Source organism: Equus caballus, chromosome X, assembly GCF_041296265.1.
Source record: "Equus caballus isolate H_3958 breed thoroughbred chromosome X, TB-T2T, whole genome shotgun sequence".
Classification (NCBI taxonomy): domain Eukaryota; kingdom Metazoa; phylum Chordata; class Mammalia; order Perissodactyla; family Equidae; genus Equus; species Equus caballus.
Genome location: NC_091715.1, coordinates 135,347,843 through 135,419,931, shown reverse-complemented (window position 1 = coordinate 135,419,931; position 72,089 = coordinate 135,347,843).

The following is a 72,089-nucleotide window of genomic DNA, read 5'->3' as shown; positions in this document are numbered from 1 at the left end:
TTGTCTAATCAAGAACCATGATTATTACCAGCTGTTAAAGGATATCTTAAAATATTTAATGAGCTAAATTAAGCTATAAAGACGTGTCACACCTTTTTATAGAAATTTACCTGGGTTTGGCCCTTTGATCTCACTCTAGTGCAGCATGAACCAAGAAAACAGGGAAGGGAATAGAACATAACAGAAGAAAGACTACCAATCCAGGAAGCGAGACATGGCTTAACCACTTACGTGCTGCCCAATTTTGGGAAAGTCACTCTCTCACTCTAAATTCCCGTTTTCCCACCTGTGCAATGAGATGATTGGGCTAGATCAGGGGTTTCTGATTGCCTCATAGTCCATGCCTATTCCATGTCCATAAAACTCAATTTGGCTCAAGTCAGTTCAATCCAACAATCTTGAGGGACAGCTACAGCAGCATATTATAATATAATATTGTAAAGTATAGTATAATATAAACATAGCACAAGGATTTAGAATCAGATAGACAAGAATTTGACTCTGGGCTCTCAATATCTATATGATCCTAAATAAACCAATTTACCTTTCTCTCTCTTTTTTTTTTAAGGAAGATTAGCCCTGAGCTAACATCTGCTGCCAATCCCCCTCTTTTTGCTGAGGAAGATTGGCCCTGAGCTAACATCCGTGCCCATCTTCCTCTGTTTTATATGTGGGACACCTACCACACCATGGCTTGCCAAACGGTGCCATGTCTGCACCCGGGATCCAAACCAGCAAACTCCGGGCTGCCGAAGTGAAAAGTGCACACTCAACTGCTGTGCCACCGGCCCAGCCCCCAATTTACCTTTCTGAGTTTTAGTTTTCTATTTGTAAAATCATGATGATGATACTGCATATCTTTCATGATTGTTATCAAAATCAAATGAGGTAATGGGCATCCTGAATTATGCCATTTGCTGCCTTATCAAATGTTTGAGAATACAAAGATAAATTTGACCCTGCTTACCCTTAAAGTGATCATAGGCTGAGAAAAACAGCAAGTGAACCATGAACTTAGATGCAATGCAGTCTGTGAGGAATGCCACAAGGGAATTACAAATCAAGTAATTTGGGAATCACAAAGATCAAGAGAGCAATTTCAATTTGGAGAATGTGAGAAAGACACGTGTATAATTTCAATTATCATTTACTGAGTACATACTTTGTGCTGAGTGTAGGAGTAAAGAGATAGATAAGATCAAATACTTCCATTTTAGATGTTCATAAAACCAATGAAGTAATACTTAAAGGTTTTTGCTTCATAGACCCTCCTTAAAAAGCTGATGAAAGTAAGGACTTCATCCTCAGAAATATGGGCACTTAATTTTGCATTAAATTTCAGAGGGTTCAAGAACACTGGGGAAGTTCATTCTTACAACTCTTGGGTCCATGGGCTCCAGATGAAAAACTCCTGATTTAGGGGCTGGCACCGTGGCCGAGTGGTTAAGTTCTTGCGCTCCACTGCAGGCGGACCAGTGTTTCGTTGGTTCGAATCCTGGGCAAGGACATGGCACTGCTCCTCAAGCCACGCTGAGGCAGCATCCCACATACCACAACTAGAAGGACCCACAACGAAGAATATACAACTATGTACCGGGGGTCTTTGGGGAGAAAAAGGGAAAAAAATAAAATCATTAAAAAAAAAAAACTCCTGATTTAGCTGGAGGCTCTATAAAAGAGGTGGCATTTGAGGTGAGTTCTAAGAGTGTCTAGAATTTCAAATGGTGTGGAAAAACAGTATTCTCGGTCTTTGAGCCCACCCTTTTCAATCCCATGGCTCATGATGACTACTTGCTTCCAAGTGCTTGTTGGCTCAGGGAAAAGTGCCTACTTTCTGCTTTGTTGCTTCTCTTGACATTCATTACCTGTGTTGTACCCGACTCCTGGATGCTTGCATGACTTCTGAACCCAAGGTGCTCTTCAAAGGCCTCAGCCTTCTGTGCTAGCCTTGTCGGCCACCCTTCATCTCGGCACCCATGTTCCCATACCTGGTCGCTACTTTTCATTGCTGCCAACGTATTTGTTCTCCCACCCTGCTTCCTATACTATCTCTCTGATCCACTACCAACAAAAGGCCCAATGGAATGAGTGAACATATAGTGAAGAGGTATTTTGTGAGCAGAAGGTCCTTCTCAGACGCAACACCTACTCTAAAAAAGCCAGCCTGGCCTATCAGTTCAGCTTTTTCACTGCCCCAGTTGTTGTACTTTGATTTAATCTCTTATATCTATATATGACTTTATACTTCACAGAGTAGATGAACTGTAGTAACACATGGCTCCCAAATCCCTGTGGGTTAACTCAACAAAGTTTGTTTCTTGCGTATCTTTCAGTCCAATGCTGGTAGATAGAGGAAGGCTCAGCTCTAAGCAGTCCTTCGAGTCCAAGGCTGACCATGTGCCGCACATGGCTCTCAAGATTGCTCTGAGAATTGGCATCTACATGGTGAAGAGGAAAGTCAGTGCTGGTGGTGGTGGAGAGTCTGGAGGATAGTAACATATATCACCTTCCACTGGTCAGAACACTGCTACATAGCCCCACTAACTGCAGCTGGGAGGCTAGAAAAAGCAGTCTAATTGTGTGCTCATAAGGAAAGTGCAAAGAATTTAGTGAACACTTAATGTCATCTCTGCCATGCATGGCCATTATCTCATTTGATCCTCCTAAGAACTCTGGGAGGCACATAACAAGGATTAATAACCTCTGTTTATAGATGAGGGAACAGGATCCAAGAGATGAAGTGATTTGCTGAAAGCCACACAGCTGGTAAATGTTAGAATCTACAGTCAAACCCAGGCCATCTGCTCCAGTACTCAAATTCCTTCTTTTATACAACATGACCCGTAGGTTATGTTAAAATATAGTCCCTGACTGTCAGGGAAAGAATCCTTAGGGCAAATTATATCAAAGTGAAATCTGAGGACGGCTTACATCAGAAATATTTGAAGAAGTTCATTAAAATGCAGATTCCCTGGTTCCAACCTACACCTACTCACTGATTCAGTATCTGGAGAGTGAGCTGAAAAATTTCCAGATGATTCTTCTATGCAGGGTATAGTTTGAGAACTCTCTGCCTTAGGACTTCACTTAATTTTCACATATATGCTTAAAAGAAAAGAAATTAAAGATCCTTATAGGGAGCTGCCTTTTCACCAGTTTATAATCTGGTCTCTGCTGGAAGATCTCCAAAGCTGACATTCGTGATAAAGGATTCAGTTGTATTTTAATGTCTAAAGACAAATGGATTTCTTTCTAAAAATACGCAAGCAAGGGTAGGAGTGGGCAAGGGTCTATAGCAAAATTATCATTCAGGTGCAGAAATGCTTAATAAAACCCTGGCTCTCGCTATTGGCAAAATGACTAAAGACCTGAAGCAAATTTTATGGTAATTTAAGTAAAAATAATCTTACTTTCTCTTGAATTTAGAGCTTTATGGGCAATTCTGAGATAATGCCTTAAATTGAAGATAATTTTAGAATCAATTTAGGGGATAGGTTCTTTCTGCTGTCGTGTTGCCCAAATATTGAATATAGACTTCATCGCACATCTGGCATAAATACTGCATGGTCTATGACATCAAGGGTATAAATATTTCATAATTAAGAAACATATATAGCAATCATTCATCCAGTTTAATAAGCTTCTGAATTCATACCTTTGCATTCCACTCCAAAAATGTGAGAACGCTGATAAGCCTCTTAATTATATTTTATAATATTTCATTTTAATGTAAAAATTATTCTTAATATTTCACTTTCATGTAGAAATCACTATTAATTTAAGCATGCTAAGTGAGCTACCTAAAAGCCTTATAAAGTATTATTTAGATAGTCAAAATGTTTGCTTTTCTGCCTTCAAGGTGGTTTTAGCTACTAATTGTATGAATTCAAACTTTAGGCTTAAAATATCCTTCTAGTAACTTTAATTTAGTCTGAATTATTTATACTCTTTAGAAGAATCACGCAGAGAGAAATGCTGAATCATGAAATGGTAAATATTACTGATGGCAGCGGCAATCATTGCCAAGTTCCCTTGAACGGTCCCATCTTCTGCCTTGGTAGATATAGGTGGGTTCATAGTACAATTATGGCCACACTAGGGGTGAGGAGGGCCCACTCTTCACCCTTTCTGAAGGAAATAGGTGGTTGGGCATCCTGATCTTCAGAGGACTGAGGCCAGAGTTTATTTTATTTGCAGCTTGAAAGCTTAATCCCCTGTTTCCTGCCTTCCCCTGCCTCTCGCAAATGAAACCTTAGTGTTTCTACCTGGGCTCTAACAAGCTGATGGTTATGAAAGATGCTTGGGGATGACCTTCAATCTTTCAGAGCCAGTATTTGAGGCAAGTAGTTCTGCACGTCCAGCTCCACTCTTGCAAAGTTACACCTGGATAAAAATAGCGATATTTCAGTAAACTTTATATCTGAGTTCTATTCAGCTCTACTTCATTTTAATCTTACATGAAGTTGGAGGGGGCACTATTTGGGAACTCTACTGTGGTATAATGTAACGGTCAAGAGCAACTGTTTTAAAATTAGATAGGCTTGGGTTCAAATCATGACTCTCTCACTTACTAGCAGAGTAACCTTGAGCAATTATCTTAATCTCTCTGAGCCTCAGTTTCTCCATGTAAATGTAGAGAATGATAGAATCATAATATCTATCTCATGAGGCTATTGCTGAGATTAAAGGAATCTATCTATCATCTGTCTATCTATCCATCCATACATACATCACACATATATACTTAACATAGTACTTGGTACACCACTAACACACAAAAATGGCCTTCGATTTCAGGGAAATGGGTAAGATTATACAGACCAAGTGTGTACAGTGAGATGTGAGAGGGTCCAGGGCAGTAACTTGAGGAACACCAAGCCTGAATCTGAATCTCGGCTCCATCACTCAATTGCTCTGTGACCTCTGGCACAAGGCCCTGTTGGATATCAAATGTGAAGTGTTTATTAGCTTTAACATGGAGGATGACGTTGATGGCTTTTGTGGGAACTTTTTCAGTGAAGGGGCAGGTATAGGAGGGAGAAAAGAGTGAACAGGAAGTGAGCAAGTACAAACAATAAGTATAACAACAACTACTACTAATATTACTACTACCACTACCACCATGGATGAGGTCTTACTTTGAGCCAGGCTCCACTAAGCACTCCTCAGGAATGATCTCATTCACACGATTACTATCTCCATCTTACAGATGAGAAAACTAAGGCTCAGGAGCTTTAAGTAATATGGGCAAGGTTACAGTTAGCAGGTGGCAGCGTAACTGGGACACAGACACAATTTCTTTTCACACCCCCATGCTAGCATAGTGAAATGTTAGAAAGCTCTACAGCATTTATTTAACAGCTTCTACAGATGAGGAGATGCTGTGTGCTTAGTTTTCTTAGCACTAGGGCTCTGAAGAAAAGACACCTAATAAAGGAACCTTATAACTTGAATAGCTGTATTTCAAGGCTGGGGCTTTGAACCCAGGGCACTACACGTTTGCTGGGGTGACTAAGACTTTCCTGATTTCCACTAATGATGCTACTATAAGGCAGAGCTACCGCTTCAGCTGTGGTGCCCCAAAATGACATTCTTGGAGCAATGTCACACATTTAGCTGAAATCACAGAGAACACTCCACAAAAAAGAACCTCACAGTGAAGATTTTGAAATATGTGGCATGGGGTCAGAAAAGAGCTGTGTTTTACCCATGTACTTCAGGATGTTCTCTTATATCCTGAGTGTAGATGGATCTTTCTATTTGAAATTACTCATGCAGCTCCTCTTGGCTTGGCTTCACAGTCACCTTCTCTACTGGGTATCCAGTCACAGCCCTGCCGGTCACAGAGGCCCATGAGGCTGCAATTACAATGACCAGCAGAAGGTCCTTGGGATGCTGCAGTCCTGTTTGCACAGCAGAAGGAGAGGGCAAGAAGAGCTGTCATGGACTAGGTACAGCGTCTGTTCCACTTCAGAAACACATTATTATGCCACACCCTGGACCACCCTAGACCTCATAATTGCCCACACTGCCAACTTGAAATGATGCACTCAAACTCTTCTCTCTGGCTTGGTCGGGAAATAGAGAGAAGCAGAGAAGGAAACCAGGCTGACCACAGCTATGCCACTTCTTAGTTGTATGACCTTGCACATATGCTTTCTCCACATGGTACCTCAGTTTCCTCATATAGAAAATGTGGAGAATGATAGTATATATGTGTTAGGGTTATTCTGAGTTGATTGCTTAGAAAGGTGGCCGGCATATAGTGAGTGCGAGCTCTGGCTACTATTATTCTCTCTCTCTTCTTCAACACCTGCTTTTTAAAACCATTTGATATCTCCCAACTTTAGACCCTTGCATTTTCTCCCAAACCATCGGTTTTCTTCAGTTTTCCACATCCCCCCTTCTATTTTAATCTAAGTGCTAGATCTATCTCCTCAATTAGTTACCAGCTAAATCCTTCACCTCCTTTGATTCTTCACTGTCCTTTGTATGATCTAGAAAAGCCATCACCCTGCATCAATCCAACCATCTTTAAATTTCTGGCCTCCTGCTGTAACCTGCCCCCTCCCCAGTCACAACTGAAGAGGTACTCTTCCTTCAGTCTGGGGCAAATTCCATTTCTTCCCCTTCTTCGAGTAAATGATCCCAACTCATCTATCTTTAACTCTGTCTACAGTCTTCTTTGTTACTTCTCATCAGCATTTTAAACATGCTCAGTTTCTCCCTCTTTAGGACAAAAGGCAAAACAAACAAAATACACCTTCCCACCACCCTGTGTCTCCATCTAGCTACCAACACAAAATAGCAATGCTTCTAGATTCCAGATTTGTAGAATCTAGAAAAAGCTGTTTACACAGTGTTCCCTTGACATAGTCATTAGCATTACCTCCTCAGTTAACTTGATCTGCATTGTACCTCTCTCTTTCCACTGGCATTGTCCTAGAGCAACATCCTCTATGCCTTATGGTGGCAGCAATAGAGGATAAAAATATTTAGGGAAGTTTTCTCTCCCCCACAGGGTATAGTATAATACCTGACACAAAAAAGGAGCTCGGTAAATGCTTCTGGGAAGAAGGAAAGAAGATGTACAAAGAATCAGGCTTACTATGACCAAAGAGTGACTTGCAATATTTCTGTCTTGAGCCCAACGTGGTACAAATCCATATGCAATTCAGTAAGAAAAACCTCTCCTCAGAAAAAGTGGAGAGACTTGAGCTGACTTTGATTAGGTAGCAACAAATGGTGTCAGCTGGCTTTTTAATTTTATTTTTATTAAATATTCACGAGTAAATTGCTAATAGAAACAAAAGCATAGAGTGGCATATTATCAAGTTTAATGCATTAAGAGACCAGCCCAGGAGAGTCTGTGAAGCACAGCTGGAGAAAACCACCTTGAGAGCTCTGAAGTGAACATAGAGGGCATTCTCTTCCCCCAGTTGCTCCTCACTATCTTCTCTGTATCTTAGCTCCATTCCAGATTTGTTGACATCCTTTTCACTCTCTGATATTCATGATAGCTTTGGACTTTTCAGCTGAGGAGGAAGGAGACATTTTCCTTGAGGGCTGGGACGGAAGGAGGGCAGAGATGTGAAGGATCAATGGTTAGTTTCCCATCAATGGAGTGGATGACTTGGCCCAGATCCCCTGTTCAGGCACCATCATAAGCTACTGGGAATTTGCCTGCTGGAAGCTCACAGTTGCTTCTTCTCACTGAGAATCACCCTAGACCTCAGAGAACTGCTTTGCCCTGGGTTACACCCCCCTCCTGGGGGCTGGATAACTGGCTAATCCATGGATAAAAAGACTGGGCAGCCTTGCTTGAATTTGAGACAACTCCAAAGGGCCACCCCAGCTCTGGAGGCCTCATAGAATCAGCTGAGTCCTCATTTGCAAACACACTGCAGGTTGACATCTCCTACTGCTCAACCAGGCCTCCCTCATCTCCTCACAGGCCTGTCTCCTGTCAAAGACATAATACATATGGCAATTAAGGAGATGCTTTCATTTGGGCTATTGAAATAGGTAGAATATTCATTAATGAGGATCTTCTCAAAGAAAAGGAAGGGGGCTGGAGTTTTATAAAGGTAGGAGACAAGGGAATCATTTACTTCATCCAGGAGTATTACAGAGGCCAAGTAGAAATATAGACATGGTATTATCTGGGTATATGCAAATATGCCATGATGGGGTAGCCCTTTGTGGTTAGCCATTTCCAGAAGAAAAACAGAATGGTGGTGGTGGTGGTTGGGTTCCTAACTGCCACTGCCTACTGGGAACCCATGGCTCAGATAAAGTTCAGTACTGTCACTCTCAAGAGATTTCCCCAATGAACCTCCGGTAAGCAGCTCTCCATCTCTGAATCTGTTTCCAGAGAAGCACTCGAACATAGTCTGCCATCTGGCCCTTTGGATTGGGTTTGAGCTCCTCTGTTTAGAAGCCTGGGCACCAGAAACCTATAGAATTGCATTTTTATGTGATAATCGATGAGATTCTGGGCAAGCGAGGGCTGAGTTTCCAGCCCAAAGCCTTGAAAACTCTTCATGTGCAATGAGACTGATAGCAAACTGAGCTGCTTTAGGGCCAAATTGAGACCTTGAACTGGAGTTCTTGGAGGCTTTTCTCGCAGTGATGCCTTAGAATCTCAAAGATAGGATCTTGGGAAAGCATTTAGATATAGCAGCCTTGGTGTGGACCTTAGGCCTTACAAGCTGGGCAGTGATGATGGTGAAACCTCTTCCCACTGGCTTGGAGGGCAACAACCTGGGGAAGATAAAGCAAGGAAGAATAGCGTGGACCCTGTGTGATGCCTGCAACTGAAAGCCTTGTGAGGGGCACTTGGAAAGTATCCCGAGTTATACAGAGCGGACATTTTGGAAATAGAGGTCTGATTTCCAGCAATCAGGTTGGTGGAGGCCTGAGCTTTATGCTTTGGTCATGAAAAGTAAATGTGACCTTTCAGACAGACGAGGTCTGCGATATCTGGGTTACATTAAATTATCTTTAAGCCAGTGTCACTAAAATAAGAATGTTGTTTCTTGGCAAGTTGAGTCACTCTTAAGTAAGATCACAGGTCAGAAATTTCTTTGTAAACTATACAGTATTTTAAGAATGTAAAATTTAAAAACAGATATTATTGTCCCTATAAAGGCTACAGGGAGGTCACCTTTGTGGTTAGGCACTTTGCTTTTGGAGTCTGAACTAGATTTTAATAAATGGGGGAGGCATAGAGAAGAGAGTGATTTGCAGGGCCTTCCACAAGTGGTGGTTCGACAGGCCACAATCCACCCCAGATGAACACATACCTAAGCATTAATAAAGACAAATTGCATGGGATACAGACGAAGCTTCACGACAAGTACCCTAATCTTGGGTAACTCCCACAAACCATGCAAAAAGTGAAAAAACCAGAACCAACCAACCAAACAAAAACCTCTGGGCAAAAACAATAGTCTTCTAGGCAAATTTAACTTTGAAAGGTCAGTCCTTTAGCCAATTCCCGATCCCACCTTGCTCATGTTTGTGTTCTCTCTCTCACACACACACAAACACACACACTCACACTGGAGATTGCAGTCTAAACCCTTCTATATAGAAATGTCATCTCCTGGGCCGGCCCAGTGGTGCAGCGGTTAAGTTCACAAGTTCCGCTTCTCGGCGTCCATGGGTTTGCTGCTTTGGATCCCGGGTGCAGACATGGCACCGCTTGGCAAAAGCCATGCTGTGGTAGGCGTCCCCCATATAAAGTAGAGGAAGATGGGCATGGATGTTAGCTCAGGGCCAGTCTACTTCAGCAAAAAGAGGAGGATTGGCAGCAGATGTTAGCTCAGGGCTAATCTTCCTCAAAAAAAAAAAAAGAAAGAAAAACAAAAGAAACGTCATCTCCTCAACTAATGACATATAATTTTTCTAAGCCTCAGTTTCCTCATCTCTAGGATGGAAGAAATAATAAGTGTTCAATGAGAGCTTGCACATGGTTCATTGTGAGCATGCATCTCCATAGAAAAAGTAGCATTGGAGTGAAATTTTTATGTGTTGTAAGATATCTGGTAATTTATATCACCTATAATTATACATTTATTGCATTTTTCCATCTGCTTACAGGCAGAATAAAGAGAGGGCAATGTTTCTCTGTGTCTGTCTCTCCCCAGCTCTCTCCATCAGAATCCAAGATCACTTGATTGCAAGGAACAAGAAACAGAAACCCTTCAAAAGACATCAAGCGAAAAAGGGATTAATTAATAAGGGGAATCTCTTGGAACTCAATTTAGGATGTACATAATTTATCTGTGTTAATTAATTTAATCGCCTAACACAATTAAGTAAATATTACTTCCAATTTACAGATAGGAAACTGAGACCCAGAGAGGTAACATGACTTATCCTTTAAAAGTAATTATTTTCCTATTGTTGGACATTTGGATTGTTTCCATATGTTTGCTATCATTAAAAAAACCTTAGTAAATATTTCTGTGCAATTTTTCTTTTGAAACCATTTTGTGGGAATACATTTTCTTTTTTCTTAAACAGTGATCAGTTCAACCCTCTTGTTTTCTTTTTTTTTAAAGATTGGCACCTGAGCGAACATCTGTTGCCAATCTTCTTTTTCTTTTCCTTCTTCTCCCCAAAGCCCCCCAGTACATAGTTGTATATATTCTTGTTGTAGGTCCTTCTGGCCCTATTATGTGGGATGCTTTCTCAGCATGGCTTGATGAGTGGTGCTATGTCTGCGCCCAGGATCCAAACTGGCAAAACCCTGGGCCCCCGAAGCAGAGCAAATGAGCTTAGCCACTTGGCCATGGGGCCAGCCCCAGAATAAATTATGAGAATTCATATTATTTAGACAAAAGGTCTAAGCTTTTCAGTGACTCAGTATGTGTTGCTCTGGTTTTTATTTCAAGAGGTATTTACACTAAGAACTATACAATTATTTTGCAAAGGTAAAGATGCCTTTGGCTGCACTTACTAATTATTTGACCCTGGAATATGTGTTGGATGATGACCATCAGAAGCAAATCAACTATTGGCTCTTTGTCTTGTGGATCTATTTACTCTTTCTCATAATATTGAGCACTTACAGGGTATGGGCCTTGTCCTGGAGTGTCCATAGCCATCAACCTCTCAGTCAGGCAGCTCTGATCTCTAGAGTCAGGATCTGCACCTTCAGTGTGATGGATCCTCTTCTGAAGTCATTCCACAGACAATCTTAGGAAGGGAACTGGACTGAAAAAATTACAATTTTACACTTGCTTTCTCAGCTGGATTTGATTAATTACAAGATAGAACAATTGTAAGGGTAATTAGGTACTTTTATCTCTTTGAAATAAAAGTTCCATAGGAAGGAGAGTGCAGTAAGAAGAAAGAAATGATGGCGGTGATGACAATGACAAAGTTGGTGAATGCTGGACTGGAAGAGAGGAGTGATTACATTTCTTTCCTTTCTCTAGCTTAGCTTCATCCTGTGATCAGAATACAAATGTCTGATAGAATTAATCAGCACTACTGAGAAGCATTCATTAAGTATATACTGATTTTTCATTCATTCAACAAATATTTGTTCCCACATTGTGCCTATATAAGTATTATATGTATGCATATATTATATGTATATATACACACAAATGTATATGTACAGAGATATATGTATCTATATGTAAATGTATATGTGTGTGTATATCTATGAATCTATCTATCGATCTATCTATCTATCTATATATATATATATAGGGAGAGAGAGAGAGCACTCTAACACACAGAGCATGCCGGGAATGAATGAGAAAATAATATTTAAGTGCTTATTCATACCAGTAACTTTTGTTATAAGGAAGTTAAGGCATAGAGAAGTTAGATGGCACGCCCAATGTCAGGCTCCTAAAAAGTAGTAGATCTGGGATTTTAAACAAAACCTATCTGACTCCACATGTTCCTCCTAAAGTACATTACCTCCTAGTGTCATAAGAAACAGATAAAATTAAAGAGTTATGAGAGTTTGGAGGAGGAATTGATTAACTCCTTCCCAGGGGTCAGAGAAGGTCTCAGATGGTTGAGTAGGCTTTGATAGGCAAGGGATAAGATGTAGTTGAGGAGGTGAAAAGATTGTTAAAGGTTGAAAAAGCAGCATGAGCAACAGCAATGAGCAATGAACATGTTTGAGGTTTCAAGGAAAGGGAAGTGGCCGCCTCTTATGGGTGGACCACAGGTTGGTGGGGCATAAGGGGAGTAGTGAGAAACAGCACTGGAAAGAGCCTGGAGTTCCAGTGTTGAGTGTCTTTGAATGTCATGTCAGTGATTTTAGATTTCATTCTATCTATAGTGCCAAATGATTGCAAAGGAACAATGTGAGTGGTAAGAACCTGAAACAAGGCTGTAGCAATGAAAATGAAAAGGCTTACAAGATTCCAATGATAGTTTCATGGCAAAATTGCCTGAATTTCATGACTGCTTAGATATGGTGCTGAGAGAGGAAGGAGTTGAAGTGATACTGACATTCTAGCTTTGGTGAAGAGCTGTCTGATTCAGCTTTGTTCAATTCATGCAGCATTTACTGAGTACTTCTGTGGTGTGGCACTACAGGATAGGAAGGCTGGTTTGCGTTTGCAAAGACATTCCTAGTGCTAGCAGGCTCAAAGTAAGTGTTTTGATGATATACTTCCTCTAGTGAATAAAACACTGTAGTTTAATGAAGCACCCCAGAGCTTACCTTACCAGACTTTGTTGACCTTAAAAAAGAGTTTCTTATGTATTATCTTCAAGGAAATTATGGATTTTTTTATACATATTTAAAATTACAAACTGCGAATGACCCCCAACCCATACACACATATTTGCACACTTTGTCTGACATCTGCATTAATCTGAAAGAATGATATCAATTTAAAACCTTAAGCAGACTGTACTTGCCTTTTAAATATCTTTTCTGTGGTCCATATTCAAAGGTAGATTGTTGGATTTTTCAATCTCTCAAAACCATGAAGCAGTAAACTCAGGCCTACAGCAAGAGTGAGCTGAGGAGCGGACGCGGTGATGGAGTAGAGGTTTCCCTATCACTTTCACGTGGCCCTTGTTGCTGCAGAAACAATTGCCTCCATCTGCACTGCCTGTATGTGTTTAGAATAAGCACTTTGAGTATTATTGATGTAAAATCAAGTCATCTATGAAACTAGGAAGCATCAGAGTGAGACTATTTTAACACGTTAAACATCTGTAATGGGAGTAGGTTAGCATTTTGGCCTTCAGAAGAGGCTAAGTGAAGTAAGAGGCAGCCATCTGATTATCATCTCTAAATTCAGTGAAACAGGAAGGATGAGAATTTACCCCACACCTGGCCATGGTTTAAATATTTTTAAGCTAACCTTTATCGATTACTTACTATATGTCAGGCATCATGATGTACATTTTTGTTTCATATCATATTTAATCTTCAGAACAACCCAGTGGAGCTGTACTATTATTTTCATCTCCATTTTACTGATGAGAAATTGGAGCTAAGAGAGGTGAGATGACTTGCCCAAATTCAGCCTGACTCTTTCTACTCTTGCTATACCTGGCTGTGGGCTTTCTGTGACCTGTTATCTAAGGCAGCAGTTGACGTCTTCACTTATTCTGAGATCCTTCTGACTCTTGTTATTGGTAAATGAGTAACTCTGAGTCAACTCATCAATGTAGTCAGGGGTGAGTCTATTATAGGCATGCATTTTTAGATTAAGCTGAAGTTCCAGATCTCCTTTGGTTTTGAATTTGCACATGTGTGCAAATGGGTCTATACCAATATTTCCTGTTTTTCTTTCACATAAAATGGAGAGGATTTGATGACTGCACCCCTCCATGGGGGATATCATCATTCACTATTTTTTGTTCTGTTTATGGGTCATGAGGCTAAGACCAGCCATTAGAAAATGGGTTGAGCTTGGACAGTGTTATGGATCGAATTGTGTCCCACGAAATTCATATGTTGAAGTGCCTGTTCCCAGTACCTCAGAATGTGACTTTATTTGGAAATAGGGCCTTTACGGAGGTCGTCAAGTTAACATGAGTTCCAACATGACTGATATACTTATAAAAAGGGGAAATGTGAACATAGAGGCGCATATAGAGGGAAGATGAAGTGAAGAGACATAGGGAGAAGCTGGCCATCTACAGGCTAAGGAGAGATGCCTGGAACAAATCCTTCCTTCACAGCCAATTTATCATGTTGTATGCACCTGTAAAAGCATGTGCAGAGGAATGAGGTGTTGCCCAGGCTTCTGTATTTTGATGTCCCCACGATTAATCAGTAACCTGGTCCTAGTCCGTGGAGTCATCTCTGAGTCCTCCTGCTCCCAAACATCTTGTTAGGATTCGGGGTCAGACTGACAGTGTGATTCATAAATCCTTATTCGTTCCCTTGTCTTGAAATTATGAGCAACCTTTAACAGTCCCCAGTATCCTGCCTGGCATGTCTCTCCTGTTTTACAAGTGATGAAAAAAATTACTGACAGTGACTGAAATGATACCTGTAAGGTCCTTCAACATGAGGAATGTCATCAGGCTGGACCTGAGGGCCTATATTCATTGTAAATAGTTAAATAATCTCCTGCTATCTCTTGATTAATCTTTGGCTGCAATTCTCTCCTTAAATTCTCTGCTCTATCCTTTCTAAATAGAAGAACATTCTCTTTCCTGGACAAAATGAGTGCACCACAGAAAATTAGTATTTGGGACTTTTTAAAAGATCTGTGAAGGTAACACCTTTTTCCCCCTCATTTTTTCTTCCTATAGAAATTTTTGCAGTTGGTGACACCATGACTACCCTCTTCTTGATAACACTTTGTCTATATGAAATCATTTTCTCCTGATTTTCTTTTTCTCTCTGAGTGTAATCCTTTTTCAGACTCTGCCGGATAATCTTCTTTCTCTAACCGTGATTTAAAAGTTTATGTTTCCCAAACCTCTGCCCTGCTTCCATTTGCCATTTTTGCTCTTCAGAATTTACCAGGGTCCTCTCATTCATATTCTCAGGACCTCCAATGCCAACAGACTCACACATCTAAATCTCTAGCTCAGATCTCTCTTCTAGAGATCCAACTTCTTCTTTGGCATCTCCACTTGGTTTCTCTTGTATATACTGTAATCTCATCCTGTCAAACACTGAACCATCCACCTATTCCTTCTGGGAGGGACTCACATTGTTGGCAGGGGTCGTTGTCAGTTTGGGCTGCTATAACAAAAATACCATTTACTGAGTAGCTTAACCAACAGACATTTGTTTCTCACAGTTCCAGAGGCTGGAAGTCCAAGATCAAGGTGCCAGCAGGTCTAGTGTCTGATGAGAGTCCTCTTCCTCGTTTTTGGAAGGCTCTATTTTCATCTTGAGAAAGAGAAGAAGCCACCTCTCTCTAGTTTCTGTTCTTAGCAGGACACTAATCCCATCAAGAGGGTGCTACTCTCAAGATTCAACCATGTCCCAAAGGCCCCACCTCCTAATACCATCACGTTGGGGATTAGGGTTTCAAAATACAAATTTTGGGAGGACACAAATATTCAATCCGTAGCTCTACAGTTGGGGAAATTATGGCAAATTTTGCTGCCTGAGGTGTTCAAGTGATTTGTATCTGTTCCAATGTTGTTTCTGGCCCCCATATTTGAGCTAGATTTAATAATAGGACCTGAAGTCTCAGAACAGGCAGAGAGAGGATAAAAGTAACTATAGTAGACTTTAGTATTTACTCAATCAGTCAACAAACATGTACTGAGCACCTACTTTATGGCAGGGATGACAGTCATCATTAGGGGTGAGTGGAATAAGGTCATCTCTAACCCTCATGGAGCTCAAAATGTGGCATATTGTGTAGATTTTCCTTAAGTTAATGTGATGATTGATTTTATATGTCAACTTGACTGGGCCACAGGGTGCCCTGATATTTGTACAAACATTATTCTGAGTGTGTCAATGAGGGTGTTTCTGAGTGAAATCAACATTTGAATTGGTAGGCTGAGTAAAGCAGATTGCCCTCTCCAATGTGGGTGGCCCTCATCTAATCCACTGAAGATCTGAATTGAGCAAAAAGGCTGACCCTCCCATGAGTACAGGGGAGCTCCTCCTGCATGGGCAATTGAGCTGGAACATTGGTCTTTTCCAGCCTTTGGTCTTGGACTGAAACATTGGTTCTTCTTGGCTCTTGAGACTGCCAACTTTAAGACTGGGATTTACACCATGGGCTCTCCTAGTTCTCAAGCTTTTGGAATGTCTGAGGCCTTATCAAGAATGTTATACAAATGGAATCCTAGAGGATGTAATCTTTTGAGATTATCTTTTTTTTCCCCCTCTCAGCATAATTCTCTAGGAGATCCTCTAGATTGCTTATATTAATAGTTTTTTCTTTTTTATTACTGAATAGTATTTCGCTATATAGATGTACCACATTCTGATTATTCATTCTCCCACTGAAAGGCATTTGTGTTGTATACAGATTTTGGTGATTATGAATAAAGCTGCTATTAAACATTCAATTACAGGTTTTGTGTAAATGTAATTCATTTGGGTAAATGCCTAGGGCAAATATAGTAGGGCTGGGATTCCTGGATCATATGGTGAATATATGTTTAACTTTGTAAGAAACTACCAAATAGTTTTCAGAAGAAGTTGTACCCTTTCATGTCCCCATCAGTAGTATATGAGGGATATAGTCATTCTGCATCCTTACCAGCATTTGGTATTGTCAGGTTGCTATTGTTTTCCTATCCTAACAGATATAGTGGTAGCACACTGTGGCTTTAATTTGCATTTCCCTAATGGCATCTTTTAATGCATTTATTTGCCATCCATATCTCTTTTGTGAAATGTCTGTTCATGTATTTGCCAATGTTTAAAAACTGTTTTTCTTATGCAAGCTTTAAGTGGTCTTTATATATTCTGAATATAGGTCCTTTGTCAGATATATGACTAGCAAGTATTTTCTCCAAGTCTGTAGCTTGTCATTTAATTCTCTTAATAGTGACTTTCTCAGAGTAAAGTTTCTTTATGCAAATTTTGATTAAGTTCTTTTTATCCACTTTTTTTATGGACTTTTTTCTTTTCTTTTCTTTTTGTTTTTTTGAGGAAGATTAGCCCTGAGCTAACTACTGCCAATCCTCCTCTTTTTGCTGAGGAAGACTGGCCCTGAGCTAACATCCATGCCCATCTTCCTCTACTTTATATATCTACCTACCACAGCATGGCTTTTGCCAAGCAGTAACATGCCTGCACCCAGGATCTGAACCGGCAAAACCCGGGCCACCGAGAAGCAGAACATGTACACTTAACCACTGTGCCCCCGGGCCGGCCCCATGGATATTTTTTCTTTTGGTGTCGTGTCTATAAACTCTTCATTAAGCCCTAGGTTCCAAATATTTCCTCCTATGGTTTCTAACAAAAGTTGTATAGTTTTATATTTTATTTTTAAGTCCATGTACAATTTTTAGCTAATTTTTTATAAGGTGTGAGGTTTAGGTTGATGTTCATTTTTTTTATATGGATGTCTGATTGGTCCAACAATATTTATTGAAAAGGTGATCCTTTCTCCATTGTTTGCCATTGTGCCGTTGTTGAAAATCTGTTGTCCAAATATGCTTATCTATTTCTGGACCCTCTGTTCGCCTGAGTGATTTTTACCTTTGCTAGTAGTACCTGTCTGAGGGTGGATTCTACTGATTGATGAGTAGTGAACTGCCCTTAGTCCACTAGAGGGTGGCTTAATGGATGGAGCTGATTCTCATTGGATGGAGAGTTCTCTAATCTGAGGTGAGACTAAGGATCTGGACTAAGAATCTGAACTAAGAAAGGATTTGGGAACACACATTCTGTTGGCATAGTCACTATTGAGGCACAAAGGATTGAATTCTTCACCTCATCCTCAACTCTGAGTATATGACTTGACCTGTTTGGACTTGTTTTTGCATGCATACAGATCTGTCAGGGAAAATTGACTTCCTATATTGTTATATGTTGTGAAGAACTTTAAAAGAGAAAGATGATTGACTTCTCCTGTCAAGAATAGCTTTTCCTGCTTCCCTCTATGTGCACCCCCTGACTTTCCACTAGCCAAATGCCTAGTTCCCTCAATCTTATCGGCCTCTCCCTGGTATCTCCTGGCTCCTCAAGGAGGATTACGGGCTCCTTCCTCCATCTTCCCACAGACCCGTATGGAGTTCCTTCAAGCTGGGGTCAGGTCAGCTCCATCTCTACTGCACCAGCACCAAGGGCGATGTTTGGTCCTCTGAAGATACTATGTGTTTGTCGTACTTGAATTTGTTCCTGATTATTTTGGAATAAAATTAACAGTGTGAGACACTTATAAAACATTTTCCAGAATGAAGGGAAGACTGAATGATGCTGTATGGGAGCTAGACAGAGAGTCAGGGGACTCGAGTTCTAATCCCACCTACCACAAGGCAGTTGTGTGACTTAAGTAAGTTCTTTCATCACTTTCTGGGTTGCTATCTTATTATCTGTAAAAGGAGGAGATTGAGTGAGAACAGGACTTGCAAAGTCACAGCCTACAGGGGTCAGACAGGCAACACAAATTATTGAAATATAATGGTTACAAGAAAAAGTAGCCGCAGAAACTCATTGATAAATAACAATTGGCATTCTGCCTCTCTGAGAGATCTGAGGGAGTTGTGGGACTGGGGATAACTGGAAACTCATGCCCATGTAAGGGGGCCACTATCACAGCTCCAGCTGAGTTTGGACCTGTAAGCTTAGTACTGCCACATCATCTGATTTTTCGAAGTCAGAAATCTAGATTTCCCTGTGAAATCTCCTATTTTTATATACTTGCCTCCAGTTAAAAAATTACCATGGAGGCTGAAGAAAACCTTTCTGTGGACCAGATCCGTGGTTTGTGACCTCTGGAGTAGATAGACTCCACGGCCCCTCTGCCATAAAGTTCTGGGGTTCCCTGTGTTGCTCTTAGGAAGCAGGAAGTTGGAATGAATAAGTAACCTCTTAGCCCAGGGTATACTTAGCAACATTAACATGCTCTTTATGCTAGCCCCTTTGAAAATTAAATCCTTTATTAAAATAGTACTAGCAGCTTTCAGGTGCTACTAAGATAACACTAATATTTACATTCAAGAGGCTGTGAGAGTCACTTATCAAGTCATTTGCAGCAGTGATAAAATTATAAAAGTATTTGTTACTAGAAGTACTTTATTTACTTTTCAATTCTTATTTTTTTTTTTTAGTGCAGAACCTATCTATAGTCCAGGTGGCTAGTAGCCAAATGTAAGAACACTGTATAATATTCCCCATTTGAAACCGTTTCATTATCCAACACTAATAGTAGGGGTTGGACACAGTTATCTACGCTTCAACCATTCCCTAGATTGGAGGCTAGGAAGAGATAGTATCCTGTTTACAGGCAAAATTTACCTGGAACATCATGTCGGCTCCATGGACTGTTCAGCTCTGGGGCTGCACCTCAGCCCAGACTCACTTCCTGTGCCCTCCTTTTTTCTTGCTGCAGACCCTTGGGGACTCTGCCAGCTTTCCTCTCCTGCTGAGATGCCCACACCCACTCCCTCGCTCTGGGCCCCTCTTCCTGCCAAGGTTGGCCTCTGAGTGGGAAGTAGCCTCCCCACACCACCTCCTTTCTTGGAAGCCCTGAAAACAAGCACACAGACTCAGTTTAAGGGTATTTTCCGTCAATCACCACGCAGAAACAGACAGAAGGGCACAGCTTTCACCCATGCGCAGTCCTCGTCCCAGACTCTGCTTTCCCTTTCCCATTGCTCTTTGCTAGTGTTTTTGGGGTCTCAGCCTCATTTTTCCCCTCTGTTCAGATGCAACCAGGGCTGGAGAAGCAATCAGCCCAAGTGACTAGTGTGACCTACATCCTCCCCTCCTCATTCATGGGAAAAATATGCATTTCTGTGGAAGAGCTTGAGCTTTGGATCATCCCTTTCACCAGGTATCTGTCCTGTTCAGAAATGAGCCTCTTCTGCCCTTTCCTTACTCAGTATTTTGTGCAAGTGTAGGAGGGTGGCGCTACTTGCCAAGTGGTAGTTGGGGGATTAGCAGTTACCTCTCCCGATGATACGTCCTCCCCAGGAGGCTGTGTAGGAAGAACTCAATAACTTTGATCTCTTTACCTTTTGAGTGTCTTTCCTTATCTGTAAAATGAGGATGATCACAGTATCTACTTTGCAGAGTTGTTGGGAGAGACAAATGAGATACATGCCTTTAAAAAAGCTCCTGGCACAGTGCCTGACATGAAGGAAGACTTCATAAATAAACAAGAGTTGTTATCATTATTACTAGGAAGAACCCAGTTTATACAGGACCACATTCCTCTTGGGAAATCTCAAGAGAAAGGTTCTGCCCATGGTGAGGAGCCGGAGTCTGTGTTTTATCAGAGTCTGGAGGATATTGTGGCCCTGGTGCCCATGGTCATCTCCTTTAAGCAGTCCCCTAGTTCCTGCACTGATAAGGTGCTTTGGGACACGCAGAGCCCAGTTTGGGGTGCTCTAGGCCCCTTGCCTGTCACAGCGCGGGTCAAGTCCTAGAAGCCGGGGTTAGGTTACAAATATTGAACACCTGGGATAGCAAGGGCCTTGATAAGTCAGAACAACACTGGCTGTAATTCTCAGCTGAATAGCAGCTCTGCCTAGAAGAACTTGTGCTGCTCAGGACCCATCCTCCCCATCTACAACACTATCTTGCAAAATCCAGTCTTCTGATCAAATCTTCACATTCCCAGTGGCAATTTTGCAGCATGCATTGACCTCTGATTGAATCAACATAGAATTCCTCTCTGCGACATGTCTGAAGAAACACTATGCCTGTTGGTGAAAGTCTGCTCACCATTGCAGCTCCTGCCTGGGGAACTCGCTGCCACTTTTCCCTTTGAGTTGTGGTTGAAGAGCATACGTGCATTTGTCTGAGTCATGCATTTATCTGAGTAGTGATAGTTGACACTGAATGGCTAAGTGGGGCACGGACATTGTTTGTTTTGCCTCTTCACAACACGCCTCTGGCATAGGTGACATTATTTCCTGAGGAAACAGAGGCTGATAGGTTAGTGAATGTGTCCCCAGGCACACGGGTAGCAAGCAGCCTAGCTGGGATTTGAGCCTAGGTCTATGAACTTCAAAGCCTGGCCCTGACTTCACCTTTGTCCTCAGATTTCATCCAACTTTTCCCAGGATATTGTTTCATTTGAAATGTACAGTACAGAAACTGACAGATGTGAACACTTGGCTGTGTCAGGATGCCCCCTAACCGCCCTCACAATTACAACAGCCACTGTCTCCTACCCCATTGTAAGGTAAACCATGAAAGGTGACCTGCTGCGATGTTCATGATTTCTATTTCATGTGATGGAAAGAGGCAATCCTTTGTACATTCTCTCCTTTAGTTAGCATTTGCTCTGATCATCAGAGTCTGGCATGGCACAGTGTTTTAAATCCCAGGATCTGGAGTTAGTGGAACTTGTGTTTGACTCCCAGCTCCACCACCTCATAAGTGTGCACAACTTTGGGAAAGTCACTTTATGTCTTGGAACTTTCATTTCTTCATCTATTGGTTGAGGAAACATTGATGCATATTTTGTGCATGGTTGCAATAGGCTGATTAACACTAGAGATGGGAAGGAGGAGATGAACATGTGTTGGTTCCTGCTTGCCTGGAATTCACAGCATTGTGAGGGAGATTGATAAGCAAGCAGACAAGGGCACAGGGGTGTGATAAGTGCAAAACTGTGCAGTGCTATGTGAGTATAAGGGAGAGTCAACCTGACCCACATCCTCCTTCTCCCAAGCTGCCCTTTCTTGAATGACTTCGTTCTTCCCCATTAAAGAATGTCTCCTCCATCCATAAAAGCCCTTCCCAGGGTCCACCTTCTCCATAGACCCTTTCTCTCTTCTGTGATCTGTCCCTCTTTGAGCTTCAATGATGCCCCATACTTCTCTTTAACTGCTCTCCCCTATTCGTGCCTGTTACACTGTATTTTTTATGGAGGCTCCTTGTCTGCTTCATCAGTGTGCCCCTCACAGCTCAGTGCCTGGCCCAGAAAGAAGCTTAGAAGGAGCTTAGTAGATGATCAGGGATTTCCACTGAGAAAGTGCTCTGAAATGGACTCTGCCATTCCCATAAGCTTCTCTGGTGGGAGCATTAAATGCAGGGCTAGCTAGGGGCAGACTGTATTTTGTTGCAAGTGCCACTGGATGCCCAGTAATATGATACAGATGTCTTCATGACTTGAATTGGTGGTTACTGGTGGTGACCTCATGGGATTCCATTGCCGTTTGTAGTCCTAGTTATTGTTCAGCAATGCAACGACAATGTTTCTAATGATCAAATTGATCCTGGAAAAATATAAACATCTTCTCATGTAAGGATAGCATACATTTAACTGCAGACGTTTGTTAAAACAGTTCATTATTAGTGAAAATCGTATTTTCCTCTATTATTGCCAATGGTTAGTTGTCATTCTCCCCAGAGCCAAGCAGAGCCAGGTGAGGACTTTACTAATTCTAAGCCCAGTTTTTGGAGCTCTGGAAATCTCTCTGCCCTTCCTTTCTTCCTTCTCCTGGAGTCCCCCCAGAAGAGCATGTGGTATCCATGTTCTGCTGTATGACATCCTGGCAGCTTTTGCAAACGATAGCTCTTGATTCTGATTGAACTGAAAGGGTTTCAGAGGGAGTGAGTCACACGTGAAAGATGGATTGTGTCCCCTGTGGAAGGAACAAAACGGCTCTGTTAGAAATGGAGGTCTGTGTATGTTCATCCAGCTGCACACTGCAGCACACTGTTCTGGTGAATGTAAATGTGAAAGAAACTGCCACTCCCATTCTTTCTATACTTATACATTCCCATGTTAGAAATATATGCCTCATAAAGTGCAAAGTTCTACAAAATATAAATCACTACACAAAATAAAATATTATATTTATGTGTAAGTAAATAGCAGGAAAATTTTGCTTATTGTGTAATGATTGGAAAGGTGATTAAAAAATTTTTCAGTGCATCTTGAATGTTTGTTACTGAGGTAGCAAACTCAACAGTCTTTAACCAAGGTGAGAATGTCTGACAAATATGTTGACATCTGCAAAGTGCACATATTCAAAATAGTTAGGAAGAGGAAAGTCAAACATGGTAAGTGTGAAGGGCTTTTCTTCAAGCTGAATGTGCACTGCGCAGTAGTGATTTGGGCTCTGCACGGAGCGGCGCATCATCTGTTATGCCAGCATGGCTATTACTGGCTTTCTGACATTTCTGCTTGGTACTCTAATTTCCTGAAAGTTATAATTTAATTAAGGCTATAGAAATTGATAAAATGATATTTTAAATGTCAAACAGTTTAATCTTTATAGTTAAAAAAAAAAACCCTGTTTGGTGGATACATATAGGTTCGAGGGACAGGACACCTCGGGGGGTCGCCTTGGAGACAAAGTGTTGACGGCAGGTCTCAATTTCTCCGTCTTTGAACTGACCTTCAGATAGTGCCTTTCTGTTTAGAATTCTGTTTAGGAGACTTTGGAAAATAATTGAATCTAAAATATGAGTAAAACAGGAAGCTCTTCTCATCAGGATAGGTGCGGGGGTAAAGAAAAATGTAGGGGCAAATTACAATTCTAATTATTGATAATTGTACTATGCTAGTTTCTATGTACTATACTAGTTTCACTGATAACATGACAAGATTAAAATAGGAGAAACAAAATATTCTAATTATTGATAGACAAAAGTCTTTTAATGGTACAATTTTCTTTTCTCCCTCAAAATACCTAAATATGTAGCATTGATTTCCAGAAAAGATTCCCAAAATAGCCTCTTTGGAATAAAAGGATATTCTGTCAAGTTGTCAGGCCGGGGGTAAAAAAGAAATTACAATGCTTTCTTTTGTCTCCCTTTGATACGTACGATTGAAGGTATTTCCTATTGCAAACTAATCTTTCCATCTATCATGTGGCATTAAAGCATTTTTCATATAAGGCATAGTAATAAAAGATCACACTCCTTAGCCTTAGGCATCTTAGAGGAAAAAAACACTTAAAATATTGAGCATTGTAGGAAATGTCTGAATATTCAAAATGCTTGATTTTAAGAGTTCAGGTTTATTTTCTAACAGGATGGAATTACTTTGGGACATTTTCCAATATGTTGGATATGGAAGTATACTATACATTTGGGGAGGCATGAGGCAGAGAAATTTTCCTTAAAAAGTGCGTGACAAGAACTATGTCTTATTGGTTTTCATATCCCTGTGCATCAGGATAGCACTTGACACAGAACATGTGCTTCTTCAAGGATTGTTGAGTAACTAAATGATCTCTGTTCTATGATTTACCTATGCCTAAAGCACTATATTTCTGGGCTAATCCTCCAGATTCAAACAAGGACTTTCTTCTTAGGGGAACACTGGGCCTGGTGCCCTTCCAGTGATCACTGAATCAGAAAGAGCAAGAGGGTAGCTCAAGCCAGGACAGCCCCGCCACACTCACAGTTTTATACTCTGGGATTGTAACACTCGTTAGCTAGAATCATAATGTGATTAAAAGTTTAGAGGAATCATAATATTATTTAAAGCAAGAATAATAGAAGCATAACATATTTTTTAAAGTTAGCATCAGTTATTCCAATTTCCTTATTCCACAGATGGGGAATTGAAGCCTAGCGAGGGTATGCAATTTCCCCAGAGAACCAGAAAGAATATGAGATTTTGGGCCTGAAGAACCTGAGTTTGAATCCTGTTCCACAATTTTGCACAAGTTATTTAGCTTCTCTGAGCCTCAACACCCCTACCTGTCAATGGGAACGATAATCGGTACCCACCTTCTGGGATTGCTGTGCATCTTGGATCTCTGCTGGACATCTTCCCTCTGCCCTTCCAGATCCACTCTCCACTCTTCTTGACCCTGCTCTCTGTTCTGGGAGGTTGTTTTCAATGCATTATGTCAGCGGGTTCCTGGGTCCCCAGGAGTCAATTGGGTTTTGCTGATAGGGAGCCCCAAGGAGAGTTGGAGGGAGGGAGGAAAGTGAGGGCAGGGTGCTGAATCTTCTGGCTCCCTCCCTGCTAGTCACATTGGGCTGGCTGAGTCTCTTGGTAGAGGTCACTGATCTTCTCAAGATGGCCTTTTCCTTATGATTATTGGCCTTTCTAGGTTCCAGTAACCACTTCCTCTTCTCAACTCTTTAGGTGTGATGAGGTAGAAGCTGGCTGCTACTGGCACTGCATTACTGCACTCTCTCTGATTGTCTCCCTGTACCCATATTTCTGTCAAGTTATTCCCATTTGTGTGTGCCCTTTCCTGTTTGGGCTCTGACTGATACTATATGCTTCAGAGCCTGGCACGTAGTAGGTTCTTGGTGCATGGAATGTGTTGCTATTAGTAGTAGTAGGGTAAATGGTAGGGGTGACTGTGGTGGAGTTGATGGCGCTGGTATTTACTGAAGCCACAAAGCAAATCACGTGCAAAGCTTGTAGGAAGTATTCTGCTCCCATTGTCCGCAACTCTTTCTTGTCTATTGTTCTTCAACTGTCCTTGCTGGAGAGGAAAATGGATGGTTGATCTCTAACACTTTGCCCTTTGTGGCCAAAGCGAAGCAAACTCTCAAGCAGATTCCATCCTATAATTTGGCAGTTTTTAAACCTGCCTTCTATAGTTAAAAAATACAAAAGAAAGTGTAAAGAAAATTGTTGCAAATGTAGTTAAGATTTATCATTATTATGAAATCAGTGTCAATTTACAATACTACTTGTACAATGGCCCAAAGAACAAAAACTGAAAAGAGAAGTGGGAGTCCCTGGTTCTGGGCCTGGGTCTATCTCTGACTTGCAGTGTGACGTGGGAGAGTCACTATGAGTGTGTTCCTAAACCTGGTGTAATGAAGAAGAATACTCTTGAAAACTGAACACATTGGAACTGGAAAATTTTAATAAAAATGAACTCAGTGTACACTGTTGATGTTGAATTTTTTCTCATTCATTTTGGTAGAAAATGTAAAAGAGAATCAGTAATATCCCAACAGGAGTTATTTTATAAAGTCAATAGTAATATTATAATACAAAATATTCACTGAATGAAGCCCTAATACTTTGATGAATTTTCACTGGGTAGCAGTACATCCTTCAAGATATTTTTGGTAAACAAATTTAGAAAACAATCATATGAGGAAATGGAAGGCTGTTATTTCCAACAGTTTTAATCACTTTTTGACCTGCTCTATTTGGTGTAGTCTGCTGATTTTTTTTTCTAATATCATCATATGACAGAGTGGTACTCTCATTATTAGTTGCAGACAAGAGTCCAAAAAACCCTTAAAAATTGGCTTGCGAATATTTAATAGATGAAAGCGGTGATCACTAGACATCTTCTGGAGTTCACTAAGAAAAAGGCATACCTTAGTAACAGCATTAGGTATAACTTAGTAATTTACTGAGCATTCTCTTTGTTAAGTAGGGTTTAGACTGTGGTCATAGGAATGCTATATATTTGTTGTGTCTGGAAGTCAGCAGGGCATTTTGCTAGGCCTTTCTTGATGTTCTGGTGTATGAGATGGAGATACATGAGCCAAACAAAAGCTAGACCAAGAATCAAGGCTCTAGTCCAGTTTTTTCTTTCATTGTTAGGTTGTGTGAATTCCTGTTGGAGGACTATGGGAGCATTCTGTTTCTATCCTTGGCCCTCTCTCTCCTTTATTTTAATTCTTTAACTTTTTTTTGAAGTAATTATAAATTCAAAAGAAGTTTCAAAGTTATGTAAAGGGAGGTCCTGTGTACCCTTCAGCTAGCCTCTTCCAATGATAAAGTATTTCATAAACACAGTATACTATCAAAACTAGGACATTGACATTGATATAATCCGCAGAGTTCATTCAGATTTCACCACATTTTAAAGGTTCTTTCTGGCTATTCTAATTCTTTTGCATTTCCATATGAATGTTAGAACAATTCTGTCAATTTATATTAAGAAGTATTTCTGGGATTTTTTTTGTCTTTCTTTTTTTAGAAAGATAAGCCCTGAGCTAACATCCACTGACAATCCTCCTCTTTTCACTGAGGAAGACTGGCCCTGAGCTAACATCCATGCCCATCTTCCTCTACTCTATATGTGGGACGCCTACCACAGCATGGCTTGCCAAGCAGTGCCATGTCCGCACTCAGGATCCGAACCAGCGAACCCTGGGCTACCGAAGTGGAACGTGCGCACTTAACTGCTGTGCCACCGGGCCGGCTCCTATTTCTGGGATTTTGATTGGGATTGGATTGAATCTGTGGATGAATTAGGGAAGAACTGACATCTTACCATATTGAGTCTTACAACCCGTAAACAAAATATATATCTCCATTTATTTCATTATATCATTAACTTATCTCCACAATATTTCCTAGTTTTTAGTGTGTAGGCTTTTTACATCCTTTGTCAGATTTATCCTTATTTCATATTTTCTAGTGATATTTTAAATTACTGTTTATAATTTTAATTTTTTAATAAATAATTCCAATTGTTTATTATTAATATATAAACATACAATTGATTTTTTGAGTACTGATTTTGTATCCTGCAACTTTGGTAAACTCAGTCATTAGATGTAGAAGCTTTTTTTAAAATTTATAGAATTTAGAACATAGACGGTCATATAGTCTTTGAAGAAGGACACTTTCACTTCTTTGCTAATCTGGATGTCTTTTTTTCTTGTTGCACTTGACAGAACCTCCAGTATAAAGTTGAGCAACCCCCACTCTGGGTGCACAAGTCAGTCTTAGGTTGTAGCATCCCGCATGTAAACAGCCAGAACAACTTTCGTCATATGAACACCTGCTCCTTTCCCCCTACTCTGGTAAAACCCATGTTGGCATACTATATCTACTAACATGAACATACCCTCCAGATTTAAAAGAAGACAAGGATACCCAGTGAAGAAATTTTATTCACTGAAGTCTTGACAGCTTGAAGCCAGTGATTTCAGACTGGAAACCACAAACTGAAGAAATCTACGTTGGGGAAAAGGAGGTGGATGGAAATGTTGACTGGTAGTAGACAAGAAGTAGTGGTCTTCAAGGTACATAAGAAGGATTTGTAGGAGGAAAATGGGATGATTCAAATCTCCTCATACACTTAAATATGGGCACATTAGTTTCAAGAGATTTTAGGTAAGAAATTCAAAATACTAGTTAATGGTGCAGAGTGGGAAAGAACAAAATGAACCATGGAGTAGGGGCGTCCATGGGCAATGGATGAAAGAAACTTCCTCTCTGTGCTGTGTTCACCATCAGAATTACATACACAGGGGAGATAAAGAAAAGTGGCAGGTCAGTTTAGGACCCATCTTTAGGGGGTATTAAAGAAACAACCACAGCACCTTGGGCTCCTCTACAATCCCCCTGGGTCCCAGAGAGATGTCAGGAGTGGTGCTTTGTTATGTCAAAGCCCCCCTCCCCCACCCCATGGCTGTCATTTGCTGGAGCAGTGCCTAGACGACCAAACAAAGCTGAAGGGTGTGGCTCCTCATTGCCTAGGAGAGGGTATATATAGGGAGGTCAGGAGCCCTGGGTTGAACCACTAGGACATTTAAAAATGACTGAGGAAATCTGTACAGGAGATTCTCTTAGCATGAATATGGAACAATCAACCATGAGAACAGAACAGCTGACCTCAGTGACCAGAGAGAGGCAGGAGCGAATCTCCTGTCTATCTGACAATGAAGAAAATGGCAGAGTAAGATGACCCTACCCATGTTCCTCTTCTTCTTCTCCTTAGATTCCCATCCCACAACCCCTAACCTGTCCTTGTCTTGCAAAAACTCCTTCTCCAACCCGTACCCTTCTCATAAAGCCCCACTTTCCATCCAGTCTTCATCCTCTTCCTCTAAACTAATGCCCTTCTGGCTTCATCCTGTTTCTCTACCAGATGTGGAAGCTGATCACGAAGACAGAGCAAGTGCTTCAGAATTCGCAAAAACCGAAGTCAGGAAAAAAGCCAACAATAATAGTCTTTTATTACAGGACAAATAAGAAAACAAGCCCGAATCAGCTGGAACATAATCAAGAAGGCCTGGAGAGCCCTGCTGATTCAAGCAATGCACTGTGAGTGGCAGGGCCAGGAATTTGGACCTTTCACCCGTGTTTCCTAAGGATGCAGTGGAGAAAGTGAAACACAGATCAAATCTGAAAGATAGAGGGTACACCCATGGTGATGGTGACAATAAAATCATTGTTAAAGGGATATGTGTGTGTCTCTGTGAGTTTTCTGATGGTGGGGAGGAAAGGAAGGGAAAAGGCAGGTATTGAGAAGGGAGGAGATGAGGTCCTGGAGGGTTGCGAGACAGACCAGAAGGTCTACAGTTAGCCAGACATTGGGAATAAAGGCTGGGTCAGGACTGAGAACTAAAGACAAATTTCTTTCTTAACATTTTATCCCACGGGCAAGGAGGAGAAGGACTTGGTATTTCTTGGAGTGTGTGTGTGTAGAAGGCGGGTAGTAGGGTAGATGGGAAGAGTTGTAATGTGTGTGGGATGACAATGACATTCCCCAGAAAAAGACAGACAACAAAATTGCCTTCAGAGGCCGGCCCCATGGCTGAGCGGTTAAGTTTGTGTGCTCTGCTTTGTTGGTCTGGAGTTCACTGGTTCGGATCCCGGGTGTGGACCTAGCACCCAGCATTCCATATAGAAGAACTAGAGTGACTTACAACTAGCATGTACAACTATGTAACTATGTACCAGGGCTTTGGGGAGGTGAAAAAAACAGAGGAAGATTGGCAATAGATGTTAGCTCAGGGCCAATCTTCCTCACCAAAAAAAAAAAAAAAAATTGCCTTTAGGCCACCTACCTCATAGTGGTGTGTGTTGTAACCCACCTGATGCAATAAGCAACTGAAGCTCCCAGAAGGACCAAAATCTCATCCTACTGAAAGTCACTGACAGCACACAAACACTAAAATAATGGTGTTTGGAAGCCACAAATTCGATATTAATTTGTACACATTTTTAGTTAAGAAACTTCAGGTGGAGCAGTGACCTAACAAGGGTGGGACAGTGAAAGTGGTCTACCCCCCCCACCCCAGGCAATAAAGGGGAGCATTGTCTACAGAGAATTTTAATATAAGAATAAAATACAGTAAAAACTAGTTATTATGTTATCACCCTCATATTTTGGTATGTCTAAATAATGTCAGTGATTAAGTATTCTTTCCCTGTAAACAAAAAAAAATCTGGTTTTGTGTGTCGAGGGGGATGATGGAGTGATTTTGATACCAAATGTAGAGAGTTGAGTTAACCACATTCCTTTAGTTAATCGTTCAGGAGTCTCTCCTGTTTATTTACTCATTTATTCCCCTTATTTTTACTCCCTAGTCCCTTTCCTCTTCTCATAAGCATTCATTCTAATACATTTGATAGATATGCTTTTCATGAGTGTTAATGAAATGTATATTACTGTTTGTGGCCATCTGTTTTTAATTCATGTATCCATTGTTAACATTATGCATCGTTGTTTCTTAATGTTTCCCTGAGCCCTGTTTTTGAGATCCATCCACTCTCCTACGAGTATGTCTAGTGTGTTGTTACTTTGTCAATGCATAAGTCGCATACGTTCTTTTTACTTTGTAAATTTTAGAAAGACAGTTGGATTTTTAATATTTGCACCTACTCCTTGGTACACGTTTTGTTTAATTTATACTCAATGTTTCATTTTCTGTGGAATGACTGTAAATAGTATTGTGTTTAATTTTGTTTTCCACATATTGTTTGTTAGTATATAGAAGTTTGATTGACTTTTTAAATTAAACTTTTCATTTTGAGGTTAATTGTACAATACCACAACCAGAAAATTGACAATGATGAAATCCATCTACCTTATTCAAATATCACCATTTTTATACCTACTCATTGTGTGTGTGTGTGTGTGTGTGTGTCTTTATGCAATTTTATTACTTGTAGAGATTCCTGTAAGGATCACCACAGTAAAGATACAGAAGAGTTTCATCACCACAAAGATCTCTCATGGTGTCCTTTAATAGCCACACCCACTTCCCCCTAGCCTCAAGTTCGTAACCCCTAGCAACCACTACTTCCTACCTCTACAGTTTTGTCATTTCAAGAATGTTATATAAATAGAATCATTTAGTGTGTAACCTTTTGGGATTAGTTTTTTCACTCAGCATAAGTCTCTGAGGATTCATTCAGGTTGTTGCATGTGTCAATAGTTCATTCCTTTTGATTCCTGAGTGTGGTATTCCATAGTATAGATAAGATATATCACAGTTTGTTGAATCATTGTACTCGTTGAAGGACATCTGGGCTGTTTCCAGTTTTTGGCTATTAAGCATAAAACTGCTATAACCATTCACATACAAGATTTTGTATGAACATAAGATTTAATTTCTCTGGAATAAATATCCAGAAGTGTAATTGCTGAGTAGTCTGGTAGTTTCATATGTAGTTTTATAAGAAAATGCCAACCAAACTGTTTCCTAATATGGCTGTATCACTTTAGATTCACACTACCAATGTACATGTAATCTAGTTTTTCCACATCCTAACTAGCATTTGGTTTTATCTCTATTTTTCATTTTAGCCTTTCTGACAGGTTTGTAGTGGTATCTTATTATGGTCTTAATTTGCATCTCTCTGACAGCTAATGATGTTAAACATCTTTCATGTGCTTTTTTGCCATCCATATATTCTTAGCCATTTCTTTTTGACAGATATGTGATGACGACTTAGAGGAAGGATATTGACAATACATGTATCAAGTTTGAAAATGACACAAATATTGGGAGATTTGTTTGATAACAGAATCTAAATACAATAAGGATTTCAACAGGCTAGACTCTGGACCACTAGAATGACGGCTGTATTCAAACAAGGAGAAGTTTACTAGGGAAAAATGGCACCTTCTGATCTTGGTGTCCAAACCCACTATCTTATGAATAGGATGGGAAACATCTGGTTTAATAGTAGTATTAAGAAGTCAACCTAAAAATTTCAATTGATAATAAATATAATTTGAGCCAAGTGTGTTAAAAGGCTGCCAAAATACTACTGGTGCCTTTGACTAAGTTCCATGGAAATATAGTATCTAAAGCAAGAGGTGACAGTCTCCTCTGTCCTGTGTTGATAAGACTACACTTTGAGCACTATTTCCAGTTGTGGGCCTTATATTTTAAGAATAATAGAGGGATATTAATTATTAACTAGAGAAAAGAAAGAAACCAAGGTGGTGATGGGACTTGAAACTGTGTTATAGAACAAATGATGGAAGGAACTGTGTCAGGCAGGGTCCTGATGGGAAATAGATTATACACTCAAATAGGATAACGAGAAGAGAGATTAATAAAGCATTGATTATGAAGGAATGAGAGAGTATAGAGAAATCACAAGAAATAGTGATGTAACCTGGGGTTGGAAACAAGAGGGCAACAACTACTAACCCTAGGGTGGATAAGGAGAAGGAGGAGATAGTTACTGGAACCTGGAGGGTGATAGTGCTGTGTGGCAAGATCTGGCAGAAAAAAGAGTGATGAACTAGGTAAAAGGATGAAACAAGATTACAAAAGTCTTGCAAGGAGGGAGCCAGGGCAATAAGTACTCCAACTTCATTCTCCTCCTACCGTCCAATCATCAGCAGGGGATTCCCACTGACCAAAAAATAAACAGAAGTCAGAGGACAAGAGAATCCATTCATATAGTCCACAGTTCACACAGTTCAGAGGACAGGGCAGGGTGGGGAAGAGTGGAAAATGGATTTGGTGATGCAAATGGAGTATATACTAATAACATTGAACTCAGAGAAGCCAACATCTTGGGAGAGACCACAGTATCTTTCTCCAGCTCTCTGATGCGGGGCCACGTGGAAACAGATTGGGCTTGGATTTGTTGAGTGTCATAACTCTGATTAGTAGCATCACAATAAGGAACTCGGGGGAAGTAGCACAAACTCCATCACGCAGTTGACCTGGATGAGTTCACCCTGAAAAGCTATTTACAAACTTTTCAATCGTAATTTAAGGACATTTTGCTTTTTCCTGTGGGCATGAATGCCTCATCATATGTATCACTCTCTACATCAAAATGTCCAACACTTGCAACTGTATTTCCCCTGGCAGAAGCAGAAAGTTGTGATTTTTAAGCTTGATATCACTTGAAAAAGAAAAGAATTACTAAATGTGGAAACCTAAACAGTGACAAGGATCTGGGGTGGCTTGACCACTAATTCTTGGCAGGTGGGGACTCAATCTTGTTTGCAATGGTATTATCAGGACTTAGCGTGGAGCCTGACATACAACAGGCAACAAGCAAATATCTGCTGAATAATGGCATTTACCAACTGAAGTTTTGGAGCCTGGCACACCTAAGGTCATGACTGTACAAATAATTTCACCTCTCTGAGACTTCGTGCTTTTATGTGTAAAATAGGGCTACCATTTCTTATTGTTTCCCCCTTGAGGATTAAGCAGGAAAATGTCTGTTGATCTCTTAGTTTAGTGCATGACAATTGGTATGCCAGGGATGATGGTTAGAAGATCCTTACTTACATGTCAATTTTGCATACAAAAATGAAATTTGTTAGAGGTCCTATTAAAAATTACAAAGAATACTTTAGGGAATTGTAACTGAGGGAATCAGGGGCACCTGAGTAGTTGTATGGCTGCTACCGATTTGAAGACCCTCCAATGCACTCATGGCTAGAGAGAGGAGCTACTTTCCCTAGCCAACTTTCTGGATATAATATAGAATTTCATACCAGCTAGAGTTACCCATCCACAACACCAAATGGCAGGAAAAAATATGCCTTCCTTTCCCAGGGTAGGAAAGCCTAAACTGTAGTTGATGAATTGCTGAAGGCTCAGTGTGGACAAGTATGAGAGTAAAAAAGACTCCTGTGGTGCGCAGTCTTGAGAGGGGGTCTTTTTTTGTGAGTTTTACCTCTAGGAGCCCTACCAAGTTCTCAGAGTGAAGACTGGAGAAAAATACACTTTAGGCAGAGAGGGGAAAAGTAGCCATTTTTGAAATATGCCCCGAGCATTCTGCTCTTCTTAACAAGCCCTGCCCTCAAAAGAAACAATTTTACCTGAGTCTAGCACACTGGAGTTTTCAGAAAGCCTATCTGACCTGGGAGACAGGAAATATCCATCTACATTCCCCTCCAGCCTTCTTGTCTCCCCTAAAGGTTGTGAGACTGAGGGGCACTTGTGAAGGTCCCAGCCTAGGGGTACAGGCTTACTAAAAGACTGACACCTAATCATAGAACTATAGAATGCTTGCCCTACCCATCCACGCATATCACTATAGGTCTATTTGCCACAGTTTCTTTTATCCCAGATATCATGTCCAGCTTTGAACAAAAAATTACAAGGCATACTAAAAGGAAATTAAAAAAACACAGTTCGTAGAGACAGAGCAAACATCAGAACCAGATTCATATATGGCAGCAATGCTGGAATTATCAGACAAGGAATTTAAAATAACTATGATCAATATTCTAAGAGCTCTAGTGGGAAAATAGACAACATGCAAGAATAGGTGGGTAATGTAATCAGGGAGATAGATATTCTAAGAAAGAATAAAGAAGAACTGCTGGAAATCAAAAACAACGTAACAGAAATGAAGAATGCCTTTGATGGGCTCATTAGTAGACTGGACATGAGGAAAGAATCAGTGAGCTTGTGGATATGTCAACAGAAACTTCCAAAAGTGAAAAACAAAGAGAAAAAATGCAAAAACACTGAACAGAATATCTGAGAACTGTGAGCAACTACAAAAGGTGTAACATATGTGCAATGAGAATGCCAGAAGTTGAAGAAAGAGAAATGAACAGAAGTAATATTTGAAACAATGACTGAGAATTTTCTCAAATTAATGTCAGACAAACTGAACCATAGATCCAGGAAGCTCAGAGAACACTAAAGGGGACAAAAGTCAAAACAACAAAAAATCCAAACCAAATCAACCAACCAACCAGAGAAGCACACCTAGACATATCACACTCAAACGGCAGGAAATCAAAGATAATAATCTCGAAAGAAGCCAGAGGAAAAAAACAGCATACCTGTAGAGGAGCAAAGATAAGAATTACATTTGACTTTTCCTCAGAAACTACATAAGCGAGAAAAGAATGAAGTGAAATATTTAGTGTTGATAGAAACAAACTCTACCAGCTTAGACTTCTGCATCCAGTGAAATGCTCTCTCAAAAGTGAAGGAGAAATACTTTCATAGATAAACAAAAATTGAGGAAATTTGTTGGTAATAGACCTACATTGCAAGAAATGGTGAAAGAAGTTCTTCAGAGAGAAGAAAAATTATATAGGTCAGAAACTCAGACCTACATAAAGACAGGAAGGGCATTAGAAAAAGAAATATGTGAAGGTAAGATACTTTTATTTGTATCATTTTAATTACTCTAACAGATAATAGTTTGTTTAAAATAATAATAGCAACACTGATATCAATGGTTAGAGCTTATGGACAAATGAAATGAGTGACAGTAATGAGACAAGGGATGGGAAGGATGAATTAGGAACACTTCGTTTAAGATAATTGCTCTACTCATGCAACAGTATAGAGTTAAATGAAAATAGGGTTAGATTAGTTGTGAATGTACGCAAAATCTAGGACAACTACTGAAAGAAGTGGAAAAAGAAGTATAAATGATAGGCTAAATGGCATTGCATAAAATGCTCAATTAAAAGCGCAGAAGGCATAAATTTCATGGAAGACAAAAATAGAAACAAAGAATAAGTGCAATGAATAAAAAACAGTAAGAAATGTGGCAGATATTAATCCAACTATGTCAATAACCACTTAAAACTTAATTGTCTAAATACATCAATTAAAAGATAGAGACTGTCAGAGTGGACCAAAAGTTAAGACCAAATAACACGTTGTCAACCAGAAACCCATGTTAAATATAAACACGCATATAAATTAAAACTAAAGGGCTCAGGAAATGTATATCATGCTAACAGTAGTTAAAAGAAAGCTGGGGGGCAGGCCCGGTGGTGCAGCAGTTAAGTTCACACGTTCCGCTTCTCGGCACCCCAGGGTTGGCCAGTTCGGATCCCTGATGTGGACATGGCACCACTTGGCGAGCTATGCTGTGGTAGGCGTCCCACGTAAAAAGTAGAGGAAGATGGGCACAAATGTTAGCTCAGGGCCAGTCTTCCTCAGCAAAAAGAGGAGGATTGGCAGTAATTAGCTCAGGACTAATCTTTCTCAAAAAAAAAAAAAAAAAAGAAAGCTGGGGTGGCTATATTAATTTCAGACAAAGCAGACGTCAGACCATGGTAATTATCATGGATAAAAGGGGGTAGTATGTCATGAGAATGGAGTCAATTATTCAAGAAGACATAGCAATCCAGAATAGATAAATACATAGAAACAGAAAGCAGATTAATGCTAGCCAGGGGCTGGGGGTGGGGAGGAAAGGGAATAGGGAGTGACTGCTCAGTGCTTTTGAGGTTTCCTTTTGGGGTGATGAAATGTCTTGGAACTAGGTAGAAATTAGTGTTGATCATTGTGAATATACTTAATTATACTGATTGTATACTTTAAAAAGGTTAGCATTTCATTTTATGTTATGTGAATTTTATCTCAATAATAAAAACCAGAGATGCAACAAAATTATTTATTTTCAAAACATTTATTGAGTAATTACTACTAAACTGGTAATTGCATCACGTGTGTGCTGGCTCACCCCATCTCTTGTGCAGGGTAGGCAATAATTGGCTGATTGTAGGATATTTTGTCCTCCAAGCACTGACTTTGCTTTAGAATCCATGTCAGCACCGTACTCTAGGAAGTCACTATCAAAAAAAAATTTCTGACTCTGCTAAGACAGCCTTCCCAATATTCACCCTCAATCCCACTTCATGGGCGAGCTAATACCTGACATTCCCAATCAAGGCTTCACTCTTTTTGCTTCGGTCTTTGAGTTTTGTTAAATCTTCCACTGGGGATGTGTTGCAGTTTGGGTTCCCAGGAAACAGGCTTTAAGACAAAGCTTTGTGTGCAGGAAGTGTAATGGGGAGTGTTCTGGAAACGAGATCCTGCAAGGGAGGGAGAGAAGCAGGGTTGGGCAGAGAGAGAAGTTGAACTTTGATGACACAGTTGCAATGGAGGTTGCAGCTGAGCCCATAGAGAGTTCCAGGGTTGAGATGATACCATGGAGGTACCCTGAAATGAGGCAAAGACCTTATATTCTCACATGAAACAGACCGTGTTTAGGCTGCCTCCAGGCAAGAGTTCTGAACTTGGACTTGGAAAGGTAATTCCACAGATGGACTTAGCTCTGAGCTGTCAGCAGCAACACTAGCAATTGGGGAAATCAGTGTATTGGTTCTGAAAGCGGGATCTGGGTGGCAAGTCACAGCAGAGATGCACCAATTTTAGTTATTGGCTACATTTATACGTCAGTATGAATGAATTTAACTTCAGTATAGAGGCAGAGAAAGAAAGCAAGCACATCAAAAGCCCAGGAGCTGGATGGGGGTTATGGAGAGAGATTAAGTATGTTGAAGAGAAAATGAACATTGCCACGACATGAGGTATAAATGTTCTCCAAATCCATTTTCAACTATTTTGTCCCTAACGAAAAAATCTGTATAATACTGCTTTGGGAATGATCAAGGTAGTGGACGTTGAGATCATTGTTTGTAGGAGAATCTGAACATAATTTTATATTTGGGGGGCTTTGTTCGCATGTTAGTTTCAAAAGTTTGCTCCTCTGCAAAACTGTCATGTCAAGAGTCAGGAAGGCCAATTGCAGGTTTTCTCAGCCAATCTACAGCCAGCTTGTGTGCTGTTAAAAAGAGCGCCTCCGCAAAGACACTGTATACTTAAAGGAGGATAATTGAGAAATTCCAGAGTTTTTCAGTGCAAACTACTTTGATTTTCTGTTGCAGTTACTGTGACTGTATAACAAATTTTCCCAAAACTCAGTGGTAAAAACCAACTGTTTATTATATTCACAGTATCTATGGTTCGGGTATTCAGACTGGGCTCAGTGGGTACAGCTTGTCTCTCCTGTGTGATGTCTGGAGCCTCATTCAGCTGAGAGGCTCTGGAATCATCTGACAGCTCCCTCACTCACATGTCTGGCAATTGATGCTGCCTGTAGGCTTGGACCTTTGCAGGAGTCGTTGCCAGAACACCTACGTGTGCTTTCTTCGTGTAACCCAGGATTCCTCATAACATTGTGGCTGGGTTCCAAGGGTGCATGTCCCCAAAGAGAGAGCCAAGTAGAAACTTCATGCATATTACACCTAGTGTCAGAGGTTACAGCATCACTTCTGCCATACTATTTTTGGAGTAGTCACAAGCTCCCACTCAAATCCAAGGGGAGGGAATATAGACCCCACTGCAGTGGGAGGAGTGTCATTTACACTGTAAGAAGGGCCTGTGAGATGAGATAAATATATTGATGTGGCCATCTTTGAAAACTATGGTTGGCCACTGTTCCTTTTTTCTATAAACTACAGTCTGTCACTCTTCCTTTTTCCTATAAACTCATTCTTTCCGTTTACACAGAGTAAGATATTTAGTCAAATATTCACTTTCAGAGAAATGTAATTTGAGATTGGAGCTCCTGGGTTGATAGGGGGATAACATACTTATCTCTCTAACCTAGAGTCTTATTCTGGAGATTGTCATGTATTCTTTCATTTTTTTATAGCTGCCCTGGAAATGAAAATTCTATACTCCACTGAGAAAAAGTATTTCTACTTCATATTTGTTATGGCTTTCCAGATTGCTGATCTTAACTGCGACCACACAGAAAGTTGGGATATTCTTCTTAATGCTTTCTTGAAAGTTAGGGAGATCACCAGGAAGAAGAGTGCCTAAAATACCTTTACTGGGCTGTTGGTTATGAACTCCAGATGGCCTGGATACAAAATTTGTCTATTTGGACAGGATATACATGTCTCTTCCAAGTGCCACACTGAAGATATTCATTAAGTATTAGTCAATAACTTACATTCTTCATTGAGGCTAGTTTTGTAAAATTTACTTTCTGAAGGTAAGAGTGTCTGTGTTGTTTAATCAGACAGCATAGACTATGAAAACCAAGGTAATGATATTCATACCTTCCTTGGAAGAAAAACTAGAGTTAATGTCTGTATTCATTCACTTGTTGCAATTATCTTTTTTCGGGTATGTGATATCATTATTTCTTTCTCCTTTTATATGATTGTATTCTCTCTTTATTTAAAAAAATTTTTAGTGTTTAATTGTCCCATTGGCAGTAAGTTGAATCTTGAAAGCTACATTCTATCCATTTAGAATTAAGCAGCGGTGTCCATCTTGATGACTGCACAGTTTCCTTTTTGTATTTCAGCAAAGGTGTGGAATAATATTAATAATACCAGCATTTATTGGACATCTACATTCTAGGCACTATACCAAGCACTTCACACTATCTCATCTAATCTTCACAACAATGCTATGAATTCTGCACTATTACTCTTTCCATTTTAAGGGTGAGAAAGGTGAAGTTGAGAAAAGGGAAGTAACTTATCCTGGTGAAGCGATTTCAACCCAGTTCGGATCCAGAGCTTTCATTTTTTACCACTATACCCTAGATGGAATCATGAAAATAATTTTGTTTTTTAACTTAGATGATGTCCAAAGAATTTCTGTTTGTTATGTGAGGAGGTATTTGAGGGAAAAAATGTCATTGCCATGTCATCTTGATACATACCTTAATTATATGAGGTATAACTCTGTCAGAGGTTTTCTCTTCTTTGGGCACTTTTTTGAAGTAGTTTAAAGGAAATTGCATTAATTGGAAAAACATCTAAAGGCTTTTATGAAAAGTGCATTTCTTTTCAGTTGCAAGGCAAGCAATAGCATTGCCCTTGTCAAAATAGTAATTACATGAAAACTTGTAATTACGCATCTTATCAAACTTACAGAGCAAGTGACATGGGGGCTGACCGTATGTCCATCTTTTCAGCACAGCCAAGACACATGACCTGGTTGGCACTGTTAAAGTGATGAGGTGGCTATGCAAGTTGTATCACATCACTGAGAAATGCTTCTCTTAGAATTCACTCCAGAGGTATGGTGGCTTACAAGGATGTATGAAGGGAAGCATAAGAAACAGAGACCTGGGAATTTGGAAGAGCAAAGGGAGTGCGAATGGAAGACAGGGCAGAGGAAGGGCTTTTGACAAACAGCCTTGGGAGAGGGAAAAGAAGCTGAGAGAAATGGATAGCTTAGCATGGAAAATGCATTCCTGCATCTGTCAGAGAGTGAAAGTAGGCCTGAGATGTGTGTAGAGAGGCTTATAGGCCAGGAAAGAGTGCTATGGAATGTTCTGGTGTTCTTTAATATGGACAAAGTCATTGTATGCTGGATTAGAGAAGCTACGTAGTCATAACCCCGTGGGCCAGAGAGGAGAATTGAAACTGTGAATAAGTGTGCAGCCATAGAATGAGGGGAACTCTGCTAGTGGAGAGACAAAGGAGCCAGGTCTTTCTAGCTCCCACTTCTAATTTTACTCAGTATCTTTAAAGCCCAATCGTGACATTGTTGATTAGAACTAGGAAACAAAAATACAATTAGAAGAAAAAGCTGAGAAATACAAATCCCTTGCGTGATATGATTCTACTTCCTTGTCACAGCCATTATTAATGAGAATTAACGGGAATAAATATATCTACATTCCCATCACCGAGATCAGTGGTTTCCATCTTCTGTGTCCACCACCAGGTGCTGAAAATATGTGTGCATATTTTACATTTAAAACATTGTCCAGGTACTTTGCACAGTACTGTTACCACCCAACATTGTACCACAATCCTTTTTCCATGGTGCTAAAGTCTCCATAGATATCATTTCCATTGTTTGTAATATTCCCTTAAGTAGATAAATTATTTAACTGTTTTTCTATTGGTGAGCAAAGATGATCTTTTTCCTATTATAAATATCTTTTGGATTCAGAGCGTGTGTGGGCCCAGTGCGAGGTAGGAGAAGAATGGGCTGGTAATAAAACCCCATTTAATAAAGCCTTTTATGGTGCTTACAAAAACTGAAGATTATTTTCTTAAAGATTGTGCCACAGCTGTACACTGAGGTCACCAGAGTCTAAACGTACTTGTGTTACTACTTTTGAATATGATCATTATATTTTTAATATGATTGGTGGTGTACTGCTTTCACAAGGAGACACTTCCAGGAGCAATTTTGAAGTTTTGTTTTGGACATTTCCAGAACAGTTTGGGCCTTTACCCTTATTTTGTGTAACTAGATGAAAATTCTCCACCTTTCTCAAGGCAGGGGGATTAGGGTTGATGGAGAGGCCTGCGAATGAGGTTCTGAACTCTGCAAGTTTGCTAAAATAGGTAAATTCAAATAAAGGTCTCCAGATCTTAGGTACCTAAAAATGTTAAGGAGACTTTGGAAAAGCAGACAGGATGGTTGTCTGAAGTGTTTTATATTTTAAAGCAGATGTATTGTAGTCACTAGAGTAATTTAGGACATTTAAAGTATTTACATAGCTGACAAAGTTAGAGCATGACTGACTGTCTGATGTGAAAACATCCAGTCAGTTCAGTCAGAAATCACGTTTCATTCAATGTTGACTGAACTGACTTGATATTCCAATATCAAGTAGTCAGAGAGAGCAATATATTTATAGATCTAAATAATTTTTAATTTTTCTTGAGTACTCAATATATTCCAAGAATGATTCTGAGCACTTTGTATCATTTAGCTTATTGAATTCTCACAATAACTTTATGAAGTGGGTACTATTTTCATTCTCATTTTACAGAAAATGAGAAACCTAGGCACAAAGATAATAAGTAATCTGTTTAAGGTCATACAGTTAGTCGAGGACAAGACACTTGAGTTTAGACAGTAGGAATCAGGAGCCTTTGTTCTTAGAAACCACTCTCTGCTATATAGATTAAGAATAGAGATGATGCTGATAATGATATGAATTTTTCTGATGAAAATTTTTATTATTAGCTGCTATTGTTGAGTACTTCTCTTTTCCAGACATACTTGATGATTTACCCATATTTCTTTTTTCTTGTGTAATCCCTATCTCAACTCTGTGAGATAGATAAGTGTTTTGATTTTAAAGGCGAGAGATCTGAGGTTAAGTGAACTTTCCAGTTTGCACAGGTAAGACGTGGGTGAGTTGGGGTTCTCTATGGGTACATAATTGGAGGTCTACTCCAGAGCTCATACTACCTTAACTAAGATATCCTTTCCTCTCCGAAACACCACCTAAAGATGAAGCTTTAATCTAAACATATGTGCTAGTCTTATAAATTCTTCTAATAATTATGATAATTATATTGATATGCTAGTCAACCACAAACATTCTATTTGTACTGAGGACAGAGATTTGCATGTCAAATTTAGAGTCACTAAATGGATTGTCTGTCAAGTGAAAAGCCTTAGATCTTGAAGTTGAAAGGTCAAGGTCTGTTTCTGAAGATTTAATGAAATGATGAAGACTGAAAATATGTACTAAGTAGCTTGGCATCACCACTTATTCTATTTCCGTAATGTTTTTAGAATCTAGATTGCCAGAGCTGGAAAGATATTAGAGGCCATCCGGTTCAACTTTCTCATTTTATAGATTAAAAGTCAAACAAATAAGCAAACCTATAATGACTTCAGAGCTTAAATATCTCTTTCAAGATTTTTCTAAGTATCTTCTAATAGTATTTTAAAATTCTTATTTAGAAAATAAATTTACTCTAGATTGAGTTCATTTATGGAAAATATATATTCATATGCATAAAATTAGATTTGGAGTGACTACTTCCAGTTCCACCAACATGGAGTAGCTTTATTCCTCCTGGTCTTCCTTGTGATAACTAAAAAACTCTAGACATAACACAACAATAAAACATAGAACAATAAAAGGTAGAAAGAAGGCAGACTGGAGAGGAATTGGAAACTTGAGTAACAACATGGTGGTGAGTTTCCTGAATTTCTTTAATGTCTCCTATATATTCTGGAGAGTGTGGTACAGAGAACTCCAAGCCAGAACAGACAATAGGCATGATCAAAGAAACTCCTCCTGGTTCCCCTAGTGAAAGGACTAGAAAAACAGTGACCTAACGCAGCAAAACTTTTTTGACAATACCCACCCTACTTTAGTGAAAAACATCAATGGAAAAATCTACCCTCCCATGCTTTCAGTGGGGCTGAGTAGGGAGTTGATATTCTACTCAACTGCCCTCTCTGCTGAAGCAAGTGGTACACTCCAATTCCTCTGCTGTGTGGTGTCAGCTGGGACAAACAGGATGCTTCCATTATTTACCTAGCAGACACAGGTAGTGTTGCTCTGATTCCTCTGCAGAGTAGAGTCAGCAGCAGGTATCAAGGAACTGATCTTTCATATCCCACTTAGTGGAGGCAGTTAGAGTTCTGATTCTCCTTCTAGCATAGTATTAGTAGGATTTACCAGGAACCTGAGCCACAAGCCCCAGTCAGCATCAGAAAAAATAATGAAGTAGTTTGATGTAGAACTAGTTACCACTAGGTTTCACTCCCACTGGTGTCATTGAGGCCCAGTGGGGAGATGCCTAGCATCAGCAAGACTGAACAAGGTGAAGCAAGTCAGGGCTAGTTAGCACTCCACATTCCTGCCACTTCTGATGTAAGCTGGGCCCAGTAGAAAGCTGAATGTTCACACCAAACATTAATTGGGTTGAATGATGTGGTGGGAAGTGAGACTGGTTGGTACTCTGTTTCCCTTTCTCAACCTCCCCTGGTGTCAATGAGACCTAGTGAACAGCTGAGCTCCAATTCCTACCCTGAAGCCAACAAAGCCATGTGAGTCATCCTTTATCAAGGACTTGAACTTATATCCCCACTAAAAAGCAATGAAATTGTATAAATTTGTTCCCCTACTTTCCTTTGAGAAGGTGTCAGAGTGGCTGAAAGGGGAACTGAACTTCCATCCAGAAAGCAAGCAGAAGCAATAAAAATAATAAAGATAAAAACAAAAATCAATAAAATTGAAAACAGGAAGCAATGGAGAAAATAAAAAAATACTGATTTTTTTAAAAAAATTCATAAAAATGATAAACTTCTAGCAAGAATGACAAAAATAAAAAGAGAGAATACAAAAATCACCAATATCAGGGATGAAGTAGAGGATATCACTATAGATCCTGTAGCCGTTAGAAAATAATAAGAGAATACTATGAACAACTCTACAAAGATAAATGTAAAAAGTTAGAAGAAATAGTTGAAAACCTCAAAATCTAGAAATTATAAAACCTCAACAAACATGAAATAGACATCCTGAGTAGACCTATGATCATTAAAGGAAATGAATTTGTGATGAAAACCTCCAAAAAAAAGAAATCTCTAGGCCCAGATGGTTTCACTGGAGAATTCTACCATAGTGTTGGATGTTCTTACCAGAACAATAAGGAAAAAGAAAGGAAGGAGGGAAGAAAATAGGAAGGAAGGACCTAAATAAAGGCATAAAGATGGAAGTGGGAAAAAATTGACGCTATTTGCAGATGATATGATTATCTACATACAAAATCCCAAGGTATCTACACAAAAACTCCTGGAACTAATGAGTTCGGAAAGGTCACAGGATATAAGATCAACACACAAAAACAAATACATTTCTATATACCAACAATGAACATGTGATAACCAAATTTAAATCAATAGTATTTATCATAGCTCCAAAGAAAATGAAATATATAGGTATTAACCAAATGAAACATGGACAGGATCTGATGCTGAAAATTACAAAATGATAACAAAACAAATCAAAGACCTAAATAAATGGAGAGATATACCGTATTCATACATCGGAATCTTCAACATAGTAAATATTTCACTGCAATTCTCCCCAAACTAATCTATACGTTTAATGCAATTCCTATGAAATTCTTAGCAAGTTTTCTTTGTAGATACAAAGGTATTGTAAAATTTGTATGGAAAGGAACAGACCTCTGAATAGCTAAAACAACCTTGCCATGAATAAAGGTGAAGGACATTAAGGCTTACCACATAGCAACGGTAATAAAGACAATGTGGTATTGGCTGAGGGATAGACACATAAATAGATGGAACTGTGGGGTTCAAAACTGGCCACTCCAAAATGTGTCTCTTTGGCTTGATTATTTTTAAGGACAAAAGAACTCAGAAGGAAACTTTGACCTTGCCCGTAAGTGCCTAAAAGAATTAAAGATAGAAGGGTTTGTCCCAGCAAGGAACTATCACCATAGATAATCCTAGGTGTGATAAACAGGAAGGCGTCTAGCAAGGACCATTTTGTCAAAAGATCTCTTTTGGGCCCAATGTCTATAGATGGCCCAGCAAACATTTGTTTATCAAACATTTTCTTTTCCATCTCCATGTAAATTGCCTTCCTCCCTTCTGAAGTCCCAAATCACTACCCCCAACATCCTCTTTTGTATTTAGCTGAAGATGGTGTTTAAGCTGGTGGCTTCAGCCATTCTGGTGAGTTACTCAGTTTTCCTGGGTTTCTGCCATGTATATATGTTATTAAACTTGGTTTTATTTTCTCCTGTTATTCTGTGTCATGTCAATTTAATTCTTAGACCAGCCAGAAGGATCTAGAGGGTAGAGAAATTGTCTTCCTCTCCTGCAGAACAGAATATCAAACCTAGAAATAGAAATACAAAAATATGCCCAAATGATTTTTGACAAAGGTATGAAAGCAATTCATTGGAGATAGGAGAGTCTTTTCAAAAAATGGTTCTAGAGTAATGAGACATCCATATGCCAAAAAAGGAAAGAAAAAAAAGAACCTCAATCTAAACCTCACACTTTACTCAAAAATTAACTCAAAATGAATCATGGACTTAAAAGATAAATGCAAAATGCAGAACTGTGAAATTTTTAGAAAAAAAGAAAACATTCAGAAATTTGGACTAGGCAAAGAAATTTTAGACTTGACAACAAAAGCATGATTCATAAATAGAAATATTAATAACCTAGACTTCATCAAAATTAGAAATATTTTCTCTACAAAACACCCCTTTTAAAACTCTGAAATGACAAAACAGAGACTGAGAGATATTTGTGAACAACATAGTGGACAAGTGATTATTATCTCGAACATATAATAAAATCTCAAATCTGAACAGTAAACAACAAATAATCTGACTTCTGGTTTCCAGCCCAACATGTAAGGAGTTTAGAAGTCTCTCCTTCATCTTAACAAGTGAAAAGATGAACAAAGTGAAAAATCAACAACGCTTCTCTGATTCACTGGACAGTGAGTTTATAGGGCAAATTATGGCCCCCAAAATTGGAAAGAGAGACAGGCGGATACAGGAGCAGAAAGTCTCAAGCAGAAACCTCTGCAGGCACCAGAACAGGGGTAGGAAAAGCTGAACTGTAACTGACAAATTGCTGGAGGCTCAGCATGGACAAGTCTGTGAGTTAAACACCCCAGGGGAAACCAGTCACGGGTAGCCCCCAAACTTTTGTCAGTTTTACCTCCAGGAGCTCTCCCAGTCTTCACAGTGAATATCAGAGAAAATTCCCCTTGTGCTTCCAGAAAAGGAACCATTTTGAAGTACGTGAGAGCATTTTGTTCTTCATAACAAGGCCTGCCCTCAGGAGAAACTACCGGAGGCCAACCTGGTGGAATTTTATCAGAGGCTAACCCACCTGGAGCAAGAGAAATACCTAACTCCAGTCAGCTGTAGTCTTTTGTGTTGGGGAAGAGAAATACTCAATTCCAGCCCCCTCTAGCCACCATGTCCCACCTAAGGGGGCAGGGGAAACTGAGAAGCACTGTGAAGTTCATAGCCCAGAGGCACAGGCCCACTAGTAGACTGAGACTTAGTCATTGGACTATAGAATCCTTCCCCTCTCCCCATAGTTTACCACCACATTACTAAAGGCCTTTTTACTGGCCTTTTTTACCCAATACATCCTGTCTACCTTTCAACCCCATAGCACAAGACACCCTAAAAGGTGAAAATACAGTTTGAAGAGACTGAAAAGACATCAGAACCAGAATCAGATATGGCAGGAATGTTGGCATTATCAGACCAGGAATTAAAAAAAAGAAACTATGATTAAAACGTTATAGAATTTAATGAAAAAACTAGACAACATTCAAGGACAAATGCATAATGTAAGCAGAGAAATGGAAACTCTAAAAAGAATGAAAAAGAAATGCTAGAGATCAAACACACTTTAACAGAGATGAAGAATGCCTCTGATGAGCTCATTTATAGACTGGACACTGCTTGGAAAAGAATATCTGAGCTTGAGGATACAGCAACAAACACTTCCAAAACTGAAAAGCAAAGAGAAAACAAACAAACAAAAGTCAGACTAGGCAAGAACTGTGCAACAACTACAAAAAAAAGTAATATATGTGTAATAGGAATACCAGAGGAAGAAAGAAAGGAACAGAAGACATATTTGCAGCATGCTATAGAGTGAATGTTTATGTTCCCCCCAAATTCCTATGTTGAAATTCTAACCCACAATGCCATGCTATTAAGAAGTATGGACTTTGGTATACTGTTAATAGTTCTTCTGGCCTTCCCCAGAGGAACCTATGGCCTTCTACTAGGGTAACTGTGCATTGGGGAAAAGGAAATAATAAGCTTTTCAGGGACTATTGGACACAGGCTCTGAACTGACATTGATTCTACAAAACCCACATCTTCACTCTGGCCCATCAGTCAGAGAGAGGCTCCTGGAGGTCAGGTAATCAATGTAGTTTTAGCTGGGTCAGTCACACAGTGGATCCAGTGGGTCCGTGGTCCCATCCTGTGGTTATGTTCCCAGTTCCAGAATGCATAATTGGAATAGCCATACTTAGCAGCTGGCAAAATCTCTACATTATTCCTTGACCTGTGGAGTGAGGACTATTGAGGTGGGAAAAACCAACTGGAAGCAATTACCACTGGCTCTATCTAGAAAAATACTAAATCAAAGCAATACTGCATCCTTGGAGGGATTGCAGAGATTATTGCCATCATTAAGGACTTGAAAGATGCAGGAGTGGTGATTCCCACCACCGCCCCATTTGACTTTCCTATTTGGCCTGTGCAGAAGACCGATAGATCTTGGGGAATGACAGTGAATTATCATAAGCTTAACCAGGTGATGACTCCAACTGCAGCTGCTGTGCCAGATTTTGTTTCACTGCTTGAGCAAATTAACACATCTAGTATATGGTGTGCAGGTATTGATCTTAAAAATGCTTTTTCTCCAGCCCTGTCTTTAAGGCACATCAGAACATCATATGACGTTAGGGCACTGCAAATTAACACAATAGTGATATACCACTACACATCTTTTAGAATGGCCCAAATCCCAAACACTGACGTTGCCAAGTAGTGGTAAGGATGTGGAGCAACAGGAAGTCTCATTCTTTGCTGGGAAAGTAATGGGAAGACACATGGGAAGATAGTTTGGCAGTTTCTTACTAAAATTAAACATACTTTTACCATATGATCCAGCAGTTCCACTCCTTGATATTTACCCTAATGAGTTGAAAACTTTTGTCCACACATAAAGCTACACATGGATATTTATGGAAGCTTTATTCATAATTTACAAAACTCGGAAGCTACCAAGATATTCTTCAATAGGTGAATGTATAAACAAACTGTGGTACATCCAGATAATGGAATAATAACCAGAGGTAGAAAGAAATGTGCTATTAAGGCATGAAAAAACATGGACAAAATTTTAATGCACATTAGCGAAAAAGGTCAATCTGGCAAGGCTACATACTATGTAATTCCAACTATATGGCATTCTGGAAATGGCAAAACTATGGAGACTAAAAATATCAGTGGTTGCCAGGGATTGAGCGAGGGGGATAAATAGGCAGATCACAGAGAATTTTTAGGACAGTGAAACTATTCGATATGGTACTGTGATGGTGGATACATTTCGTTATACATTTGTTCAAACCCATAGAATGCACGACACCAAGAGTGAACCCTAATGTAAACCATGGACTTTGGTGATAATGATGTGTCAATGTAGGTTCATTGATTTTAACAAATGTACCACTGTGGCAGGAGATGCTGATAGTGGGAAAAGTTGAGTGTATATGGTCATTCATGAGAACTCTCTGTACTTTTCACTCAATTTTGCTGTTAACCTAAAACTTCCTTAAAAAATAAAGTATATTAATTTAAAGAAACCCAAACAATTCAATTAGATAATAGACAGAATACATGAACAGATGTTTTACCAAACAGGATACGCAAATGACGTGTAAGCCCATGAAAAATGTACATCATTAGCTATTAGGGAAATAAGAATTAAAACCACAATGAGATATCAAAATGAAATAAAAAAATTGTGACAACACCAAATGTTGACAAGGATGCAGATGAATAAAACCACTCATACATAGGTGGTGGGAAGGTATAATGGTGAAATTGCTCTAGAAAACAATTTGGCAGGTTTTTTTAAAAAAAACTAAATATGCAGCAATCATAAGACTAAGCAATTACATTTTGGGGCATTTATCCTTGAGTAATGAAAATGTATGTTCACACAAAAACCTGCACACAAACGTTTATAGATGCTTTCTTCATAATAGCCCCAAATTGGAAACAACCCAAATGTCTTTCAATAGGTAAATAGTTAAACAAACTGTTGTACATCCATGCTTTGGAATACTACTCAGCAATAAAAAAGGAATAATATATCGATACATGCAGCGACCTGGATAGATCACCAGAGAATTATACTGGGTGAAAAAAAGCCAATCCCAATAGTTACAAATCATATTGTTCCATTTATATAGCTTCTTGAAATGACAAAATTATAGAAAAAGAGAACAGATTAATGGTCATCAGGGGTTAATGAGTGGGTGGTGGCAAGAGGGGGGTCAGTGTGGCTATTAAAGGACAACATGAGGTATCCTTGTGGTGATGAACTGTTTTGTATTTTGACTCTATCAATGTCAATACCCTGGTTGTGATATTGTAGCATAGTTTTGCAAGATGTTACCATTAGGGAAACTGGGTCAGAGTATAGGGGAATTTCTCTGTATTATTTATTACAACTGCATGTGACTAGAGTATTATCTCAAAATTAAAAGTTTAATTAAAAATATAGTAGGTAACAAAATTATTCACAATTACCAAAAGGTGGAAGCGACTCAAATTCCTATCAAGTGACGAATGGATAAACACAGTGTGGTATTTTCACACCATGGATTATTATTCAGCCATCAAAAGGAACGAAATATTGATGCATGCTACAAAATGGATGAACCTTGAAAACAAGCTAAAGGAAAGAAGCCAGTCACAAAAGACCAAATGCTGTATGATTGTGCATTTACACAAAGTGGCCAGATAGGTAAATCCATAGAGATAGGGGGAGGATTAGTGGTTTCCAGGGGCTTGTGGAGAGTGACTGCTTAATGAGTTCAAATTTTCTTTTTGCAGTGATGAAAAGATTCTGGACCTAGATGGTGGTGATGGTTGCACAACATTGTGAATAATACTATATGCTACTGAATTGTTCACTTGAAGTGGAAAATTTTATGTTATGTGTATTTTGTACCACAGTAAAAATAAAAATATAGTGGAAAGGGAGATATTAATATATTAAAATATTCATTTTGGGGTGAGTGGATTGTAAAGCATTTTTATTTTCTGGTTTATACATATACTATATAAATCTTTTAAATAAACATGTACTAATTTTCTCATCATAAAAAGTTAAAGAAATAGAAATGCATGTACTATAATACTTAAATCTAAATTCAAAGAAATTTGGAGTTAGTTGAGTGGAAAGAAGAAAATGTATTTAAAACATACTTTTTTATTATGGAAGATGACAAATAAAAATAAAAATTACATAGAATAGTATAATGAACTTCCATTTACCCATTGTCCAGTTTCAATATTCATCAATTCGTGAACAATATTATTTTATCTATGCCCTACCTATTTAGAAGAGATTAGTAAAACTGCTGTGGAGTGGGTGAAAAGAGCATGGTCTTTGAAGTGAGACATATCTGTATTTTAATCTCAACTCTGGGAGTCCTGACACTTGGATTTGAATCCTAGTTCTCTTGATTTATCAGGAGGGGCCTTGGGCTGGTTGCAAGATCTCAGTTTTCTTCTCTGTCAAAAATGATGTTCAAAGTGTTTCTGAGTCATAAAGGAAATGACATGTGGAAAAAGAAACATAAATATATATGATATAGGTTATTGGATTAATTATATTGGATATCTACTTTTATTTTTACAACCTGAACATCTCAGACAACCAGAAATCTGGATTTTTTTTAACCAAATTTATTTGTATAAGAGCTTATCAACATTCATTTGGACCGAGAGATCCCATGTCTCAGACGGCTGAGGGAGTCTCAGTTTGCTCCTATAGTCAGCCAAAATGATTATTGGAGCTTCTTTAACTCTCAAAGCGTTCTGATTTGAATAACACATTTTATAGTCACTTTTATATGTAAGAAATATTGAAGTTTAAGAAGATAATATTCAAGGAGTTAGAAACAAATTGCAATTAAGAAATCTAATAAATGAGTATTATGTGTTCTTTAAAAGTATGGACTTTTCAAGGTTGATGAATAATTTAAAAAATAGGCATTTTTTGTATTAAATGAATTTCCCTGATAGCTATAATTTCATTGATGGTTTAGAATAGATTTTATGATTCTGAGTCATTCCTGAATGATTCTAGTTTGGTGTAAATATAAAGCTTTGTAGGACTTAACTCTTAAGCAGTGCTGTGATTGCATCTGTAACGCCCCTATCTTCCTATTCTGCAAAGGCAAGCAGGTTAATTCCCTCATCAGAGAAGGGCTGTTAAAGCCACATGAAGGAGCCCTTGTGGACAAATCAGATCACTGAATTAACCACAGTGCTAATGGCTTCTCCACTCAAATGAAAATCCAACTGCCACCATGCATGGCCCTGGTGCCCGACAACTGTTAAGTGTTTTACAATCACCTTTAACAAGCTTGTCTCACATCAACCCAGGGGGCGCAAGCTGAAATAGCTAGGCTTTCTTTCTACTAGTAAAATATATTCATTCATTCAACATTTATTGAATACCTTACATGTCCCACTTTCTAATACTAGGTATAAGAGATACAAGATGTGTAAGGTAGAGCCAATGGTCTAGCTGTTCACTAAGTTAGATGAGGAGCACAGTTTGAACTCATGCATTCTGGTAACTCGGAATGCGTTTCACCAGCTACAAGTATAAATTACAATTTATCATTTGTTTTCTAGAATCTGACATTTTTATGCACCCAGTTTTTCAAGAAATACTCATTGGGTGCCCGCTCTGTTACAGGCGCTATTCTAAGTGCCGGAAATACAAGAAGTCACTGCCCTCAATAGTACTTATAATAGCCTAGGAGGGGGCAATGAGAAAAAGCATGCAGATGTACATGTCAGATGGTGATAAGTGCTACAAAAAGAAAATAATTTGGAGTAAAAGAGGATAGAACTTGTTGGAGGTGAGACAGTGGATGGTCAGGCAAAGCTTCTTTCAAAAGAAGCCTTTGAGAAGAGACCTGAAGGAAAGAGATATGAGACAAGAGAATGCCAAACAACAAAAACGTAATTGGTATATTCCTCCAAACAGCAAGGAGGCCAGTGCAGCTTGAACAGAATGAGCAGAGGGGAGAGTGAGTGGTCATTTAGAGAGGAAGTCAGAAGGGTAGAGGCAGGGCAGGCCATGGTGGGCTTCTAAGACATTGTGCAGAAATTGGGTTTTATTCTAAAAGTGTGCTTGGAAGCCACCGGATGTTTTCGAGTAAAGAAGTGATATGATTTGCTTTGGGTTTTGAAGGGATCACCCTGGATGCTCTGTTGAGAATGGTTATAGAGGAGCAGATTCGAAACAGGGAGACCAGTTGGGAGGGTTTTGTAATAATTGTGACAAGAGATTGGTGGTGGCTTGTTTGAGATCTGGACCCAATTCCAATGTTTCAGGGGGAGCGGGTGGGTCCCTTCCCTGCCAATGAACAATGCTCTAGACGCCAGCTGGGTATCCTGCAACTCAGCTCAATTCTTACACTATCAACCCAGAGATCGCATTGGATTCCATAGGTTAAGGGCTCAGTCCCATAAGACCACCCTCCACTTCATATGCCAATTGCAAGCCCAGGTTGTTACCTGTGCTTCTGACCAACTGGCTATAAATCAGAGGTTCCCACCACCCCGTCCTTGGTTTTGATGAATTTGCTAGTATGGCTCACAGAACTCAGAAAGCCCATTTACTTGCTAGATTACTGGTTTATTACAAAGGGTATTAAGGGATACGAACCAACAGCCAGATGAAGAGATACATAGGGTGAGGTCCTGAACAAAGGAGCTTCTGTCCTTGTGGAATTTGGTGCCCTGCATGGTGGCAGGTGGAAGCGTTCTAGTTCCCCAACCTGGACTCTCTCCAAACCCTGTCCTTGTGGAATTTTATGAAGCCTTCAATACATAGGCATGATTGATTAAATCATTGGCAGTTGATGACTGACTCAACCTCTAGACCCTCTCTCGTCCCAGGAAATCAGAGGGTGGGACTGAAAGTTCCAACCCTCTATTCAACGTCGGTTCTCCCGGCAATCAGCCCTTATCCTTAGGTGCTTTCCAAAAGTCACCTCATTAACATAAACTTAGTCGTGGTTCGAAGGGCCTTTATGGATAGGAAGTATTTTCAGGAACTGAGGATAGGAGACCAAATATTATGAAAAAAGATGCTTCCATTGCTCTTATCACTCAGGAAATTCCAAGGGTTTTGGGAGCTGTGAGCCAGGAACCATGGATTAAGGCCAAATATACATGAAAAAATATATTTTGGTCACCTGAATGACCAAATATATACTTCTTATAAATCACAATCTTGTAGGCTTGAACTACGATGGTAGCAGTGGAGCTGGTGAAAAATGGTTTAATTTGGCATGGAATCTGATAGTAGAGACAACAGGACTTGCTTGACAGATTGGGCATTGCTATAAAACTTTTTTGCCTTCAGCTATTGGAAAAATGAAATTACCACTTATTAAGATGGGAAGACAGTAGAGTAGAAGTTTAAGAAGCAGAAATCAAGGTTAGACATTGGATATACTAGTTTCATGTTTAGACATCTAAACAGAAATGTGGAGTAGGCAGTTGACTATACAAATCTAGAGCTTAGGTGAGTGATCTTGGCTAAAGATAAAGATTTTAAAATCTTAAACTTACGGATGGCATTTAAAGTCATGAGACTGGAAATTCAACAAAAGAGTGAGTGTAGAACCTTGGGAGACTGAAAAAGAATACCAGTAAGTGTAGGAGAGGACCCAGGAGAGAGAAGCATCTCAGATGCCAAGTAAAAATGGTATTTAAGAAGGAAAGAGTGATCAGCTATGTCAAATGCCACTTCATTTATCCAAAAAGCATTTACTGAGGGCTCACTCTTTTCTAAACACTGTGCTAGGTTCTTGGGATCCAAAGCTGAACAAATAGTTCTTGCCCTGGGTGAGCTTACAGTCCAGTGGAGGAGATGGCCAAGTAAGCAGACCATGGTGATATAGTGTGGTCAGAGTTAAAAGAGTTGCATGCACAGGGTACCATGGGAACATATGCCTTCTCTATTATGTGACTTTCCTCTCAAACTCTTAAAGGCAAATGATTGGCATGAATAGATTTTTTTTATTAGCATAGTGCATTGACTGATTGCTGCCAGAAATGTACTGAATGATATTCCAGGTTTTATTTCCTAAGAGGTGAGTTAAGTATAAGCCAAGTCTCTTGGGAAATACTTTTCAGAATAGGCGAGGTATTGTTACAGTCACGAAATAGATTGGTATTCATACTCTTCTACTTCTTATTCAAACTAGAATTATACATTGAGAAAAAAAGTATAAAAATATATCTGGTCTAAATATATGGAAGCATCAGACAAATGTTCTTTATCTAAATTGATTGGGATTCCTTAAGGACACTTTCCCAAGGATGGAGGAGTGGACCAGCAGAATTAGTAATATACACAGCTTCCAAGGGAAGCTGCCTATTTGCTTAAGCAACTTGACTATTTTGATTCAGTTCACTCAAGTTATCAATTCAGCTAAAAAAAGCATTTGCTTGACTTTGTTTACTTGTCTGTAGACAAAACAACCACATAATTGACTTAGTGGATTTGTTAATTTTAAAGCTCCTTCTCCTGGCCTTCAGGTCAGAGTGCATATTCCATCTTAGAGTGACACACAAAACATTTTATAGAGGAAGTAGAGCAGAAGAGTTCAAATGACATACTGTAGAGTCAGTCTGCCTCCGTTTGAATCCTGGTTCCGCTGTTCTCTAGCTGGTTGACCTTGGGCAAGTTACTTGGTTTGTCTATCCATTAGCATCCTCATTTGTAAAATGGGATAATACTAGAACATGATTCAGAGGGTTACTGTGAGTATGAAATGTGTTATTCTGTGCAAAGTACTTAGAAATTTGTCTAGAGCATAGTGAGTGTTATGTAAGTGTTTGCTATTATTATCTGGCTCAACTCCACTGGTCTGGCCTCACCAGCTGCCACTTGCAAACATGCCACCTCCCTTCAGACAACCAAAGCTACTCAAAGAGAAGAGCAGAGAGAAAGAAAACAGCCAGGAGTCTGTTGCAGTGGCCCAAGCCAGAGCTGACGGTGCCAGGGGAGTTAGAGAGAACAAGACTGTCTCAAATTATAGTTTGAAAGTTGAACTGACAGTATTTCATAATGGATTACATGTGTGTGTAGAGTGAGAGAAAGAGAAGTTAAAAAAAAAAATGACTCCTAGCTTTTTAGCTGGAGCAATTGAAGGGAAGCAGGTTGAGAGAGGAACAGCCATTCTGCTTAGGACTCATTATGGATTTTGAACATCTCCAAGTGGAGATGTCAAGAAAGCAGTTGGATAACGCATCTGGAATTCAGGGTAGAAATCAGAGCTGCAGAGACAAATTTGAGAATCATCAGTATATTGATAATATTTGAGGTGAAATGCAATGGGAATGATTGAGGTCACTTAGGTGCTAATAATAGCATATATCTTTTTTATAGGGGTTATATGAGTAAGCCACATAAAATGAATGTGCAATAAATGATAACTATTATTATTACTAATAAGAATAATTTATTGCTAATGGGAATTATGTAAACCTCCATTATTACTTAGAGATGTGCCCCCAACCTTTCCCCTCTCATGGTACACATAGAAAATGATAACATTTGCACAACACACTAGGGTAAACTTTACTGCCTGAGACACTGATTCAGTTCCTGCCCCTAGAGATGTGGATATCAATTTTCAGAACAATACTGCATCACAGTGGTTAGAAAGTTCTAGCCTAGAGCCTTGATATGTAGAGTATGATGTGCGGACCAGAAGCATGGGCATCAACTGGGAGTTCGTTATATAATGCAGAATCTCTGGCCCACTGACTCTAATCCTGTAGTTTTACAAGTTCCCCAGGTGATTCCTGTATATCTTAAAGTTTGAGATGCAGATTTCTAGGATTGTTGTGCAAATCTTAAATAACCAATATTTGTTAAAACTGATACTTGGATTGCCAAATTTGAGACAATTATTTATTCTTCTTTCCTTCAACACAATGCATATATTGTATCTATTATGTGTTGCGCACATGGAAAAATTTACAATAGGTTTGTTTTTGCACTGGAAGACTTCTCCACGATGTGCAAAAAGCTCTGGGGTTCATTTTTTAATTGTGTTCTCCACTTTACAAGGGCACTTCATACCTACGTTGTGGCCATGTCTATGCATGATGACTGGCCTGGGACCATCACTTAACCTTGCAGCTGTGACGGGTTATCTCAGTGTTGCAGTTTATGGTGGGAAACTTGACACCTCAGTTGAAGCCACATTAATGGCTGCTGCTGAACTGAAAAAATTCCTTTTGGCCTGGGATAATAACTCTGAAGCACATTGAAGAAATAAGGCACCATCTACTAAATTTGGTTTAGATAGAGGGGGAGGTGGCTACTTCAGGACTCCACAAAAACTCATTTCTTCCAAAATCAAATTTTTATTTCCTGAATTACTCAGTTAATTTTATTATTCAGAATTTTCATTGTCCCATACAGATCATACCAAATGGTGATCTAACTTGTGTCAAAATGACTCATTTATATTTTTAATGTTAAAATATTTTTTAAAAATAAAGCTAATAGCTTTAATTAAATTACTGATTTTTTTTTTCAGTTTAGAAATGTCCAAACTTCCTTCCATAGCAAGTGGGATCCTGAGGCTCACTGACTCCTGAGTAGGTCTGGCCTGACTCATAGCAGTGCATGTTGAGGCAAGGAAATTCTCCCATTAGACAGTTCCAGAAACAAAAAGCTGGGTCAGCAACCAAAGAGAAAGATCAAAGGAAATGTTAGCCCAGAGGAGAGGCAGAACCTGGATAGAAGGTTCCTGGTCTTCAACTGAAAACAGCCTGAGGGGCAAGTGGGAAAGGAATCTGCTTGCATGTGTGGCAATCTGGGGTGGGGCAGAGCCTGGAGACGTCCTTATGCATTGAATCTGAGAAGAAAATGTTTTATTATTGTACACACAGCCTTGCCCCTGTATAGTCCAGCAGTTTTCAGAGGCTAGAGAAGGTGTTTGCATAAGGTAGGACTAGTGCATCTTTGAGTTCAGTCCCCCTGGGGTTCAAGCTGTAAGTTCCATAAAGTCTTATGGCTGTCTGTCCTATAATGCTGGTGACAACGTGGCTACTCAAGGGTCTGCAGGACCATAGGCTGTATGAGACAGAAATAGGAATCATATACTTGGTCCTTGTCATGTTGATATGTGATATATTCAGGTGGGATTGCAAGAGCAAAACTTTCCCAGTGGCAAAAATTGATGAAGGAGGCTGACTGAGCAAAGGAAATCCAGCAGAAGAGGGTTCTGGACATGCAGAAGCCAACCACCAGTTTACTATGTGACTGTGGACAAGGTCCTTCCTCTCTTGGAGCCATAGTTGGCCTATTTGTCAAAGAGTTTGGACTAAATGAACTCAAGGGTCTCTATTGGCTCTGACATTCTGTAATCCTAGAGGCAAGCTGGCAGGGTCAATCTGAATTTCAATAAGCGACATGTCAAAGATTTCTAAAAATAGCCATAAAGTCAAAATCTCAACTGATATTATCCTCAAAATGTTTCTTTTTCGACAATGACAGAAGGGACAGAAATCCAGGGTATCAAAGTAATAGAATTCTGAATTGGGGAACTTTTAGGAGGAGAAATCAAGTAAAGTCCTTGGTTCCATGCTCCATTCACTCTGAAGCACTCCAGGCTGCATCCTAGAGAACAGTGGTGGCACAGGGCAACGCATGGAAGAGGCATGATTCTTGATGTTCACCTTACGTGCTCCGTAAACAAACTTCAGTCACCATGACCAATCAGAAACAAACAGTAGTCAGAATCATCAGGAGGAAGGAACAAGCATTTTGTATGTTGAAAATATACACAATGAAATAAAAGCATGACATTTTTAATTACCTATAGGAATTTCAAGAGAGCAGTTATCATGCTCTTTAAATGTCTTCTTCACTGTGCATTTTTGGAGAACACAAAGACATAGCAGTAATTTTAGCTTTTGTAGAAAGACCGTTTTTTCAGGACATATCACCCTAATTAGATTTGTTCCCCAAATACTTTTAAAAAATGTGTTTAAATCACTGAGTATATTTCCCATTCTGATTAATATTCATGCAAGTGAGAAATCATAAAACTACAATGTGAGATTGGATAACAATAAAATACTAAGATCTACTAAAATGAAATGTGAATATTGAACATGCTTCAGTTTTTCATTTCAAGGAGTTAAAAACAACACTAACTCATAATTATGATACAAACTATGAAAATCCGTCAACCAAATACCAGGCAAAGTTTGAAGTAAATCACATCTGTTTACAAAATCTCAGTTTAAAAATGGTGTTTGGAACTCAAGGAAAAGTGCACCATCAGCAATTTTTATATCGTCCTTCTCAAAGTCCTTTACTCTTAGGTGGGTGATACAGATCAACCAGCTTTTCGACTTGAAATTGGAGGATCTATGTTTGCATACCTGCTCTGCCACTGTTCTTGGCTGTGTGACCTCTGGAAAATCACTTAACTTCTCAGATCTTCCATTTCCTAAGCCATAAAAGAGATGATATCTATTTTTGTGAGACAATTATGTCAAAGAAGATACAATAATAAGATATAATAAAAGATCTTTCCACACAGTAAAGCACAATAAAACCATGGCATAGTGAATCTGTTATGTAAAACTGCATAACAAACCACTCCAAAACTTAGTGATTTAAAATAATAACCGTTTTACTATTTCTCAGTATTTCTGAACTTCTGGAATTTGGGAGTTTAGCTAGGCCATTCTGGCTTGGAGTTTATCATGGAGTCCTAGGGCCTCTGCATATGTTCTCTTCACATGGGCTAGCTTGGGCTTCCTCATAGCATGGCAGCCTCGGAGCGGTTCCACTGTTTACACAGTGGCTGACATTTCCCCGAAAGTGTCCCCCACAAATTAGGCAGAAGTGCATAGCATTTTCATGAGTTAGCTTTGGAAGTCATGTAGCATTTCTAGTGGTGAAGGTAGTCACAAAGGCTCAAGTTCAAGGGGAGGGGACATACACTCTACCTTTACATTCAAGACCTGTCAAAGTCACATAGTAAGAAAAGCATGTGGAATAGGAAGTATTGCTGTGATCCTCCTTGGAAAATATGATCTACCACATATTATATTAATCACCAAATTTCTTATCATTAATGCTGGTGTGACTTTAAAGATACCTCGAAGGCCTCATTCTCAATGAAATCAATCCCTCGAGATCACTATCCTATTGCTTAGGTCAGAATAAAATTGATATATCCCACAATCTCCTTTTAAGTTACAAAGAATAGTATTTAATACTATGTGAGGCATCTGCTCTGCATCACATAACATTCTAGATGGTTTATATACAATATTAGCAATCCCTAATTTGACTTTGTAAAGTAGGGAGTGTTCCCGTTTTACCAAGGAGTCTGAGATTCAGAGGAATTAGGGAACTTGTCACAGAAATCAAATTTGGATCTATTACTTCTTTCACTACATTGCATGACCTCTCTCTTTAATACCAAATACTTAAATAACCCTTACTGGGTCCAGGCATTCTGATACAACACACAGACACACACATGCACACACACTTAATATTCGCTCAACCCAGAGAAGTAAGCACTATTATTATCTCTGTTCTATAGGTGAGAAAAATTAGCAAATGAAAATTACATAACTTGTCCAAGGCCAGACAGCTAGTAAGTGGTGGAGCCTGATTTCACACTAAGATCTGAATCCAAAACTATTCTAGAATCATCAAGATCTTAACAATTTAGCATAAATTAGTCTCTCAACTTATTTTTTATCTTTTGAGTGGAGGGATGGGTCCACGTTGGGCATTTGCCAGGAGCGGAGGCAATGAGGAGATACAAGGGACTGCTTTAAGAAGCCTGTCATTGCCTGGGAGTGGTCACAGTGGTGGCATGGAAGGACAGGCAACACACAAAAGCCAAGGTCTGCCTACTTTCCAATTTTTCCAGGGTGGATCTTAATAAGATGCTGACTACCAAAACCCATCTTAAATCAGTGTATCAGCAAAACACATTTTCCGTGGTGAAGGGGAAAATACAGAGCTCAGTCAAACATAGTTGCTGCTGTTGCTCTCCGTCAGGGGGAAGCCAGGCTTTTTCATTTATCATGCATTGTTATTATACAGGTATTTATAAATCGAGCTTCAAATCTTTTTGCTTTATCTGTACAAAAGCAATATCACACAGCAGGTGTTCATACTTTGCCTTTAACCTTTGTAATGCAAGGTGAGGAAAAAGACACTATTTGCATACTTACATTAATATAAGAAACTTGAAATTCAACTAGAAAGTAAGCAACTCATTTAATGACAGATACAAACTGAACACTATTATTTGGCGTATTCAAAATGACTTTTGCATTTGTGACACTGCGACTGTAGCTGCTTCTTCTAGAGTCCATAAAGGAATCACCTTTTAGCTGTGTGATATCAGGCAACACACATGACTTGTCTGAGCTTCAATTTACAGGACCGCAATGTGGAGTTAAAGCCTTCTCTAGCCTCATTATAAGAAATGGGCACCAATAAAGAAGGCTAAACTGTAAAGTGCACGTAGATTGCATGAATGCTTTGTTATTATACTAATTCATATTAGTAGATATATCTTTATTTGGTAAGTGTACACAAATATTATTATTCATTTAACAGCACATATTTATTGGTGACCACTGTGCATCAGGTGTAGCTCTAGGTGCCAAGGATAAGTCAGTGAACAAAACACAATGAAACAGTCCTATTCTCCTTGAACGTTCACTCTAGTGGGGAAAGGCATAAACAAGTCAAGAAGTAACTACATAGCATGTCAGATGTTGGGGATAGGTGCTATGGAGAACAATAAAAGATAGGAGGGGGTGAGGAGAGCCATGGTGATGGAATTATGCTTGCGCCTTGGCTGGAGGAAGGGGTGCTAGTACATATGGGATAATCCGAGAAGACCTCTCTGATAAGGTACCATTTGAAGTAAGGTAAGTTTGAGAATTTTGTATCATCGTACTAAGATGATCCAGAGTAATAAAAGCAATTATTTTTTAATTATTTCATTATAAATTAAAATTTATTTTAAAAATAAATTGTTTTTAAAACTGCATGCAAGATTGGTTTTAAAAAAGTAGAATTTCATCAAAGAGGTAGTAACTAGTTTCATATGAGCTTTATTTGAATGATGAGAATTTTTCTCAATGAGTTTTTCCTATTTTGTTTATGTAGAAGCAGCACAGGGTTTCCCTTCATCTCAATAGCTCTAATTTATTGAGTGTCTTCTGTGTGCCATACATTTACATCTATTACCTTATCTTTCAACCCAACAATGATCCTGAAAGGTAGGTACTATTGTACTCGTTATGTGTGTTTGAGGAAACTATCTTTAATAATCTAATTGTATCCTTACAGCAATCTGTGCCTCAAGTATTTCTAAATGAATTTTAAACAAAAGAAAATACTTGCAGAAATAACATGCTCCAAGGTCACACATCCACTAGGTGGCAGAACCAAGACTTCAACTTAAGCCTTGCCTGACTCCAACTTTGCTGCCCTTCCTCTACTCCATGCTGCCTTCCCCATTCGTAGATGATTAAAATGAAATTTTTCTCTCTTGGAAAATATTATATGGGTTGCAATATCCTGCCGGTTTCTGAATTCCTGCCTTGTGGCTTCTGAAACAGGGTTAACAAGAACTGAGATTTAGCCACGGATAATTAATCCACAATGGTTAAGGAAGGAGAATGTAAGGCTTTCTGCGTTTCACCCAGAATCTTTGAACATGACATCAAGTAAAGAACGTACTATACCTTCTTTAATATTGTATTTGTTATTTCTCTTTGATCCACACAGAATGTCCTTTCTGATCTTTGCAAAATACAAAAGGCCTTCTCTTGAAGCTGATGTGTCTGTAAGGTGATGTGAGCACATGTATATGACTCGTCTCTAAGATGGAGGGGAAACAGATACTGGGCTGCTCTGTCTGTGTGATACAGGAACCCCTACAAGGAGAGTGAATTTGCTGCTAAATCAAGTTCTAGATTACTCCACGGATGCTATCCTTAACTCCTCATTCTTGCTCACCAACAGGCCTCATGTCTAATTAATCAGCAAATACTGCAAATTCTGCCTCTAAAGTCTTGTTTTCCACAATCATCACTTTAGTTTAAACCATCATTATATCTTCCCTGGGATACTGCAGTGACCTCCTCCCTAAGTGATCTTCCTGATTCCCCCTTATTCCCTCCAATCCATCACATACACAGCAGCCAGAGTGATCTTTGGAAAACACAAATCTGATGATGTCATCACAACTCCCTCCCCAATTCCAGAACTTCCAAAGGCTTTCTAAGGTTCTTAGAATAAAGACCAAACGCTTCAATGTACCCTATGAAGCTCTAGATTCCCTGGCCCCTGCTAATCTGTCAGCCCCACCTCGAGACCCCTCCCATCACTATGTCTATTTTTATTTACCATTGCATTCCCACTACATAGCATGAGGCTTAGCACATAGTAGACGCTCTGTAAATATGTAATTAGTTCTTGAGTGAATTAAAATGCTTTTGATTTTATGTCTTTTACAGTTTATGCATTCATCATGTCTGTCAACCTAGTGGTCAGTTTGGAATGAAAAGCCCTACCTTCCCAGTAGCTGAGAAAAATATATAAAAGCATAAATTTAACAATTTTCACAAAGACATAAGGCAGGTGCAAATATCTAGATCAAGACACTTTTAAAATCCCAATTCTGCACATTAAATATTTCTTCAAGACATTTTCTAGATAGCACTTATCTCCACATTTGGAAAGAGCTACTTAGGTCGGGCTGGATCTGGAGGAGTATTTTTATGTGGATCAAATTAGATTTGCGAGCATGCTGCCAGACATTATTGGAACCTGGTCAGTATTTTTCCTCTCTAGAAGCTGTAACCAGTTTACTCAATCTACTGCCAGCAGCCTTATCTCTAGGACTTGTCCAGGGCACCTTACTTTGCCAGTCCTGACTAACTGTTCTTGCTCTAATCGTCATGGGCTATCTAAAACCTTTGGCTCCATACTGTGATTCTGACTTTGGCTTCTGGCCTTCCTTGTTCTCGTGACACATTAGAGACATTCTGAGAAGGCTCTCTTGGAGGTTGCTTGGTCACTGCCCTCTGGTTCCACATGTGCCAGTTGTGGGCAACACTCTGCCTGTTCTTGGCAGCCTGGCCCTGTGGACTAGCACTACTGGATCCAGCAGTTCCACTCTGGGAAGGAGAATGGATAGGCAGCTCTGGTAACTTTATAGCATTCGCAGTTCTGCCTAGTTTAATTCATGATTATGGAGATAAAAATGGTATTGAGTGAACAATGAATCTGATGATATAATCGCCAAATCAGAATGAGTAGTCCAGTCAATGTAATGTTATTTAATTAAATATTTCACATGTACCCTTATATTTATTTGGAAATTAACTTAAATTAGACAGAGATAAAAACTGTCGCTGGATTCCTTCCAATTTGACCTGCAATAATAGCTAAGATTTATGAGAGTGTGGCTCCAAGAGTGTCTCTGACTTTAAGGGTCCTATTTAACACCCCAAATTTATCATTTCTCCCATGTACCTGGAATCCATATGTACCAAGAGCTTGGGCTCCTTTTTCACCAAGTCTTAGATTGTTCTCCAAGGAGCTTTCATGGCCCCAGATCCAACTGTGTGCACTTATTCTTGAAATGGGCCACTTTCACCCTTTTGCATTTGTGATCCTTTAGGGAGAGATTCCTCAAATCAGAAATACACTATGGAATCCACTGGAAATAGATCACATCTAGGACACCTCTTCCTTACTGCTATCTTGAACCTTAAGATGATTTTCTCAGCAATCTAAGAGATATTCTGACAGCAAACTTGTGGTATGACATTTCATCTTAAATGAGTTGACATCCATCCCTAGACTTTTGGCAACACAAATTGGAATTTCCTTTGGCCGATCAGCCTCCCCTCCTGACAGTCCATGTACACATGTCAGCTTAGACATGTCCAGTCAGAGTATAGTAGTCTCCTGGAAATGATTTTTGGTTTAAGGATGGACACATAACTCAGGCTGAGCAAATTAAATGAGCTCTTTAGACTTTTGTTTCTACTGTTGAGAGAGGCATGCTCTCATTTCTTCTGGGTTTGGACCTATGGAGATATGCACAGGCGGTATAGAGAGCCTTGCAAAGAGGATGGGAAAGCCTTAACCAGAATGGAGCCAATGCAAATGAAAGCAGAGTCGTGAGATGGAGAGTTTGGGTGCAGATAACCAGGATTAAGCCAAGTTTACTCCTAGACTCCTCATTGATGGAAACTAATACAATCCCTTTATTTGCTTAAGCCAGTCTGGGGTGATTTTCTTTCACTTGGAATTGCAAGAATCCTGCCTAATTCAAAACAATTTTATCTCTTTAAATCCCTCCAGTGCATCTCGAAGAAGTGTGTTCTCTGAGTAAGAGTCCACATTAGGTTATCTACCTTGACTGTGGATATCAGCATTCACCCATGCATACACCAAACCTATTATGAGGCATCTGTCCCCAGTCTCATTGACTTACTAGCTTTATAAGGTTGCTGCAATGCTCAAATACCCAACATTTTATTATGAAAGTTTTCCAACATACACAGAAGAGTTGAAAGCATTTACAGTGAACAATCATGAACCTACCAACTAGATCTTATCATCAATATTTTACTGCACTTCATTTATCATAGCTATCCCTCTATACATCTCCCAATCCATCTTATTTTGGGTTGCATTTCAAACTAAGTTACAGGTATCTTTACACTTCCTGCTAAATACTTCACATACAGATCCGTTCTTAACTCAGTGAAGCTTTTGGCAACTCACCCTCATTGGTCCTGGGTTTTTTCATATCAAAAACTGAGGGAGGTATTTTAGATGACTTCCAAGTGCCCTTTCTAGCCCTGACATTCTGTAGTTCTCTGATATTTGCCTTTTTAATTGACTGACATGCTTGTGAAAAATGCTTTCTTGTTGGATTCAAAAAGGATTAACATGGAAAATATATTTTGTTTATCTACGGGATATTTACCTAACTGAAGCCTGTTTGGTTTAGAAAACCCTGCTAACCAGCCCGTTGTGATTTTGAGCCAAAGCAGAAGTTTTTTGGGGTCTAGGGGAAAAGAAAATAAAATAGCAGGTGGATATTTTCAAAAGTATGGGAAGAGTAGCATCTTATCCAGGAAAAGAGAAAAAGGAAAGAGCATGCAAGAGAAAATGAATTCTAATGAAAGTTAAACTCTGCTAGTCCTGGGGAGGAAGGAGATCAAAAGTGTGATGGTCGGACAGCAGAACAGCAGAAGTCAGAGGTCTGAGGCCACTGAACCTGCCAGCACTATCCCTTGTTTAGTTAATGTTGGGGCATCTCTGTCAGAAAATCTTTTACGTCGATGGTCTTTAGGGACTAAGAAAATGGCTTAAAACAAATAAACCAGAAAAAGAAAAAAAGATATCATGAAAGCCAGTCTGACAGAGAGGTGGCTCTTTCTAAGAACATGAAGCAAAAAGGAGAACACCAAGACCCAGCTTATCGCAGGAAACAACCAAAAGAAACCAGAGACCACAACCCTGCCTCACTGTGGACAGTCTGCTCTACCAAGCCAGGCTGTATAGAAGCAGTCTCAGCTTCTGATTTCCTTGGGGGCCCCTGAAATGGCTCCTTCAGCAGAGATGCAAATCAGTCACTATGGCTCTGGGGTGGGGCCCTGGGCATCTGGTACAAGTTCTAATTCCCACTGAAGCAGCCTTTCACAGGCTGAGCCCTTCTCTAGATCCCACTCTTGACTGCAAAGAATCTTCTGAATTATTTTGAATAATTCAGGTCAGAGCAAAAACATTGGTGAAGTTCTTCGCAACTGTCATCAGCTTCCAGGAAAATACCTCTTTTGTATAACTTTCAGCATTTACCTACATGCGTGCAATAAGAGGGCCACAGAGCTTCCTGATATGGCCTTTCTGCATGCCAGATGATCAGTACCATTAAATATAGATGAGTATTAAAATTCTTATGTGTATTTGGGATCAAGGAACTTGGATAAAAAATGATGTCTGGTTATTTGGTCACAGTTCATCAGTTTCAGATCTAAACTAGGAAGAAGTAGTCATTCACATGCCATTTGCATTGGGGAAATAATACTGTGGAAAATCTAAAAATAATCAGGAAAACTGCGTCTCAAATAGTATTTTCCTTTTTCTATTTTAACACTCTATTGCTTATGATGATGGCTCATTAGGCACTGTCAAACACTTCAGATCCTAATTCTCAAGTTTATTTGAAAATGGCTACATTAATTTGGCATTCAAGTACCCAGTTACTGTAGGCATGCCTAAATTTGTTAACCTTGTATAGACTTTGATTAGACAATCGTTCTTTTTATATAATCCATATTGGTCCAAGGCTATGTCTGTGTGTAAATTCCATTTTTGCCTTAACAATATTTCTGGAAAGTGGAGACAGAAATGGAAGATGTGTGAATTCACAATGATGTAGGATTTCAAAATAGAGTTGTGGTTTAGGATTCAAGCTGGAATATGCAGTATGGATTATGGAAATTAGCAGCTGTGTGGTCTCTTCATTTGATTGTTTCTTATTAGCAACATGCTTGATTAGCTCTCTACCCTTTTAAATGGAACTACAAAATAATTATGTGTTCTGCCTCCAAAGCCCTTTATTGAGGATAACAATAAACTGTCCAATGTTCAAATCAATGTATGATACATTTATACGATTATTAAATGCTTGTAAATTGTCCGTTAAACTGCATGTGTTTACTACCTAGTAAAACAAGTGTTGACCCATCTATTTAAACAACTGGGGAACATTCATCTTGGCTTAAGTCATTGTTTCATCTTGGGAAAACTCTGCTAACATACCAGCCAGCCAGCCAGCATATCATCTTTCGTCTGCATTTATTAACGGCTTAGAATGTCCATCTGTTGTCCTTAGTAAATGGAACGCTAAGAAAAAAAAACATTCATTGAGTCTATCTATATGTAACTATTTTCTTTATGGAGAAAAGCTCCTTGGAATGTTCTTCATAAATTAGAAACAAGGGACAAGTGTTGGTCAGAGAGAAATCATCCAAGTTGAACTTTTAAATGACGTGCAGCAGATTCTGCTTATCCTTGGAGAAGATAAATATAATTGTTTCAGATAAAATGAAAATTATCAAGAGAAATTTTTCCCAAAATGTCTCAAATAACATTTATTTAGACTTTACTGATGGTTTGATGGGTGGCATAGAATAACAGAGAAAAAGATTAACAAATCTTTCATGTGTATTTGTGTTCACATAGCCTCATGCACTGATGCTATCTTGTTTGTGGTTGGGGTTAGATAGGAAATTCAGGAAAGCTACAAAGGCATCAGTGCACTACAGTTAGTATTCAAAGAATTTTAACAGATTTGTTTGTGGCCTTGCCAAGGTGAAACTGCACTTAAGGTGAGACCATTTGATGACATTCCAGTGAAGGGGACTGAGGGAAAGTATGAGGGCTTCAAGGACATACAAGTGGATCAAAGTTGGTTAACTTTGGATGAAAGTAATATAGTAATATAACACATGCACAGGGAAATTTAACTTCTGTTGGAGCTAAACCAACTCTATGATAAATTAGGGTTAGGGATAAGAGTTAGTAGAAAGGTATACTTTTACTTGAACATATTGTTTTGATATATAGTATATAGGAAAAAAGAAACTATAAAAGTCATTGCTTGGAAGCCATAATTACATCACCTCAGTCTGATGCCATGGAGTCTAACAGCAATATAATTAGTATAATCATGTTGATCATGGTGGTGATATTAAGGGCTAGATTTCTGGGAATGTAAACTGTTGACATGCAACACAATACATAAATGGAAGAATGGCATCTAGACATAGATAATATGAAAAAAGAACTATTAGATAAAAATACATCATTTCTAGTAGAAAAGAGGCAAATTTAATTTGGAGACATCAGTTGCAAATTTACTATAATAAGATTCTCGGTTCATGCTGCATACAATAATTCAGTCTGAAATATCCTTGTCAAATCAGCAATGCTTCTTTCTGGTTGCTTATTTGACTTGGAAAGAGAATTTGATAGGTGCCAGTTTTAAATATAAATGATCAAGGGTTGATGCCTGCAACTTGTCTATAAGTTGTCTTCATCTGTTTAATTTCTTTCAAGTCTACCTCCATTCTTCTCCTCCTCTGAGAGGTGAATAAAAGGGAAAAATAGGTCATGATAAAGAGAGTATTTTATTTCACTTTGTCAGCTTTGCAAAATCTTCCAGTTTCAGATAGATGTTTTTCCCCTGACAGTGGCTTTACAATTGATAGCAAATAACGATGAACATGCAAATCGAGATTCATCTTTCTTTGATGAAGCATTGAACGCTGTTTATTTACATCTAATTTGAGGACATTTAAATCACAATATTGGTAAATATTTACATTTCTGTAATCATCGTGAACCTCATCGTCACTGAACTATATATTAGTGTGTGTGTGGAAAGAAGAAATGACTTAATAGTAATTTCATTTGCCTTAATCTCTCATCTTCCCCACAAGATAGCGTTCATTACCAGTGGCAGGCTTAGCTAATGCGGAAGAAAATGGAATTAAGTTTCTGTGTCAACTCTTGGTATTAGTAATCTTTTAATAAACATCTGCAGGCATCTTATAGATACTATAGAGCTGTTTTTACAGTGTACCGTGAATAACGGGAGTAAGGGGACGGATTCGTTTTCTCACTTTATCCTTGTTCATCTTGTTCTCATTCACTTTGCTTTTGAAATCTGTATGTTCACCCTGGCCACAATATGGCAGGTTTTGTGGCAATATAGGAGAGGGCTTAATTATGCATCCAGGTGTACCAGAAGTCAGGTTTTGTCTTCTGAATTTTCAGGGTGACAAGTGGCATCTTGGGTTAGTTTTCCATATAGTCCATGACTCACTGAGCAGCTCTTAATTTTCACTCAGAAAATAATGAATGTATTGAAATTCAGGATAGGAATTTGTATTTTTCAACCAGCTTCTTCTGTATTTTTGACCTAAACCCAGTTATTCACAGCCAGAAACCTGAAAGTCAGTTACCCTTGACTCTGCTTTACCCCTCCTATGCATCCTACTCCCACCTGTAATGAATCACTAAGCTCCGTTGGTTCAGATCCTTAAATACCTCTGGAAGCTGCCCTCTCCTTTACATGGTAACTACCCAATATCTTGCCTCAGGCCTCCTCTTCTCTCAGATGTAATACTGCCCCATTCTCTTCACTGGTCTTCCTGTCTTTGATCTTGCCTCTTTCCAATTCATACTCAATGTTGCCACCAGTGTGATATATCTTTAAAAAATGCTCATGACATTTCTCAGTTTAAACATTTCTAGGAACTTTTCATTATCTACAGCAAAAGGAGCAATATCAATTGTCTGTAGGGGTTAGTCAGGCAATAGAAATGAGTAAAGCCGGCCCCAGGAAGAGAAGGTGGCACACTGGAGAGTCCACAGCCTATATAAAGGAGGCAGCCACCACTCAGCTCAGGCCTCTTATTGTTCTGCAGAATTGTGGGCCATTTTTGCCTGATCTTTCTTTCTCCTCAAGAGAAATTAGAAATACAGATTTTCATGTTAAATCTCTGAATTTTTAAATGTTGGCAACTAATTTATTTTCTTAATCCTTTGGGGTGGAGAAAACAAATTATGTCTGCAGGCTACTGTGATTGTGGATCATCAGTTTGCAACTTCTGTCCTCTAGGATAAAGTCTGAGTCCCTTAACGTGGTATATAAAGTCCTTTAGGAGCTCTTTCAGGCCTACATCTTGAGCCTCATTTCTCACAGCTCCTGTCAGTTCTACCTTTGAAATAGCTCTCAAAATCTTTTTATTTCTCTCCATCTCCACTGCCACTCCCCTATTTCAGGCCCTCGTAATCTCTTCCCTGGATTACTATGATAACCTCTTAACTGATCTCTCTGCTTCAAATCTCTCCTTTTTCCAAACCATTTTTCAAACTGTGATCTGTATAAATGTAATGGTATGATTTATTGAGAATTTCACGCAGCAGGGTGACCCATTGAGAAATTATCCAGTGCTTTGTTTTCCTCTTCTGCAACTCATCAGGAAGAGATGAAAGGCATTTTTCCATTTCCCAGGAGAAGCAGCTTGGGCTGTGTGTTCTAAAGAGAGATACAGTAGAGTGGCTCTCAACAGAATGTTTCTGCTGGCCTGGCTAGGGAGCTGGGCTAGGGGACTCTACACGACTCCATTAAACTTTTACCTTGTGGAGTACAACTGATGGCTAGTGGGGGACCCACTGCCTGCAGAGCAGAGATTTGGACATCTGTGAACTCCATTAGGCTGACAATTATTTTGTAATCATCTCTGTACCAAGATTTGGGTATGGTGCCTAGTATTCAATATCTACTCAGTAAACAGCGTTGGGCTTCATGTGGGATTGAGCCAAAAACCCTACTTGCTCTTTGGGATGCTATGGGTCCTCTCCTTAGAAATTTTAATATAGTTTTGGAATCTTCATGGACTATACCTCCAAAATCATCTATAGACTTGTTATGGGCTTACCTTTCATCCAGGAAATTACCTCTTAAACCTCACAAATCCCTGTACAAAAGTAGCGGCTGGTTCTTATTGATGACAAGTAGTTTTTCAATGTCCAAAAGGGGAAAAACATAGTGAGAGACCAAACTGACCAAACAAAAAGTGTTCATATGCTTTGTGCAAGGAAACAAGAACTTAAGAACAAGTCTTGCTTAAAGAAAGAATCAAATTCACTTTCTCCTTAAGAAGAGGTTGTTCCCATTCTATCTCCATAAATTAAGCACAAGTTCTCTTAGAACTCTGGAATAAAACATTGTAACTTAGAAATGTGTACCTTGCTTAAGTCAACTTTCAGTTTTTTGTAAGCAATGGGTAAATGGTTTTATATCCCACGCTAACTCTGATAAGAGAGCCCTATACTTGGTAGTCCTATACCTAATATCTAAATAAATGAACAGTACCTCCTACTTGGGGCACTATATTTAGAAGGATTTTGAAGTTAAGTCCAGATTCAGTGGGAAAAATTTCATAAACATAATAGAATGTTGACTATGGACATGGGACTGAATTGGCTGATGACACTTGTGACACATATTCCCCTTGGCCACATATCCCCCACAGGCCACATATTCTACATGGGCTGCATATCTCCTTTGGACCACATATCCCTATGGGCCCCATATCCCTGTTAGTTGCATCTTACTCAAGGGCTGTAAATTATGGGCAAGCCCACTTATCAGTTGTAAGTGAGCCTAGAATGGTGTAGTTAGTATTTAATTGATGGGTTCTGGAATCTGATAGAATAGGGTTTAGGACTATTTGCCACTCACTGGTAGACCGACTTTTGGCTAAAGTACCTTATTCTAAACCTCTTTCTTTTCATCTAGAATATGTACATAATAATCAATGCCTATCAAGTTGTTTTGAGAATTAAATGAAATAATAAACTGAGAGCTCTTAGAACAGTACTCTATTAATGGAAATAATTATAATAA